The sequence below is a fragment of the Trachemys scripta genome, chromosome 5, assembly GCF_013100865.1.
Source record: "Trachemys scripta elegans isolate TJP31775 chromosome 5, CAS_Tse_1.0, whole genome shotgun sequence".
NCBI classification, from domain to species: Eukaryota; Metazoa; Chordata; order Testudines; family Emydidae; genus Trachemys; species Trachemys scripta.
The window spans coordinates 54,757,424-54,829,512 of record NC_048302.1 but is presented as its reverse complement, the minus strand read 5'-3'; the positions used below and the strand labels follow the sequence as shown (position 1 = coordinate 54,829,512).

General features: G+C 40.6%; 1 protein-coding gene across 2 annotated transcripts; it reads right to left on the bottom strand.

Annotated features, from left to right (window-relative positions):
- Positions 1–19,365: 19,365 nt before the first annotated feature.
- On the bottom strand, positions 19,366–60,815 carry EDNRA (endothelin receptor type A). Of its 2 annotated transcripts, none has more exons than XM_034771613.1 (8): positions 60,587–60,815; positions 57,210–57,689; positions 36,533–36,660; positions 28,011–28,209; positions 24,923–25,075; positions 22,886–23,019; positions 22,326–22,434; positions 19,366–20,050 (listed from the first exon to the last, which is right to left on the bottom strand). In XM_034771613.1, exons 2-8 carry the CDS (start codon positions 57,609–57,611, stop codon positions 19,910–19,912), a joined length of 1,266 nt encoding a protein of 421 aa, XP_034627504.1. In that variant the 5' UTR covers positions 57,612–57,689; positions 60,587–60,815; the 3' UTR covers positions 19,366–19,909. The 2 variants fall into 2 exon arrangements, with proteins under 2 accessions (XP_034627504.1, XP_034627505.1); XM_034771614.1 differs by having other exon boundaries at positions 60,612–60,815.
- Positions 60,816–72,089: the final 11,274 nt, after the last annotated feature.

Here is a 72,089-nt window from a genome sequence, read left to right as displayed (position 1 = left end):
GGGGAGAAAAGGGGAAGGCAGGGGCGTAGTTTTATGCAACTCGAGAATTTCAATGGCAGGCATTATTGTTGGACAGAAAATGGAAAGAGTTTTGAGGAGGGATTTGAAGGAGGAGACTGTTTGGATGTATAGGCTCAGGGGAGCCATTTCAGCCATGTGGGACAGCATGGAAAGGCCTATGGGACAGAAAATGAAGAGTTGTGTGAAAGGACATGGAATTAGTGGAGTTTGAGGCCCCTGCAGGAGCTGAGATATATCACACTGACAGGTTTGGTATGAATCCCAGGTAGAATGAGAAGGTGATGGGAGATGTAAGAGACAAGTTGTAATCTGGGGGAAAGCCTTGAGGATGAGGAGTTTGAATTTAATGCAGAGCTTGTCACCTATCCTGCTGCATATAGACTATTCAGACAAAAAGAAAGAGATTTTATTGTTATTTTTACTGCAATTTTTTTTAACCAAAGCAGCACTTGGAATACATTTTGTAAAGTCCCTGGTGAGTTCAGTATTGTTCCTGAGCAGCATTGTTTGTTTATTTAGGTCTTCCCATTTTCTCCTAAAACCCACAGTAAATAAATTATTCCTCACCAATCTAGCAGATATTAACCAATTGTAGGAAACTCTGTAATGGCAGTATAGTTGCAAAGCAATGCCCAGGGCAGATCTAAAATTATATTTTCAAATAGGAGATAAACAGATAATCCATTAAAATAACTATTTGTATTCAACTGGGAGAAAGAATTGAGAAAAAGGCAGTTAATTATCTAGCAATTGAAGCATTGCTTTGCATTCTGTTCTTACCTGAGGCCCGTTTTATTCCAAGGATTATGTAAAAGTATATAGCAGAACTCTGTGGCATATGGTAAGAAGTGTGTCGGTTTGGTTAATTCATAGAAAGCACCATTTTCTGTGTGGCATAATTCTTTCCCCACTTGACAATTTTCCTTGTGTACAAAGCAAGGTTTATGAGATCACTTACACATGGTAAAAGCTGCAGAGTGGGAATGACTTTACATTTCAGTTCTCATGCAATGTTTAGTTAGCGTAAACTGTATTTTCCCAAAGCCTACATAACACATCGTTGGAACAGCTAAATATATAATCGGCCACAGGAGATGAAACTTTCAGAAAGTGCAGTATACATTTAGTAGGGAAACTGAAAGGATGCCAATTCCAGAGCTCAGGTCTATATCAACAGAATTGAAAGGGTAAAACAGGATAAATCTCCACTGAGATGCTTTTTTTTCTTGTGTGTTTCCAGTGCTTCAGGAACAGAGCAGGGTATAGCCCCTGCAACAGTAAATACTAAAGCCTGATCTTGCAATCCTTGTTCACACCACTAGTCCTATGATGTTTATGCAATGATTTGCATAAGTAAGGGCTACTCATGTGAGTAAGGGTTCCAGGATCAGGCCCATACCCTTTACCAGAGGAATATGAATATGCTACAGTGCCCCCTGGAGCTTCATGATAATGCAGGCTTTGGAGAAAAATCTATCACACTCCTTTAAGGGGTGCAGCATGCTTCCCCCTCCATCTCTCATGTGGCTAATTATGCCATTCAGTGTGGTTGCATGCAGCTCTTTGTGTAAGAACATGAAAATACCTTGAACAAATGCAGTTAGATTGGCTGAACCGCGCTGATATTTTTATGTTTTCTTTGCTGATCATTTCAAAATAGAAAAGATTAAAAAATGTAACATGTCCCCTATCTGGAAAAAACAAATTAGTTATGCAACACAAAACTAGGATAGAGTTGATATGCTATGTAAGGCCATTTATGGCCCAAAGAGTTTGGAAGTCTTGGAAATGGGTTCGATCATTGTTCAGCTGGGTTTTGTACTAAATACATTGTTGATAATCATCTTTTACATATTAGCTACCAGTGATCAAACTATTAATTGTGAATAAGATATCTTAGGATTGTAGTATTTTTTTTGTCTTGTGAGTTGTTGAAACAGACTGATTTTTATGCATGTATTCACTATTTTTCCTTGCTGAGCAAAAGCTTATGTGAACAAAGTTTAGACTTTTGGCTGTCTACCGTGTTTCCCCGAAAATAAGACAGTGTCTTATATTAATTTTTGCTCCCAAAGATGCGCTAGGTCTTATTTTCAGGGGATGTCTTATTTTTCAGAAATGAAAAATGCCTTATTATCGGTGGATGCCTTATTATCGGGGAGGTCTTATTATCGGGGGGATGCCTTATATTACAACGAGAGGCAAAACTGTAAGTAGGCCTTATTTTCAGAGGATGTCTTATTTTCGGGGAAACAGGGTATGAACTGTTCACGTAAACTAATTACTATTTGTGGTATGTGACTGGTCATTTAAGTCACATAGCATTGTTACTGCCCTCTGACTGAATAACTGACACTTTTTAAATAAACAGAACAGGTAATACCTTAGTTCCGGCACAAACAGCTTGTTTTTTATGTAAATACAGGTATTTGTTTGAAGAATAACCATTCCCTAAATAACTGTGCAAAGAAAATCTCATTTGTGCAAATGTTCACAAAAAGGAACAAATCAAGCATCTTCCTCTGATGGGGAGGACTCCTTGGCATTGGAACCATTGTGTTTCCACTATGGTAAAGGTGAGTTAGATATGGGGACTGCTTGAATACTGTTAAAGTTATTAATCAGATAATTTATCATATACAAGAAAGACAATGTTAGTTGAATAATACATTTGAAAATAATATTTGACCAGCTCTAATGACAAGTCACAAAAGGATCAGAATACAGGAACTACCATGAGAATAGTGGTCCACACTGTTCAATATCCTGTCTCTGACAATGGCGAATATTAGATGCTTCAGAGGAAACTGGACACTTATGGAACAGCTTGTCCATAGAGGAAATTTCTTCCTAGTCACAGGAAGTTAATAGTTGGCTTATATCCTGAAGCATGAGGATTTATATCCCTTATTTTTAAATCATAGCTAATTTAACTGTGGATGTTCTCACTGTCCATATAAAAGTCTAATCTCATTTTTTAATCCTGGCTGAATTGGGAAAAGTGATGTTGGCAGGGATAGTAGTTACTTTTCCTGGAAGAAATCAGTAAATTTCCTCTTCCAGTGACAAACAGTAGTATTCATCTATCCCCCAGAGTCATACATTACTTTTCTATTTAAAAACTGATCCTAACAATATGTGACTTTTCTGGTCATGTGATTTATCGGTGCTTCTACATTGCAATATACCACAGACCATAAAGATGGATGCTTTATTGATATTTTTGTAACTATTTAAAACCAAACTAAACAAGAAATGACATGAACTTTGTTCAGAGGCACTGTACAGGAGGAGGTCTCTTTCTGCATATTTCTTTTAATATTTACAAGAGCTTAAACCTTGGTTCCCTCTATGTCTAGTGAATTGGAATGAGATGGGATATTTCCACCAGTGCTCTATAGGGTGAGTTCCCAATTGCTGAACTGATTTAAAAAAAAAGATTTTGGGTTAACCAAATTTGAATTGTTTACATAGTAGGATATCAGAACTTTTAATTTTAAAATGAAGATTGTGAGTTATATCTTTATTATTGGATCCCGGTATTTTCTCTTCACTGTCCAATGATTTTATGCTTAAAAAGGTCATAGGTAGCCCACTGTGGCAAAGTTGTGCATTCCTCTAACTGTACTTGCCGCTGAACTTGCACATGCAGTTGTAAAGCTGCTTATTTGCCAGCTTTGCCCACTACTCTACTGCAAGGTCACAAATATTGCCCTGATTTTTGTAAATTTAATTTTAATCCATGTGGGGCTATGGGATAGTTACTACAGAAATCTGTTTCCTAATTAACTTTATTCTGAAATAATGGTTTATAAGTACAGTATCTTTCCTATGCCGTCTGCACAGTTCCAGGATGTGGAAAAGAGAAAACATGGGACTGCAGGTCATCTGGTGGGAAGTCTGGAGCAGGAAACTAGGCAAATGGATATTTGCTTGCTCAGATTTATTGAGGTTGGGTTAGAAGAGAAAAAATATTTAAGGGGTCCAATTTTTTTCCTATCTGAAATTGGTATATGTAGCAAATCCTTTCCTTCCCGAAATAATAGGGAAGTGAACTTTGGAAACCCCCTAAAATACCTTAAAAAGATAACCAGTGCAAAGTATTATACGGCCTGTAGAGGTATAGATACAATAGCATAAGAAATTATAATAATTGTGAGAAACTACTAGCAACATATGATCTCTCTGTCTGAGGACACATAGAGATTCAATGGTCACCATATTTTCCCAAATCTTCAGTTTTCCTCCTTTTGCAGGTCTACATAATCACTTATTCCATAGTATTTCTTACAGTGTTTAGCTTGCTTACCAGCTTCCAATTCCTTATAATAATTCTTTCAGCAGCTACTGATGCTCTCAGCAAAAGTTGCTTTTGAAGATTACTTAACCTCCTAATAAGCTTGAAGTCCTGTATTCTGAAGATCATTGGATCTCCTGGGATACTGTTGTTTAAAACATACTCTCCTTCCAAAACTTTGTTGTAGGCCTATGTAGAAGATTTCCTTTCTCTTTCCCCTAGTTCCAGGATCACTCCATATCTTACGTTCAGAATTGTACGTATTCAGAAATCATGAGTCAATCCCCCAAAATCATGAGATTGGCTTAAAAATTATTTTTAAAAATGTATTTTGGATGCTTTTATTTGCCTTCTGGGCTTTGAGCCTTTAAGGGTCATATTTTTCAGGGCTTTGTTCCCCACAGCCTAAAAGCCTAGAAACTTACTTTTAAAAAAAAATTAAAGTTTAGGTTCTGTTATTATCACATGACTCCAGGAGCATAAAGAAAAACTCTAAATATCCGCTAACAAATGACACAAGGACACTAAACTTTAGAAAGGGAGATTTCCATAAAATGAGAAGTTTAGTCAAAAAGGCCCTAAAGTTAAAAGTAAAGGGACTAAAGTCCTTACAGGTGGAATGGTTATTATTAAAAAACAAACAAACAAACAAATAAAAAAACCCCAATAATGGAGTCTCAGAAGACATGCATACTGCTGAAGTAAAAGGGTACTAGGAAGGGAAGGAATGAAGCAATATGGCTAAATGACAAGGCTCAAGAGGCTGTTTGAGCCAAACAGAAAGTGGTCAAAATTTGAAAAGCTGACCATAGTGAAGCCAATAAACAGGAGCATAAATTGCAAAAAAGCATTAAGTAAGAGGGAAATTACAAGGGCACTTGCTCTTTCCTGGTTATTAAGATGAGGTATTCTCAGAGATAGAAGTGTGAGAAGAAAGGGTTCTGGAACAAACTGATAATTTAAAAAGCAATATATCACCAGACCCAGATGTCATACATCCAAAGGTTCTGAAGGAGCTTAAGTATGAAGTAGCTGAGCTGCTAACAAATGCAATCTCTCATTAAAAAGAGCTACTGTTCCAGATGATTGGAAGGTACCAAATTTTGTACCTATATTTAAAAAAGCTTTAGGGGTAGTCCAGGGATATAGAGGCCATTACATCTGTACCTGGCAAAGTGGTTGAAATGACAATAAAAAAACAACAAAACAACTGGAAGATTGTGATATGCTATGGTTTAACCAGCATGGATATTGCAAAGGAAAATTGTGTTTCACTAATCTCTTAGAATTCTTTGAAAATGTCAGTAAAATGGTGGATAAAGGAGAACCTGTTGGCATAATTTATTTACACTTCCAAAGGCCTTTGACAAGGTTACTAAAGTAGCTAAGTATTCATGGTGGATTGAAAACTGGTTAGGAGAAAGAAAACAAAGAGTAGGATTAAATAATAAATTTTCTTCATACCTAAATTTAACAGCAATATCCTGAGGTTCTGTACATTATATATTTATTAACAATCTGGAAAGTGGGTGAGCAGTGATGTAGCAAAAATTGCAAATGATAGTTTATTCAGAGAGGACTGTGAGGAAATTCAGAGAGACATAACCAAGCTAGATGAATGGGCAACAGGATGGCCAATGAGATTAAATGTCAGTAAATGCAAAGTAAAGCACAAAATCCCTTAGTGGAAGATACCTTTCTCTTCTCCCTTTCCTCCAGAAGCACAATGGAGAGAGCAGCAGGGGACAGTTGGAGTTAGGGGAGGAAGTGTTGGGAAATTCTAGTCCCTTCAGCACATCAACACAGAGTGCAATCAGGGGAGGGAGAGTGATGGCAGGATGGAGGGTGGTGGTGGTGGAGGTCTAGCTCTTAAGAAAGCTCCTGGCTCCATTGAAAGTGTAGCGCAGAGTTGAGAATTCCAGATGCTGCGTTTTCAGTCCCCTGTGGGTCAAAATCAGGATGCTCTGGTGTCTCAGTGCTGGCACACCCCATCTCAGGAGCCTGAGTTGGGGAAAGCTGAGGGAGAGGGAGCAAGGAGGTTACCAGGCTGTGATTTAGAAAAGGTAGCAACTAGGAGCCTGTGACTTGGCAAGGGTGGTGAAAGGTGGAGCAGGGGAATTTGTGACCTGGTGAAGAGGATGGAATGGGGAGCCTGTGACCTGGTGAATACAGGGAGCAGAGCAGAATGAAGTTTGCTGATTTTATTAGGGAACTCAGAAAAGAGTGTGTGTGTATGTCTTATGGGGTGCATATCAGAAATAATTTTTTGAGGGTTGACATGGTATCTAATTGCCAGCCCCAACCCCATCCTTTATTCTGAGCACCAGTCATTGCTATCTGAGTCACAATGCCTCTTGGAGCTGATGTTGTGGCAGTGCAACTCTGCACCACTGCCAATGGCCTGTGCCAAACAGGCACAATTTGGCCCGTTATATACAGTAGGTGTTTTTGCAAGAATCAGAGATTCCAGCACACTAAATAAGAACTAATGTGAACCATATACTGAACAGTGACTTTACTATTTCAGAGCTGGGGATAAAAAAGAAAAAGAGCCAAAAAACATCCAGTCTCAGTGTGAAAGCAGAGGTTGCCCATCACATCCTGGATCAGAAGTCCCAGGCAGTCGGAACTGGGGTCTCCGAGGGTTGGAGGAGTTTTATGTCTGTTGTAGAAGATTTTACTTTTTTTGTCAGTGTGTCTTTATTGATTAGGATGGGAGAAATTATATTACAATATTTGATTGTGATGCTAAACAATGGAAGCTTACCCAGAGATTAAGGTGGGAATTCCTTTATGCTTTTATACACTGAATTCAATAAGTAAAGAGAGAGTTCTTTTACTCCAGGGAAGTAGGCCAGAATGAGTTCAGGCTAAAGGCTTTATCCTGAGGCCCACTGAGCACTTGCAATTCCAATTGACTTCAGTGGTATTTGCAGATGCACAACCCTTCTAAGGACCATGCTGTAAGGAAAATGCAGGCACCAGGGAGTTGAGGGGTGGGCTTGGGTGACTGTGGAAACTGCTGGAAGGCAGGGAGATATGGAGGCTGGAGGAGCATGGGATAATGTCTGTGTGTGGGGGGGAAGGAACACAGAGTAGTAGTGGGCTGAGTGAGTATGAGATTCAGGGGATAAGTGGAAGGGCAAGAAATGAGTTGGACTAGGTTTGTTTAACATAAGAACATAAGAACGGCCATACTGGGTCAGACCAAAGGTCCATCTAGCCCAGTATCCTGTCTACCAACAGTGACCAATGCCAGGTGCCCCAGAGGGAGTGAACCTAATAGGTAATGATCAAGTGATCTCTCTCCTACCATCTATCTCCACCCTCTGACAAACAGAACCTAGGGATACCATTCCTTACCCATCGTGGCTAACAGCCATTAATGGACATAACCTCCATGAATGTATCCAGTTCTCTTTTAAACGCTGTTATAGTCCTAGCCTTCACAACCTCCTCAAGTAAGGAGTTCCACAAGTTGACTGTGCGCTGTGTGAAGAACTTCCTTTTATTTGTTTTAAACCTGCTGCCTATTAATTTCATTTGGTGACCCCTAGTTCTTGTATTATGGGAATAAGTAAATAACTTTTCCTTATCTACTTTCTCTACATCACTCATAATTTTATATACCTCTATCATATCCCCCCTTAGGCTAGATCTACACTACCCGCCTGAATTGGCGGGTAGAAATCGATCTCTTGGGGATCGAATTATCGCGTCTCGTCGGGACGCGACAATCGATCCCCAAATCGACGCTCTTACTCCACTAGCGGAGGTGGGAGTAAGCGCCGTCGATGGGGAGCAGCGGACGTCGATTTTGCCGCCATCCTCACAGCGGGGTAAGTCGGCTCCGATACATCGAATTCAGCTACGCGAATTTGCGTATCTTAAGTCGACCCGCCCGTAGTGAAGACCTGCCCTTAGTATCCTCTTTTCCAAGCAGAAAAGTCCTAGCCTCTTTAATCTCTCCTCATATGGGACCCTCTCCAAACCCCTAATCATTTTAGTTGCCCTTCTCTGAACCTTTTCTAGTGCCAGTATATCTTTTTTGAGATGAGGAGATCACATCTGTACGCAGTATTTAAGATGTGGGCATACCATTGATTTATATAAGGGCAATAATATATTCTCCGTCTTATTCTCTATCCCCTTTTTAATGATTCCTAACATCCTGTTTGCTTTTTTGACCGCCTATGCACACTGCGTGGACATCTTCAGAGAACTATCCACGATGACTCCAAGATCTTTTTCCTGATTTGTTGTAGCTAAATTAGCCCCCATCATATTGTAAGTATAGTTGGGGTTATTTTTTCCAATGTGCATTACTTTACATTTATCCACATTAAATTTCATTTGCCATTTTGTTGCCCAATCACTTAGTTTTGTGAGATCTTTTTGAAGTTCTTCACAGTCTGCTTTGGTCTTAACTATCTTGAGCAGTTTAGTATCATCTGCAAACTTTGTCATCTCACTGTTTACCCCTTTCTCCAGATCATTTATGAATAAGTTGAATAGGATTGGTCCTAGGAGTGACCCTTGGGGAACACCACTAGTTACCCCTCTCCATTCTGAGAATTTACCATTTATTCCTACCCTTTGTCCCTGTCTTTTAGCCAGTTCTCAATCCATGAAAGGACCTTCCCTTTTATCCCATGACAGCTTAATTTACGTACAAGCCTTTGGTGAGGGACCTTGTCAAAGGCTTTCTGGAAATCTCAGTACACTGTGTTCACTGGATCCCCCTTGTCCACATGTTTGTTGACCCCTTCAAAGAACTCTAATAGATTAGTAAGACACGATTTCCCTTTAGAGAAACCATGTTGACTTTTGCCCAACAATTTATGTTCTTCTGTGTGTCTGACAATTTTATTCTTTACTATTGTTTTGACAAATTTGCTCGGTACAGACATTAGACTTACCGGTCTGTAATTGCCGGGATCACCTCTAGGGCCCTTTTTAAATATTGGCGTTACATTAGCTATCTTCCAGTCATTGGGTACAGAAGCCGATTTAAAGGACAGGTTACAAACCCTAGTTAATAGTTCCGCAATTTCACATTTGAGTTCTTTGAGAACTCTTGGGTGAATGCCATCTGGTCTCGGTGACTTGTTAATGTTAAGTTTATCAATTAATTCCAAAACCTCCTCTTGTGACACTTCAATCTGTGACAGTTCCTCAGATTTGTCACCTACAAAAGCCGGCTCAGGTTTGGGAATCTCCCTAACATCCTCAGCCGTGAAGACTGAAGCAAAGAATTCGTTTAGTTTCTCCACAATGACTTTATCGTCTTTAAGCGTTCCTTTTCTATCTCTATCATCGAGGGGCCCCACTGGTTGTTTAGCAGGCTTCCTGCTTCTGATGTACTTAAAAAACATTTTGTTATTACCTTTTGAGTTTTTGGCTAGCCATTCTTCAAACTCCTCTTTGGCTTTTCTTATTACATTTTTACACTTAATTTGGCAGTGTTTATGCTCCTTTCTATTTACCTCACTAGGATTTGACTTCCACTTTTTAAAGGAAGTCTTTTTATCTCTTACTGCTTCTTTTACATGGTTTTTAAGCCATGGTGGCTCTTTTTTAGTTTTTTTACCGTGTTTCTTAATTTAGGGTATACATTTAAGTTGGGCCTCTATTATGGTGTCTTTAAAAAGCACCCATGCAGCTTGCAGGGATTTCACTTTAGTCACTGTACCTTTTAATTTCTGTTTAACTAACCTCCTCATTTTTTGCATAGTTCCCCTTTTTGAAATTAAATGCCACAGTGTTGGGCTGTTGAGATGTTCTTCCCACCACAGGGATGTTAAATGTTATTATATTATGGTTACTATTTCCAAATGGTCCTGTTATTATTACCTCTTGGACCAGCTCCTGCGCTCCACTCAGGACTAAATTGAGAGTTGCCTCTCCCCTTGTGGGTTCCCGTACCAGCTGCTCCAAGAAACAGTCATTTAAAGTTTCAAGAAATTTTGTCCCTGCATTTCGTCCTGAGGTGACATGTTCCCAGTCAATATGGGGATAATTGAAATACCCCAGTATTATTGAGTTTTTAATTTTGATAGCCTCTCTAATTTCCCTGGGCATGTCATCATCACTATCACTGTCCTGGTCAGGTGGTCGATAATAGATCCCTAATGTTATATTCTTATTAGAGCATGAAATTACTATCCATAGAGATTCTATGGAACATGTGGATTCACTTAAGATTTTTACTTCATTTAATTCTACATTTTCTTTCACATATAGTGCCACTCCCCCCACCCCCCGCACGACCTGTTCTGTTCTTCTGATATATTTTGTACCCTGGAATGATTGTGTCCCATTGATTGTCCTCAGTCCACTGGGTTTCTGTGATGCCTATTATATTAATATCCTCCTTTATCACGAGGCACTCTAGTTCACCCATCTTATTATTTAGACTTCTAGCATTTGTGTACACTTTAAAACTTTTAAAGCATTTTAAAAACTTGTCACTATTTATTTGTCTGCCCTTTTCTGATGTGTCAGATTCTTTTTTATGTGAATGTTTCTCGTCTGATCTGGCCCTTACATTATCCTTTTCCATCCTCTGTTCCTGACTATAACCTAGAGAATCTCTATCAATAGACTCTCCTCTAAGAGAAGTCTGTGTCCGATCCACATGCTCCTCTGCAGCAGTCGGCTTTCCCCCATCTTCTAGCTTAAAAACTGCTCTACAACCTTTTTAATGTTTAGTGCCAGCAGTCTGGTTCCACTTTGGTTTAGGTGGAGCCCATCTCTCCTGTATAGGCTCCCCCCATCCCAAAAGTTTCCCCAGTTCCTAATGAAACTAAACCCCTTCTCTCTACACCATCGTCTCATCCACGCATTGAGACTCTGAAGCTCTGCCTGCCTACCTGGCCCTGCGCGTGGAACTGGGAGCATTTCTGAGAATGCCACCATAGAGGTCCTGGATTTCAATCTCTTCCCTAGCAGCCTAAATTTGGCCTCCAGGACGTCTCTCCTACCCTTCCCTATGTCATTGGTACCTACATGCACCACGACCACCGGCTCCTTCCCAGAACTACACATAAGTCTGTCTAGATGCCTCGAGAGATCCGCAACCTTTGCATCAGGCAGGCAAGTCACCATAAGGTTCTCCCAGTCATCACAAACCCAGCTATCTATGTTTCTAATAATCGAATCTCTCATTACTAACACCTGCTTTTTCCTAGTAACTGGAGTTCCCTCCCCCGGAGAGGTAACCTCAGTGCAAGAGGATACCCCAACACCATCTGGAAGGAGGGTCCCAACTATGGGAAGGTTTCCCTCTGCTCCTGTAGACGGCGCTGCTTCCCTGGGCCTTTCATCCTCCTCAACAGCGTAGGGGCTGTCTGACCGGAGGTGGGTCAATTCTACAGTGTCCTGGAAAGCCTCATCAACATACCTCTCTGCCTCCCTTAGCTCCTCCAGTTCTGCCACCCTGGCCTCCAAAGCCTGTACGCGGTCTCTGAGGGCCAGGAGCTCCTTGCACTGCTTACACACATACGCCACCTGCCCACAGGGCAGATAATCATACATGCCACACTCAGCACAGTAAACTGGATAGCCCCCACTCTAGTGCTGGGCTTCTGCCTGCATTGTCTCCTAGTTAATGAAGCAAGAAGTTTTGACTGTAGTTTAGTTTATAGGTTTTAAACCAAAACTAACAGCAAGGGGGCCTTACCCCCTTCCCACTCCCCTTCTAAACTCCCTTGTGAAACTCCCTGTTAGCAGCCCCTGTTCGCAAAGCCTGTTTGTATCCTGCTGAAACAGCAGCATTGGAGGATGAATTCTATGATTTAGGTAAGGTTTGTCAGTGACCCTGCTTGCTGTAGCTGCTGTTGACATTGTTCACATGGGTGGTCCCTTCCCTTGCCCCATGACCATAGCTGCAGCTGTTGCCTCCTTGCTTTGCAGTTCAGGAGAGGAGTTTCAGCCTGTTCAACTGCTGCTCTCTGGAGATTGTACAGAGACCTCTGCCTAGAGTGGGGCTAATAGGCCCTAGAATCATAGACTCATAGAACCATAGGGTTAGAAGGGTCATCTAGTCTAACCCCCTGCCAAGATACAGGATTTGTTATGTCTAAGCCATCAGATGGCTATCCAGCCTTCTTTTGAAAACCTTCAGTGAAGAAGCTTCCACAACCTCCCTAGGACATCTGTTCCATTGTCCTACTGTTCTTACAGTTAGGAAGTTTTTCCTGAGATTTAATCTAAATCTGCTATGCTGTAGTTTGAACCCATTGCCTCTTGTGTTGGTCTCTGTGGCAAGAGAGAACAACTTTTCTCCATCTTTTTATGACAGCTTTCAAGTATTTGAAGATCTCTATCATGTCCCCCTTTAATCTCCTCTTTTCCAGACTATACATACTCAGCCTTTGCTCATATGGCTTGCGTTCCATCCCTTTGATCATCTTTGTCACTCACCTCTGGATTCTTTCCGGTTTAGCTACATCCTTGATATACATTGGTGACCAAAATTGATCACAGTACTCCAGCTGAGGCCTAATCAGCGCTGAGTAGAGTGATACTATCACTTCCTGAGACTTACATGCTATGCCTCTGTTAATGCAACCTAAAATTGCATTTGCTATTTTTGCAATAGAATCGCATTGTTGACTCATGTTGAAATTTTCATTCACCACAATTCCCAGATCCTTCTCAGCAGTGCTGCTCCAAGCCAGTTATCCCCCATCCTGCGTTTGTGCATTTGGTTTTTCTTCCCTAAGAGTAATGCCTTACATTTGACTTTGCTGAATTTAATTTTATTGTCTATAGCCCAGTTCTCCAATGTATCAAGATCCTCTGAATTTTAGCTCGATCCTCCAACGTTTTGGCAGCACTCCTCCACCTCCCAAATTTGTGTTAGCTGCAAATGTGATCAGTCTGCTCTCCATTCCTACATCCAGGTAATTAAGAAAGATGTTAAACAACACCTGACCCAGAACAGATCCCTGTGGAACCCCACTTGAGACCTCCTTGCAATCTGACATCATTCCATTCATAGTTACTCTTTGTTTGCGGTTGTTTAACCAATTATGTATCCACTTAATGGTAATTCCATTGAGTCCGCATTTCTCCAGCTTACTTATCAGAATGTCATGTGGGACCGTGTCAAAAGCCTTGCTAAAGTCCAGCTATATTATGTCCACCACATTCCTCCTATCCTCCAAGCCAGTTACCCTGTGAAAGAAGGGAATCAAGCTGGTTTGGCATGATTTGTTCTAGTAAATCCATGCTGGCTGGTAGTGATCACACCTTCAACCTCCAGGTTTTCGCAAATTGAATGTTTTATATATTGCTCTAGTAGCTTCCCAGGTATCGAGGTCAGGCTGATTGATCTATAGTTCCCCGGCTCCTCCTTTCCCCCCCTTTTAAAGATGGGGCACTATGTTAGCCCTTCTCCAGTCTTCCAGAACCTCTTCTGTCATCCATGCGTTTGCAAATATTATTGCCAGTGGCGCCAAGATTTCTTCAGCTAATTCCTTCAGCACCCTGGGGTGACCTGGAGTAGGTAGGTAGCCTATGTGACCTGAAATCACTAGGTATGGTGGGCTTGGGAGTAGAGTGGTGAGAAAAGAGTCAGAGAGACCCTGAAATAAGAAGGTGGAATGGTGGATCTGGGAAATGAGATATGAGGTGTCAGTGACCTGGAAATGAGTAATGAGAGAGCAGGAGAGTCTTGTGCATGTGAGCCATAACCAGTGACTCTTGTTCCTTTTGAAATCTTTTAAACAATGAATAAATATGATTGTATAAGATTTCAAAAGGAATAGAGTGCAAGGGTTCCTGAATGTCATGTGTTCACTGAGAAGAATAATGCTTTATTAATAGAATTGGATAATTGAGCTGCTTTGGAGTTATGAAGTATGTCGATTGTGTAGTGGTATAGGGTTATATAAGCATATGCAGACTAGAGCTGGGTAACATTTTTTGTGCAACTCCCCATCCCCACATTATGCCAAAAAATGCAGGGGGGGAAAAAACAACAAAAATTCCAGAAAAATGAAAAGTTTGAAAATGTTGAAACAAAAATTAAATGTTTCTCTTTGTTGATTGGAAATAACTTTTTGTTTTGAATTTTAGTGCAGTTTTATTTTTAAAAAAGTGAAAAACCTGAGAACAAAATGAAATGTATCATTTGGAGATAAACAAAAGGTTTTGTTTGACCCAAAGCAATTTTTTTCCTGGTTTGGCTACCAAACTGAAAAATCAGTTACTCACATGGCTCCAGTAGAGACCTTTCAAATGTCTATTTTTAACTATAATGGGTAGCAGCTAACATAGGTAGCTTCCTTCTAACATAGTACACCCCTATCCCAGTATAACGCGACCCGATATAACATGAATTCGGATATAATGCGGTAAAGCAGTGTTCTGGGGTGGCGGGGCTGCGCACTCCGGTGGATCAAAGCAAGTTCGATATAACGCGGTTTCACCTATAACGCAGTAAGATTTTTTGGCTCCCGAGGACAGCGTTATATCGAGGTAGAGGTGTAGATATTAGTATTTTAATATACTAGAAATTGATCCCTTGAATAGCAAATACATTTTATAATCTCCTAGAAATTTATTTTGACTTTTGTGTATATTTTTCCACATTTTAGGAAACAATGTTAAGGTTGGATGAGCCATATAAGTTAGATGGGATATTAGTAAGTGCTGAAGGATTATGTGTCATTGAGGAACAGGCTGATTCCATAACTATTAACTTCCAGGAGTCCAACATTTGGATTTTTAAAAGACGCATTTTTATCTTATAAATATTAATTTCTTTTTGGGTGTTAGCTGGACTCCAGTGAAGCACACATTTGGCCTTAAGTCTAATAGTAACTCACCCTCTGCTTTTCCCTTTCATGGTTTCAGCTTTGCTTCCTGATTTTATGTCAAGGTGTATTGAATTACCATAGGCCAATTCTGTTTATACAATACTTTTAGATTACGAAAGAGCAGAAAATATTTGAGACAGAGACTCTTACCTGTTTTGCTGAATTGTGTATTAGCAGGAATACATGTAATGCAATACTTTTGTTTGAATATAAGGGACAAGGAGAGTTACATTTTCAGCTCTTGATAACAATTGCAGGAGGGATGTGATATACATTCTGTTGACGCACAGGCAGTACAACATAATCAAATACCATGCAATGGCTTGCAGTACACATTGCTGAAATGAATAAAGTGCAGAAACAAATTTTTCAGGTTACTTCCATGAATCTAAAGTGGCACTGTTCTGACACTGGGTATGCAGTTTGCTTTACTTTTAAATCAGCATTTCCAACAGTGCTACAATATGCAGCCTTTTCAAACAGGAGCAATTTGCTCCCAGGCCAACTCTATCCTCCTGTTGACACTTCTGACTTCAGTTCTGAAAGACATATGGTGAGGCAGCACAGAGTATAGGAATTCTAGAAGCAAAGTGAAATGCTTGGTGTATCCTTTTACATGTCATTATGCACAGTGCTTTTCAAGCTCAATGATTTCGTATCAGTGCTGGCATAGAGCTGTGTGTTTGTACGGGCTCTTAGTGTGCTTTGCAAGCAGCAAGGAGAAGCCTTTCTGAAAGAGGGAAGGAAAGCTGGAGGTATTAACCTTTAGTGTCTAAAAGTGGAAAGTGGCAACTACTATATAGACAGCTTGTGAGAAGGTTCACAGTATTCTATGCTGAAAATCTGATCAAGTCACACTGGGACTACTTTAGTTTTGTGGTGTCTAGCCATGACCAAATCTTACAGGTAAACAAAACCCGAGCATCAAGATCTTTACCTTACTTCATTGGTTGCACGTAAAAGATGGACAGAACTGGAAAAATACAGAGCTACAGTTTAATGTATGTAAAGACCCAGAGGAATTTGGAATTTAGAAACAGTATTTTTAGACAGAACAACAACCCAAGAGTAACAGTAGCTGCTGTAACCTATGAGACTGCAGAAGTGTAAATCAAGAAGCAACTGATTTTGGCAGCAATCACGTCTGTATAGAGTCTTGCTGACCGTAGATGGAGTCTCGGCGGTCATTTTATTTCATCTTCCTTTAGAGAAAGTGCAAGTAACCTACATTTTAGATCCGTTTTTCTTTCCCTTTGCCCACACTGTACTGTGTTTATTTTATATCAGCATTATAAACATTCCATGATGTTTTTTCTATACAGTTTGGGGTGGTAGTTGTGGTGGTTTCTGTTTTTATAAACCTTTTATGCTGCTTCATCCACTCACATTTTGAAGATAATTGCCCTTGTTGAGTCTTTGGCAGGCTGAGGAGTGTAAATTAGGGATAATTGCTGATCCAAGTTTTGAATGGCAGCTTCCCTTGAAGGAATTAGGGCAATGTTAGTATGCAGTCTGAACGGAAATGTTTGTCGTGCCTTGAGGAAATTTCAGAATATTCGAGCAGAAATCTTTGCTTGTATATAATTCTATAGAGTTTGATTTTGTATCATGTCTTCATGCAAACTGTATCCCACAATGCTATGAGAACCAAATAATACAGTTGCAAAGTTACAATAAAAATGAAAACAGTATGAGATGGACAAGCTCATAGAGCCCACTCTGCTATACCTTCACTGCAATTGTTGGCCACACTAGCTAAATTGGAGCTAGCGTGGATCTGGTCTACACCAGGGGTAACTAGATCTCTCACGGCAGGATAGACACCCTAAATGAGGGAGTATAGGTCAAGAGAACAGAATTTACTAGAGACATCAATTCATGTTGAACTGTGTCACATCATAATGCATTCTGTCACTGTGGCATTGGTGATGTCAGAGTACAGAGAAACTCCACTATGCCAAAACTCTCAGAGAATTATCATTATTTGTTCCCTCCAATTATTTATACAGTTTGGGTGATAGGCTGTTTTGAAAGAAATTCAGCCAGGTCTCATTCAATAGCATGCTCTTGGGACCATTACAGAGCATTGTCAGATTATATTTAAGTTTTTAATATATTAGCACACATTCATATGTGTGTATATATACACACATGTATATATGCCATAAAGACAAAAGCACACAAAATACATAAAGTAATTTATGGAGCAATTTTTTAGTATACACTGTGCATGTAAACATTTGAGAAATTGTGCAGTGGAAGTCACTGTAGTCACTTAATATTTTGACTTTGTAAATAATGTGCAGGCTCATGTCTTCCATTTGAAACACAACTGAATGTTAAGAACTACATTGTGTAGCTGTTGCTATTACCTTTAAACCTGGCAAAACAGATACTATAAATCTTATGGCAGATTTCTGCAGCAGGAATATTGTATAGGATAGTGCTATATTTCATTCCACTATTTAGTAAAATGCTACGTAATCAGCAAATGTAACAGCCAGACAATGATTTTCATGCCATGTAACCAAAAAGTTGACAATAACAAAGAGAAAGTTATGTCACACGTTTACATGTATGTGAGCAATAGCATCTATACATTATATTGTCAGTTGCATTTATATGGTTAATAACCCCAATAAAACAAACATCAAACTAATTTTAAATGTTTGAACTTTGTAAGCATCTCTCTCTCTCACACACACACACCTACCTTCAGACAATATGCATGCACGACTCCTATGGCTTCCAATAGGAGTTTTGCCTTCAAGTGGACTGTAACTTCAGGTCCACAATTTGTAAGCAGTATTGTGCATTGCTGTAATTTAGTGACCATCTTCTGAGAACAGTTTTGGACACTTTTAGTAACACGTTACTGTGTTACATTGATATTGCTGCACTCCACTTCAACTTAAATCCAAAACACATACAGCCTCTGCAGAATAACAGACCTAAGAGCTAAACATGACTGGCTAATTATAAATGTGCTTCAAGATTCTCTTTTACAAACGATTGCTCTTTTGCTAATATAGAAAAATATATGTTTATTTTGTAAAGAGAGTTAGAATAAATAGCACATTATAATACCCTACTTTTGGTATCAGTCTGTGCTGTAAGTGCCTAATGTTGGTGCTATTTTTAGATGGTCTATTCCTATCTTTGAATTGTGAAATGCTAACTTCCCAGCTAATGTATTGTCTCATTTTGCAAAATTAAGTAAATAAAATACTGGTGTGGACTGACACATTTCCAAATAAAAGCTTTTAAAATTCATGCTAAACATACCTCTATACAGAATATATTCACCACTCAGTTAGGGTTACCATATTTCAACAATCAAAAAAGAGGTCGGGAGGAGCCCCGCCCCCGTCCTGTCCTAGCCCCGCCCCTGCCCCTTCCACTCCCTCCCACTTCCTGTCCCCTCAGAACCCCCAACCTTCCCCCCCACTCCTTGTCCCCTGACTGCCCCCTCCTGGGACCCCTGCCCCTAACTGCCCCCCAGGACTCCACCCCCTCCCTAAGCCTCCCTGCCTCTTGTCCCCTGACTGCCCCCTCCTGAGACCTTCCCCACATCCTAACTGGCCCCTAGGATCCTACCCCCTACCTGTCCCCTGACTGCCCCAACCCTTATCCACACCCCCACCCTCTGACAGCCCCCCCCAGAACTCCTGACCCATCTAAACCCCTCTGCTCCCTGTCCCCTGACTGCCCCCTCCTGGGACCCCTGCTCCTAACTGCCCTCCAGAACCCCACCCCCTACCTAAGCCTCCCTGTGCCTTGTCCCCTAACTGCTCCCTCCTGAGACCCCCCCTACCTGTACCCTGACTGCCCAAAACCTTACACCCCCAACCCCCAGACAGCCTCCCCCGAACTCCTGACCCATCCAACCCTCCCCCCTGCTCCCTGTCTCTTGACTACCCCCCCCACCCCAGAACCTCCCTGCCGCTTCTCTGACCCCTGGCCCCCTTACTGTGCTGCAGAGCAGCGCGCTCGGAAGCGGGGGAGGGGAGCAGGGTCGGAGCTCCAGACTGCTGGAGGCCGAGGCGAACGGAGGGAGGGAATGCAGGGAGGGAGGGGGAGGGAGAGAGAGGAGGGGACTGGTCTCAAGTTTCAGGGGAGAGAAGGGGGAAGTGAAGGAAGGGCTCTGGCTGCCGGAGCCCATGCGAGTGGCACGATCCGGCAGGCTGCCCTGTAAGCCGTGCACGCTCTGCATGGGGGGGAAGTCCGGACATTGACAAATTCCCCCTGGACGCTATTTTTAACTCAAAAAAGCCAGACATGTCTGGGGGAATCCGGACGAATGGTAACCCTAACTCAGTTAAATGTTTCCTTTAAAAAGTGGCAGAAAGACAGAGATAAACTATATCCTCACAGATTCCACATTCAACATCCTCTGAAAATCCCATGGTGACTAATTCTAATTGACTATCAAGTAAAAAGATTGCTGGGTACCAGGTACACACTGGACACTTCCTGCTTGGGTCAAAGATTGCAAACATCCTGCACAGTGCTGAGTGAGTCTTTCATTTTTCATTAAGAAGGTGAATGTAATTTTCAGAGACAGCAACATTGTCAAGAGGATCCCAATTTGCAGATCTTTAAATTTATAGTCAATCCATTAAATCACCACTGAAATTAGGTAGAAGGGCAAAGAACTTCTGAATGGATTATATTTTGTGGAACACTCAGTGGATTCCCTCTTAAACAGCTTTCATGTGACATTTTTTCCTCCTGGATTCTGAAGTGGTCTCAGTGTCCTTCAGTCTCAATTTATGCTGTCCTTATGGCTGCTTCGATCTGTATTGTGGTTATTTAGTTCATGGTTTTTCCACTGAATGCTTGTTCCATTCATTGGCACTGAAGTCACTAGACTTTTGGATCGGTAGCAGCAACAGCAGAGACATGACTGGAAAGAAAAAAGATTCCAAATAACATAAATCTAGAAACTCTCTATAAAACTATATCCTGTCTTCAAACGTGTGCATGGGATTCCAAGTGAAGAAGTGGGAGCTGCACATAGGCAGAGTTTGGCCTTAAAAATCCAAGTGATTCTGTAATTGCCCATCTCTATGACACAAAATTAAGGCCTGACCTTACACTCCTTATTTAGGCAAAATTTTCACTTCACTGAATGGGAATTTTGCCTGAGTAAGGTGTGCAAGTTGAGATCCCACCACACTCCTCAGGTGTAATGCATTCCACTCTACAGCAGATGATCCCTTCCTGTTCTGCAAACTAAGGCAGTGTTCCAAGACAAGGTCTAGTAGTAGCAGACAGGCGGGGGTGAGGAAAAAAAGAGATCCTCATCCTCTTTAGATTCTCGTCCTTTCTTTCCCTCCTTCTTCATCCCTTCCACCCTCTAAGAAGCAGAGAGAGTAAGAGCAGGAGCAGACTTTTTTTTTTTTTTTAGCCAGGAGAGTGGTGAGGATGGTGACTCAAGCCTATGATGCTGGATTCTGCACAGGCTGGGAGGCTCCATTACCTCTTTTGAAAAGTGCAGCAGCACAACCTGTTCCCTCAGGCTTTCTCTCCCCTCTCATGGAAAACAAAGTCTGATCCTAGGCAGGTGGGATTCGTGACTCTGCTCCGGAGAGGGAAGAGGAATGAGGACTGGTATTCCAGCAGCAATAGCAGGACTAGTGACCTCTCTGGGACACAGCAGCAAATGAGTTTTGCAGATAGGCAGAGCTAGACTTAAGTTAATTGTATTGTGTATCTGTGGGTTGGGATGTAAAATAACGGTATTGATACTCAGGTAGAGGGATAACTTAATTGTAATATGGGAGGGTGGCCTGAATGTATTGTTTTTGGTATGGGAGATGTGGGGGTGGGTTATAGTGAGGGGATGAGAGGCATAAATTAATTGTATGACAGGGTGGGGGATGGCCTGAACTAATTGTACTGGAGCAGGCAGAGGGACTGAAATAATTATATTGGAGGCAGCCTGGGTAGGTCCAACTCTATTTCCAGCCCCAGTTCTCCAGGTATCCAATGAGAGGTCCAGACAAAGATCCTTTCCACAAACCCACCAGTCCCCAAGCATCCTGGGCAGGGACTGCCCCCTCAGCCCCCTGCAATTTGTAACTGCTTGCAAACCTGGTTTTATTTCATTTATAAAGTGTGGAAATATCCAGGGCCAGCTCCAGGTATTTTGCCGCCCCAAGCAAAAAAAAAAAAAAAAAAAAAAGCTGGAGTGCCGCCCAAAGGGCCGGAATGTCGCCCTCTTGAAGAGTGCCGCCCCAAGCACATGCTTGGAATGCTGGTGCCTAGAGCTGGCCCTGGAAATATCCTAAAAAACCCTCTAAATTAGTGCATGCAATGCTGAACAAAACACAGGTGTTCCACATTGTAACCATTTGTCACGTGATTCATTGGCTTGTGTCACACATTGGCGGGTTTGCTTTCTTTCCTTTGCATATAATCCTAACAGCTAAGGAAACTATATTTTGAAGGGTCAGCTGGTTTCACAGTCCCCTCCCCCCGCATTCTACTTCAGTCTACTCTGCTCTTCACTCTCATCTTCTCTCTCACTTTACTACTTTTGTTGTGAATGGATACTTTAGGAAGCACCAACAACAGCAATCTGGAGGTACAGTGTGATAAGTAAAGGAGGTTACTTTAGCCCTAAATTTTCAGGTGTCCATTTTGAGTTCATGTGAAAAATGGACTATACAGCTGTCCAACAATTCTGAAAGCCATTCCACTTTATTTAACTTCCAGAGTTTGGATTTAGTTTCCTAACTTTGGGCTTCCAAAGTTGAAAATTTGAGCCAAAGTGTGATTTCCTGATCACAGGCAGATTAGGATTTCTGCCAGACATATTCATCATTCTGAGTAGATGCTAATATTGGGAGAAATATGATCAAATGAATTCCACTCCATGTATGCGCATTAAGTGGGTAGATAGTATCTAAGATGTACATGCATAGATCACTGAATGTTTGACTTGGTGGAGTTTGTCAAAATTCTATTATACTGGTTTAGTATCTACACTGCCTGGATAGTTTCAACTCTCAGTCTGGTATGTGTGCTATGTGACCTTCTAGCTAATAAATTAGATAACTTCATATCTTTACATGCTCTTCCTTAAACTTTATAAATACCTATATCATCATTAAGTACTTTAATGGAGCATGTCTGCGGGACAGCTACATAAAAATGTCTCATGCTAGAAGTCTTACCTGGAAACAGTTTTTAAACTTCTTGCTCACAAAATAGAGAGCTATGGGGTTTATACAAGAGTTCATGGTTGCCAGGTTAATGCTGATGTAATCCAGTGGCAACAAGAAACTAGACAACAAAAGAGAAAGTAAAATAATTACAACTCTTTACACATTGTAAGGGCACAAGCATAGCACATGGATACTCTTCTCTGATGTATAGGCCAATTCTCTACGGTCTATACTGATCTTCTAGCATAGGCAATGTGTCCGCAAAGGCCTGTCTGAAATAACTAGTCAGACCGTCCAGTTTGGAAAAATGAGAAGAAGATGAACATAATGGCAATGGTCCAAATTCTGCTCTATCATGAAACCTCATTGGAATGGAATCCCCTAAAACTGAAGGATATAATGGAAGGATCAGAAAATGGAAGAGTCAGCACTTATAATCTTCTAGTGTCTGGCTCTGACAGGTTAAGTTACCAGTTCTCACAGCTGCATGAACAATCACATTAAACTCTAGGTAACATATCACCCTATATTTTTTCATTCTAAATGGTTGAGGTAAGAAGATACAGTACCTGAGCAGTTCACATCTGTTAGGGTCCCTTTCATTGTATACCATTTTCTTCAAAATTCGGCTCAAATGGAGAGGAAACCAGCAAAGGGCAAAAATCACTACCAGACAGAAAACTGTCTTTGCAACTTCTCGACGCTGAAGGAAGAAAGCAAGTAAAAAGATTACTGATACATGTCAGTCACATTGCTACATAAGGGCAGGGAAGTGATAGCAGCACAAAAATAGGCAGTCTAGATAAAAGCATGCACTTAAGATTGCTCATGCAAAACTCATGTTTATTCAGGAACAACTATTAAATTGAGGGGGAGCTTTTCATGAGCAGACTACAGGCTTAGGCCTTTACAGAAGGTTTCACCTGAGTCTTGTCAATGCACATGTCCTGTCCAACAGGTGTGGGTGGGTTAGTGAAAGGAATTGTGTGTGTGTGTGTGTGTGTGGGGGGGGGGGTGTTGAGAATGTAGTTGTTGTCTCTGCAGCTGCCACTGGAATATAACATGGAGGGTAAGCCAATGTTGTTACAATTTTCAGCCACATTACTCCAGTTAATCTCCTAATATGACTTAATATTATTATTGCTTCTTTCTTTTAATAGCAGTTATCAAAATATGAAATCTGATGTAACTTTGACTTCTGTGCTAAGAATGGGGCTGCTGCAGCCAGGAGCACAATTAAGCATTAATGTGGAGGAGGCTGTGTGAGGAAGGGGAGAAAGTGAGAGAGCAAAAATGACAATTAAAAAGACACTTTTTTATAAACTGACGCACAAATCCACCTTGGCTGGGCTTTGGAGATCACAGCAAGGGGAAAGTAGTGGGAGGAGTCCTCCCCACACACTTCTATTTCTAATGGCTGGAGTGGACTCTGGGGTCCTAAAGCCACCTGCCCCATGTGGGTAAGGACTGGAGCATCTGCATGGTGGAGGATTTAGTCTCTCCTTTGGCCCACCTGACTCTGGCTCTATTCCCTTTCAAGCACAGCTGTGGAGAACACTCTCATAGAGCTCACTTTGTATTATGAATGGGGTAAAAACCCTAGGACTCACCCTTGTGCAGTGAGACTGCACAGGTACAGCCTTTAAAGGGTCATTCACAGCTGTAGACAGAAGGTTAGGATTTGAGGGGGTGAGGTAGTAATTGTAGCCTCCTTTCAGACCTTAATTGCAGGGACTTGGCTAAAGGTTTTAAAACCACAGTCCAGAAGGTAATATAGAAAAGAGCTGCAAACCAAGCAAAGTACGGTCTGATATTACTGTGAGTGACTTTGCACCGTAATCAGTGTTTACACTAGACTTCTTTTTGCCACTCAGGTTGCAATGATGGGAGCATCAATGTAAACAAGACATTGATGTTTTTAACACTATCTAAAACTGTTCAGAGTAGGTGTAGATGAGAGAGTGGCAAAAATGCTGATGGCGGCCTGAACCCTGTCTACACTAGTGCTCTTACTGTTTCTGCCAGTACAACAAAGGTTTGATTTCTTCAAAAAGTCTAGTATAGACAAGGCCAAAGTGTTTATAACTAGGATGCATGATCTCTAGCTCTTTTCAAGATATGTAAAGTATTCAGCTGTAGCTAAAGTGGAAAGGACCAGCAGAGCTTTATGTTTTCTGAATTTTTACCCCTAAACATAAAGCTCTGCTGGTCCTTTCCACTTTAGCTACAGCTGAATACTTTACATTTCTTGAAAAGAACTAGAGATCATTTTGCCAATTTTTGCCAAATCTTTGTAGCAGCATTCCAAGGAATTTAGCCAGTAGAGATTTAAGGTTAAAGAGTGGGTGAACAAGACTCTCACACTTTCTTAGGAAAGGAAATAAACACTGTTTAGGCTCTTGAACATACAGTCTCCAATATCTATCTATTCTATAAATTACTCTTGTGTTCTGGGTTTGGTTGAATACCTCAAGGTCAGAAGTCACCAGTAGCCTCACTTTCTATTTCTGGAATTTATTTTATTAAAACCTGTTTTGAAATGTTTATAAACCAACTTGCAGACACAGCAGCAGTGTTTTCCCGACCGTGGATTCCCTAATATTTACCTGCTTAAGATGTTCGCTGAGGGCAATTCTCAAATTGCTGTTCCTTCTGTTTAACATTTCACAAGTCATTAGTGTGTAAAAGACAGCAGTACATGCTAGTGGCACACAGAAATAAAATCCAAACAGCCACCAATCCTTTGCGTTTTTGTAAAACTGAAAATGAGAGAAAAAAGAGAATGAATTCTCTCCAAATGCAATGCAACGGACAACAGATATATAACGGAACATGTGGTGGTTGATAGTGGTTCTTCTGAGCCTATTAAGTGGAGTGAACTTTGTGCATTCTTGTTCCTTCTAAGATGTGTTTGTGGTGGAGTAGGATTCTGACTGTTTGCAGAAGGCATCATCAAGACATTTCTCAGGGAACAAGATAAATATATCTAATTCCTACTCCTGATTTACCATCACTTGTTAATTAGCCCAAAGTTTTAAAGGGTTTGAATTAGTAATAAACCTGTAGTATAATCTCCATAATGGTGTGACTAAACTCATCCCTTATATTAAACTAAATAGTTATAAGTTACAAAGTTACAATCTGTCTTGGGTTGGAAATTGCTGCTTGAGGAAGTGCTTGCTGGGTATTTATGCTCATTCATGTAAACCAGTGCTCAACACCACACAACTGACTTGCCAAATTGAAACAAGCTGCAGGTTGACTCCTAAGTCCCAATAATAACTCAAAAACTAAACTGCATATTAAACCTCTAGGATAACAAGTCTTGATAAGAGCCTTTCTCAGCAAAAGTCATTTACCTTTTAAGGCTCCTGTAAACTGTTTTGGATTCCAAAATGGGCAGGTTAAAAATGTCTTGTAAGTGTAATCATCCTCTGCTATCAGTGGATAGATTACTAGTTGGTGTGCTTATATAGTAGGCAGATAGAGGCCACTTAATGTGTGCTTGTCTGGAAAATATGAAGCTTAAGACTGGCTGCTTCCAATGGCTTCAGCTGTCTGGTTAGTTTTAACCCTTTATTTACCTGGTATGTGCGCTATGTGACTTTCATGACAGGAAATCAGGCCCAACAATCATTTCCCAGTATTTTCCTATGTGCAGTTAAACTGCTGGTAGTGATTTAGGAGGCATATTACATTTGACAAAACATTTACAATTTTATTCCTCTGTTGGCAGCTATATTTGCACACTTGAGGACATGCTGTATTCTATTTTTCCTTTTTAAAGAAGAGCTGTTTTAATAACCAAAACTCTCCATTGAAATATGACATTTTAAATGCTTCCTGTCTCTAGGTTATTAGTCACTGAGCTGGATGTGTGTAAAATGGGACCACCCCCTTCTTTCTCAAACACTTTCCCCTAGCTTGTTTATTCCTAACGGATGTGATCTTACTTGTAACATCACAGTTCCCGCACCAAAATATCAGATGTTAATAATGGAGGATTATGTGTCTCCTAACTACTGTAGAAAGAAGTCAGAGGTCTGAGATCTTGTTTACGTATATTTCTGAATAGTGCTCAGCTTCTGAAAAGGAACAAAATCAAAGCTATATTCCAGATTAATTGACGTCCATTTAATGAGGTTGATTTTTTATGCACTCCATCAGTACAGCCAAGGGTTACATGAGAGAAAACATAAGTTACCAAGGAAAAGCTTTCTCTCTGCACAGGTAGAAGGAAAGGAGGGACCACTGGTCAGAGGCCTGATTCTGAAACCTTTATACATGTTGACTATCACACAAATATTCCCATTGAAGCCAGTGGGACTGTTAGTAAGAAAGTACTACTCAGGATAAGATTTTCAGAACTGGGCCCAATAGCACCTCTCCTCTAGAATGATTTTGGGTCTTAAGTAGGGTTTTAAAGCCCAGTGCACCCAATTTCCAATGGACCTCCCCACTAGCTAGGATATAACCAGGTCAAACTTCAGTGAACTTACTCCTTCTCCTGTTGCACAGATAAAGTCCAGAACTGAGATCTGAGAGGTGATATTGGGAGAGAGGAGTAAAGGAGATAGTTCAGGAGGACGTCTCAGGGGAACAACTTTACATTACAGATGGGACTTCATAGGAGCACACCTAGAAAAGCCACTCAGGGCATATGATGAATCAGCACACACCCTTAGTGCATTGGCCAAACCCCCTCCCCAGCTGACTTTCTGAATTGTATTGGTTGGCTCTTTTCTCATCATCACCACGTGGAGGAGGGGTGGTGGGCTCTGCATAGCTGTATTCTCTGTGGGCAGAAGTTCTACCACTAGGGATGCACAGCCTGGATTCTGGTAGCAGAAACCCAAAAGAGAGTCAAGCCTCACATTTTAAAATTTTTGCTGCCTGGGCTGGGCAGGTGGAGATTGCCATTTGCCTCCTTGTTGGCAGAGAGACAAGGACTGAGAAGACACACACAGAGAGAATTATTTTCCCTGCTACAGGATGTTCCTCCAGATCATGCTTGAAGCATCTTGGTAGGGGAATGTAGGGAAACTTGCACTGCTGTTACCCATGGTGGACCTGTTCTGTGCTGAAAAGGAACACCTCACTTTCTAAAACTCCCATGAGGACTACATGAGTGTGATAAAGAAAAGTTCAAATGAACAACAAAAAATACACCCACATCCTTGACCAACTTGTAGACTCTGTATGCAGCACTTACTTATTGACATGTCCAAGTTATAAAACCTACAGCAAGATGTCTGTAAATGATTAATTAAGGAATCTGAGCTGCAAGAACTTACATCAAAGTACAAAACTGGGCTGATTTAAGAAAAATAGGCATCCTTTTGTTTGCCTTGTAAGTCCACATGGAACTAGTTTTCTACAGGAAATGTGCATTTTAAACATGTTTCCTAATGCTCTCAGCCTCCTGGGATTCATGTCCTCACATGAGTCGTTCAGGTCTTTCAAAGGATAATGCTTTAAGATCAGATTTACTTTTATTAGCTGTGGCTGAATATGGGGACTCATGACTAAAATTGAAGTTCCCTATTCTAGTTAATCTACTTTTGTATGAGTCTCAAACTTTAATGGATAAATAAAGCTTTGTTTCACTCTTCAGTCCCACATCCTGCAAGAGTCTATATTCTAAACTGTTGATTGCAAAAGAAGGAACTTTGATTACTTGAATATTATACATACCATCATAAACTTGTTTGTAGCATTAAGCATGCAGGTAATATGATTTTCATCTTTGTATCTGAAAGATATCATGACAAAACCGATTGCTTCTGGAATAGCCAGTATAAAGGAGAGAATCCAAATGGAGAAAATTTCAATAGCAGTGATCATGGGAACACCAATTCCCTGAACACGACTCCAGGAGGCAACTGCTCTGTACCTAAAATAAAGAGATAAGCATGACATTCCAACCTATTTTCTTTATTAAGATTTAGAGCTCTTGGGTTGTCTTAACATATCAGGGATGGTTCTAGATTCCTTAAACTCCCTCAGAGTGGCAGCCTTAGATCTGTGTTACCTAAGTGATAACAGAGGACCCTACTCATCCAGGAAACCTACCACCCATAATGCCACCAGCAGCATTGTGGAACAGATCAGGAGGCTGGTGGTAGACAGCTGGATGCAAATATTTACATAGGGCAGCACTGAATCTGCAGGCAGTTAACTAATATTTTATACCCAGAGTAGGGTTGTCAATCTTCATAGACTAAAGTACTGAAAAAAACCCCAAAACAAAACCAATCACAAGCAGGAAAACATGTGTGTTTTGTTTACTCGGCTTAAAGTGCAATCTTCCATTTATTTTAAATGCTAAAAATACAGGATTTTATAGTATGGGGCAATTTCTAGCCTGGCCTCAGAATACAAATAGTAAGGGTGCTAGATAGTGCTATTGACAGCATATCAATTCAGTCTCAGTACCTACATCACTTTTCCTATGAGAAACTGAAGCACAGGGTAAGAAAGTTTGAAAATAAAATCCATGCTAAAAACAGTACACTTTTTTCCATAACGTTATCCATTTAAAAATAAAGAGGTTACCAGTACTTTTCAGAAACAGGCTGTGGTTCTCTGGCAGCAACAGTATATTGTCCCCCTGTAATAATCTAAAGTGGCCCGGTGGGCAGAATTCTTTAATCTATTCAGTTCCACTTTGCAAACTGTTTATACTTAATTTGTTTGTTTACTTCCCCAAAATAGTAATAAATAAATATAGTATAGTAATTCCAGATGGGGAGGTATAGGTTTTTCATACTGTCTGTTGAAGAAGTATTTTTCTGAAGTTTGGAAAACAAAATAGGAATCCTAGAAATACTGTCCAACTCCTTACACAATAGTTATGTACAATATGAATATGGGCCCACTGAAACAGTAAAACTACCAATGGGAGATGTTGTTAGTCATTGTAGGGCCTGGTGGAAGTTCCATGTACAATCTCATTAATGTGATGGTGGACTTATGAATTCAGTCTCATACAGCAAAGATGTTTGGGAAATAGACTGAATCAATGGATGCAGGATTGGGCCCTTACTCTCAGAGGAAAACTATTGGATGGCAGGACTGTAGAATAATAGCAGAGAATATAGAAGTGGAAGGTGCAAAGTGCTCAGTTTTTCATCACTTTAATAGAATACAGACTAGAATATCTCTCTCTGGTGTATACTACAGGCTCATACAGCATACTTGCAAGACATGCTGGGGAAAGGCTCTTAGTCTTAAGTTATATAAGCTCTTCAAGATATTAAAACAAAATAGGCCATTTTAGACTTGCAGGGGGAAAAACAAAAGAAAAACTCAAAAAAACCTTATTTGAAATGTATTCCTATGCTCTGAGAATGCCTTAAGAGTTTAGGTGATTGCTCAGTCCCTGGAGGGCATATGAGACAAAGCTATAAGATCATCTAACTGAGCAAACTGTATTTGAATGATTTAGGAAATTACCCTCGGTAACAGAGCTGACTGAATAGCCAAAGAAATTTTGCCATAATATTTATTCACTTTCAAAATCAAGTTTGTTTGATCATATCTTTGACCCTTTTCAGTGTTGCTTTGTGAAAAAATTTAAAGTGCTTGAATTTTATTAGCAGGAATATCCATAGAGGGAGCATTTCAGCACATGTACATGAATATTAATAGAAACTGAACTTTGAATTATATGTTTGTAAAATTCTCATTCAGTTACATAAGTCATGTGATATTATTTCAGTTCCCCAATTGATTATATATATAACTAATACTGTATGTAACTGTGAACTGCAAATTACAGTCAAATACGCTCTCTGAAGTTCGTGCTGTTAGTTACTCATGTAACTTTTGTAATTGAGTGAATTGCAAGTTGTGAACCTAATTCTCTACTTCCCTACACTTTCTGCAGTCATTTACACTTGTGCAAAGTAAACTATTATTCAGAATTGATCATGTTTTACAACCTTTTTGCACAGCTGTAAATCACTGTACAAGAGGGAGGGCAGTGGAGAATTGGGTCCTGCATATTCAGTTGTGATTTTTGCAGCTCACAATTCAAATTTCTCATCAGATCAAGAATTATTTATTGAATTTGAATAATTTCAAATAAAGAATAAATTTAATAATTTGATTATCAGAATTTGTTGAATTTTCATACAGAAATTATATGGTCAGCTGTACTCAATTGGTACAAAGATAACTTCAGTAAAATAATGTACTGTAATTTTACAAGTGTGTGTACTGTGAACTATTTAATACAAAGGATCTTTGTCTAGCCCCCAATGGCCTATAATTAGGAGTGTGAAAATGTTGCAGAGTTTTATTCTTTCAAACTTACAGAAATATAGTATGTATATCAGGGAAGTATAATAAAACAAAGGAGCATAATACATTGCATTCAATTCCCCAACCTAAAAGCCATGTGTGTGTTTTCTGACTTTTCTTTTTCTTTTCATTTTCCTTTTCTTGCCATCTATGTCTAACATATTCTATTCATTTCCAGATTGTTTTCTTTTTTTCTGCATTTGTTATTTTCTCTATTCTTTGAAAAGCTCCGTCTTCTTTCTTTTCAATCTTTAGCTTTCCTATTATGTTGTTTACCCACTTGCTTGCTCCTATATCATATTGTGTCCATCCCTTACTGTCCTTCTCCTGTTCTCTCTACTTTCTTTTACTCTATACAGTCTTAATTATTTATCCTCACTTGGTCTTCATTGCCTGTAACCAGTCCTCCCTACTATTTGGTATGTATTTGGGTAAACTATGGCCCAGGGGCTCCATCCGGCCCTTCAGACATCCGGCCCTTGAGCTCCTGCTGAGGAGCAGGGTCCAGGGCTTTCCCCACTCTGCGTGTGCTGTGGCTCCATGCGGCTCCCAGAAGTAGAGGCATGTCCCCCCTCCGGCTCCTATGCATAGGGGCAACCAGGGGGCTCCGCACACCACCCCCACCCCAAACCCCCGCAGCTCCCATTGGCCTGGCTACCCCTCTGTGTAGGAGCCAGAGGGGGGACATGCCACTGCTTCTGGAAGCTGCTTGAGGTAAGCACCGCCCAGAGCCTGCACCCCTGGCTCCCTCCCGTGCCCACTCCTGATCTAGTCTGATCTTCTGTATATAACAGACCTTTAAATATAACCCAGGCAGTGTTCCCTCTAATTTTTTCCACACGTGTGGAATGAATTTTGTTATGTGCACCAGTATGGAGGTGATGTGTGACATATCACCTTTATATTGGTGCACATAACAAAATTCATGGTGCGGGTGTGGGGTTGAGGGGTTCAGAGTGTGGGTGGAGGCTCAGGGCTCTCCCTGCCATGACAGCTCTGGGGCTGGGACCGCGGGATACGCGCCCCCTCCCCTGGCCATGTCAGGTCTGGGCCAGGATTGGGTTTGGGCCGCCCCTCCCCCGGCCACAGCAGGTCCTGACTGGGTGGTTTCCCTGAGCGCCTGTGTGGCACTTAATAGGCTGCTGCACAGCTGCACAGCCGCACAGCTTACAGGGAACTTAGCTGGGTACCCCTGCATTGAGCCCAATAGTTTGTGTTTGGGTAAAGTATATGCTCCAAAAAAAGCATCCCGTCTTGATTTGAAGACATCAGGAGATGGAGAATCCACCACTATCCTTGGCAGCTTGTTCCAATGGTTAATCACCCTCATTGTTAAAAATGCGTGACTTATTTTTGATTGGAATTTGCCTCACTTAATCTTCCAGCCATTGGTTCTTATGCCTTCCTCCACTAGAATGAAGAGCACTTTAGTATCCGGTATTTTCTTCCTGCAGAGGTACTTGTACACTGTAATCAAGTCATTCTCAATTTTCTGTTTGATAAACTGAACCGACAGAGGTTTTTAAGTGTCTCAGTGGAAGGCTTTTCCCCCAGGCTTTAAATTATTTTTGTGTGTTTTTCCTGCACCCTCTCCAATTTTTTGAAAAGTGGACATCAGAACTGTATGCAGTATTCCCGTATCGGTCTCACCAGTGCTGAATACAGAGGTAAAATCATCTATCTGCTCCTACTCACTACTCCTCTGTTTATATAGAGGTTAACAAACATTATGTAATCATCACAACAACCCTATAGTAGTAAAGTACTACCATCCCCTTTTACAGAAGGGGAAACTAATGCAGAAAGGGGAAGTCATTTGACCAAGGACAAAGAACAAGTTATTGTCAGAATCAAATTTAGAGTACAAATACTCCCTTGCTTTCATTCCTATGCTAACTCCACTAAACCACACTGGTTCCCCTGCTACTGATCTGTTCTTTTTGGGAAGAGACTGCAATGACTGCTCACTGGAAAAGCCAGCTCAGCTGCAGCCAGTGGGTGGTGGCTGGGAGGATATTTATGGCGACCACTCAGTGCTGTGGTTTATTGGCATGATCTTACCTATCTGTATAGATACTGAAAACTGGGCTACCAGATGAAAGCATATCATCTGGAGTGAGTTCCACACAGTACAGTATGCAACAAATGCTAAATGAGACCTTACACATACGGGATAAGATCCTTACCTTTACCCTTCACCTTACAATCATTGTCTGGGACATGAGCAAGAGTAAAAAACTCAGTGGGAAAAAAAAAAACCCTTAGTGACCTAAGTTTTCCCATCATTAGGCAGTACTGTAGACATAGCCTTAGTCACAGTCAGGCACAGTTTAGAAAAGACTCAGACTGTAGTCATCACCATGAACCAGAGTTTAAAAATGCCTGACAGGGATTTGCAACAAATGTGCATTTCCTTTAAAGGGTAAACGGCTGGTGTGGCACTGTTTGTCAGCCTCTAAAAACCTTCTCCACATGTGAACAGCATTGTTTCCCCGGGCATAAACTGTTAAACCTTAGTACACCATCCATGCAGGCCAGTTTCTGTGTGGGCAGGGGTAATGGGCAGGGTCTCATAATAGACAGATATACTTAAAGGCAGGGACAATCCTTGCAAAAAGGAGCAAACTTATGGTTCCTAAATCAGGGTTAACGTCCACAAAAGATGATTAGAGGAGCAACAGTGTCCAAAGATGTGGAACACTGGGTTTTTCTGATTAAGTTCTGCCATTTGAAGTCAAGGATATATGTGTAATTGACACCAACTGTGGGGCTTGAAGCATAAAACAAAGCTGTTTTATTAATGACCATGTATAACTTTTCCAGATATTTAATTACCTATTTCTCTAGAGAAGTAGTAGATAAAGCAGCAATGCTTTGTCTTGGCTTCCCTTTCAGACAGAATTTCTCTGGAGTTTGAATCAGTGTTCAGACTTCTTTTCCAGTAAGATCTCAGATTTATTTTGTATTTTAACAAGGCTTTTAATATGACAAAAGAGTTTGGAGGGGTTTTTTTTTTAGCTTGTTACCTATGAAAAATAAGAATGATTCTTGCTTTGGTTATTTACAGGGCTAATTGGTCATATTTTACTGGAATATATTCATGTAGCTTGCTATGTGGTTTCAACAATTCTAAAATTCTTTCTGCTGCTAACACTAATTTGGAAGTTCATAACAAACAACCCATGATCCGTTTTTACATATAAATTTGTTATTTTGAATGACAAAAGATGTCCAATAATCTTTGATAGCAAGATGGTAATAGTTGTTTATGAATACTGTTATTTTACTTCCAACCCATGTTTCTGTGCTTTGCACAATAAGACCAATTAATTTGGCAATAACAAATGAAACTTTTACTTATGTAACACATACTTATTTTGTTCTCTGCTTTACTTTCTCAAGTTCTAGTTGAAAATGTTGATAACTTTGATACACAATTTGTCCACAAATATAAGAAATGATGTTGTGTTAATGCAGTGATGCCAAGCTTAAAGCAGCACTTCCAAAAACTACGTTGGCTTAGTTTTGCACCATGGAAAACAAGAGGCACAATTAAAAAATTTACATAATCCACAATCAGCATGGGTAATTTAGTAGTATCTGTATCTGAAGTGGAACATAACATTGCGCTATTACCTCATATTTCTTTAACTGCACCCCAAAACTGAAAAACTTAAAACTCCATCCAAATACTGGGTCTGAGCACGGGAAAAATAATTTTATCTCCCAAAAGATGTGGGAATGATATTTGCCTCAGTGTAAAACTTTGAAGTAGAAATGTGAGATCGTGAGAGAGTGCTCTAAGGAACAGATCCTACATCAACAACATATGTGGAATGTATAGTTTATGGGATAAATTCTGACCAGTGCAATCCCACGGGGCCCCACGCTACTCTTACTAATACTGCAGTAAATTGGGAGTAACTCCATTGTAGTTAATTATCACATATATAATACTTTACAAACATTAACTAATTAATCACCAAAACAACCCTATGCTATTTCTATTGAAGTATAAAGCTAGTGTGGGATTAGAATCAGTACTGTAACTCCTCACTTAATGTGGTAGTTATGTTCCTGAAAAATGAAACTTTAAGCAAAACGATGTTAAGAGAATCCAATTTCCCCATAAGAATTAATGTAAATTGGGGGGTTAGGTTCCAAGGAAATTTTTTTCACCAGACAAAAGACTATATTTTTATATATATATATATATATATATATACACACACATATATGTATATATATATATACACACACACACACGGTATAAGTTTTAAACAAACTATTTAGTACTGTACACAGAAATGATGATTGTGAAGCTTGGTTGGGGTGGTGAAGTAGGAGGGTGGAAGAGGGTGGGATCTTTTCCAGGGAATGCCTTACTGCTAAATCTAGCACTCGGCTGAGCCCTCAAGGGTTAACACATTGTTGTTAATGAAGCCTCATACTCTACAAGGCAGCACAAATGGAGGGAGGGGAGACAGCATGGCAGACAGACACACCCCCTGTGTGTGAGAGAGAGATGCGCATTATCCCTTTAAGTATGTTGACCCCACTCTAAGTACAATGCCTTTTTAAGCAGATCAGCAAGTTGAGCCCTGTCACGTCCTCCCCCTGCTTTATGGAGATGGGCAAGGAGGGGCAGGAGCAGGGGGAATGGGGACATCCTGATATTAGCCTCCCTTTGCTCCCCCCCCCGCACAGCAAGCAGGAGGCTCCCAGGAGCAGCTCCAAGGCAGAGGGCAGGAGCAGCATATGGCAGTGGGGGGAGGGACAGCTGAACTGCCAGCTGTTGATAGCCTGCTGGGTGGCTGCTGCACAGGGAACTTAGGGGAGACGGGAGCTGATAGGGGGGCTGCTGGTCCACCCTGGTTCCAAGCCCCCACCAGCTAGCTCCAACGGGCTGCTCTTTCTGCAAGCAGTGGACAAAATAGGTGGCTGCCAAACAACGTTATAAGGGAGCATTGCACAACTTTAAACAAGCATGTTCTCTAATTGATCAGCAACGTAACAACGTTAATCGGGATGACTTTAAGTGAGGAGTTACTGTATCTTGTTAGTTCTCAACACTTAACATTCCTCCCAAGGGTATTGCTATCCCCATTTTACATGCTTTGCCAATGATACATTATTTAGCACCTCACACTACTATAGTAAATATTTGCAGGGAATATGTTGGGGGCAAACAGACATGTAAGGTCAGATTCAAATTTCAGTTGCACCAGAGTAAATCTCAATTAACCCCAGTGAAATCAGAAATTGACCCAGAGAGGTTAATACCAAAATTTTCAAATGAGGGTGTCTAAAGTTAAATACTTACATAAAAGTGCCCTGAGTTTCAGAGATGCACTCGGATCTTCCACTGACTTCAACACGTTTGAAAATCAGGCCCACTTTATTTAAGTCAATGGGATATCTACTGACATCAGTAGGAGCACTGAATGCTCTTTGAGTGCACCCCTAAAAATGAGGACACTTTTATTTAGGGACCTACATATGGATGTAGGTTCTTGAGCTTAGGCATTCAGGTTTGAAAATTTGGGCATGAGTGATTTGTCCATGGCTACAAAGAAAGTAAGTGCCAGCCAGGATTAGAACACAGAGATTCTTTGGCCCCTGTGCTGTGCTTTTAGATCATTGCCCACAATGACTTGCGCCTAGAAAGCTATTTGTCCTTTGAATGAGGAAAAATAGGGATTTTAGTACATACATTTTCAAAAAAGACTAAAACTTGCCATACAACAAATCCTAACAGTAAAACTGAATCCTATATGTTTTTGAGAGTATGAAGAAGATACACTGTTAAGATATGCACTTATACCTGTGGTATAAGGCTCTCAGTTCTAGAACAAGCACAAGTGAGAGGTCTCAAAGAAGAGTGTCCAACAAAAGGATGAGAGATACTATACCTGTCCACACTAAGGGCACAGAGATTGAGGACTGTGATGCCCACTGATGCCTTCTGTATAAAGGGGAGGAATTTGCAAAGAAACAGCCCGAAATTAGAATCCTCAAATGGCCACCGCTGAGCATGAAGCTAAAGAAAGGACATAAGATAATCAGAAACTTTGAATGATAATGTAGACCGTGAATATGTAACAAACTGTAATCATGACCTATCTTCGGATCCAGCCCTAACAGTCCCAAATTCTTCATGTTTAAGCAATTCTCTTGGTAATGAATGAAACTGGGAGGTAATTCTGCTGCCGTAGAAACATGGCGGAATTAAGGAGAGTGTTTAAACATAAGCAGTGGGAGGATGTATTGATCCTCTCCAACTGAGGTAGTAACAGTTTCACTGTTAAAGGAGCCTTTCCTAAAATGCTTCAGCCACTTTTATGCACACAGAAAATCAAAGTCAACCCTACCCTGGCACCAGGGCTGGCTTTAGGACCTGCGGGGCCTGATTCGAAAAACCGGCGGTGGTCCCGGTCTTCGGCGGCACTTTGGCGCTGGGAGGTCTGCTCCGCGTCTTCCGTGGCACTGAAGGACCCCCCGCCTCTGAAATGCTGCTGAAGACCCAGAGCGTACCCCCACCGCCGAAGTGCCACCGAAGACCCAGAGCNTGCTGCTGAAGACCCAGAGCGTACCCCCACCGCCGAAGTGCCACCGAAGACCCAGAGCGGACCGCCGCTGGGTGAGTAAAAAAAATTTACAATTTAAAAAGGCGCCTAAGGCGCAGGGTCCTCTTAGGTGGGGCCCGATTCCGGGTAATCGGTGGAATCGGCCTAAAGCCAGCCCTGCTTGGCATAAGCTGGACCAAACCCCATGTGTCTGCTTTCACCAGGGCTGAATTTGGCCCAGAGTCTAGCATTCAAGGCATGACTCCCACCTCATAATGTGACACTTAAGAATCTAATTCACATTGTTGCACACAAACAGATTCTTATCATTGTAAATTTACCACTTGTGACAGTTTTGGATGCTGGATTATGAAACCTGTGGAAAGATTATTATTACATGTATACAATTTGTACCATGTTATATTTTAAAGGGCAGGCATCCCCCAGGTGGGCTGTGGTAGGTGACAATAGACAGGCAGTTGTAAGTGAGTATATGCATGAGTGGCAGCAGTTTGGACTAACATTTCTCTCCCCTAGGATGTATCAACATAACAAATGTGAATAAATTGATTCTTGTGCATAATTAGGGAACCAACAGTAATCTCCATCCCAGCTGTCAGTTATGCTTTGAACAAGTAAAGATGCTTACAAAGCTTTGCTCCTTGTATTACTCGCACTTTTTTTCCACATCTATGAAATAGGTTATATAACTCAAAACATTATATGTAAAATTGAAATACAATGCATCTGAGCCTGGGATGAGATTCTGTCAGTGTCCTGAAGTCTGCAGAACATCAGTTTTTGAAGGAAGTACAGAATAATAACAATACGTTCATTTTTTTATTTATACCCAGTCTTACTGACCAAAGGCATGGAACACAGCGCATTTGCATGACACTTTGCAAGTGGTAATCACAAATGTCTTCCATTTGTTTCAGGGGAAGGTGGGAAGTAATACCCAGTTACTTTAGAGAGTTGGAAAGACTATGCTGAGTTTCTCGTTGTGCATTACTTAATTAACAGCAATGATGGGCCCAACCAGCCTCTTTGGGTCCTAATCCTCTGAACATTTGAGGAAGTTCAGATCCAGATCTAGATCTTAATTTTGTGGATGGCTGAATTAAATGCTGAAATTTGAATATCCTCAAGTTTCACCTCAGGAAAGAGTAGTCCCTGCACTTGTGCTTTTTTTCCTCTCTGCACACCAGCACCCAGGTCAGGCACAATCTGACCAAAAACCTTAAATCAGACCAGCCTTGTTCGAAACACTGGCCAATCACAGTGTGAACTGGTGCCAAATTAGAATTGATAATGAAACCACATGAGTTTCATGACATTTGGGTTTTGCTGTGTACATTTCCTACACATCTGCTAAGCACACACAATATTATTTTCAAATGTCAACTTAATAGCCTAGAGATACAACTGTGGCATTTCCAATCAAAAATTTGTGGTACGTCATATTCCGGCTGCCACTGAGAAAGGGCACAATGGTGAAAGGTGGGAGCAAGGAGTCATCCTTTTCCCTTGTACAGCTACACAAGAATCAATTGGAATCGCGGTGCTTTAGCCTTTTGAATACAAAAGGAAAAGTGAGTGTTAGTGGGTCTGTACTCCAATATTGCTGCAGTAGGCTTAAAAGTCATGGAATAATCTTGTATATTAACTCTGCTACTAAGAAAGCTACAAGGTGAGGTCTTTGGTATAATGTCTCAAGGAGCCTCTCAAGATAAAATCACTCAGAGAAAAAAACTATATAACATCTTTTCAGATTGTGTTTGTAGAATTGGAATAGATCCGATTCTCTCCAATTCCCAGCAGAGCCTTTGGACCTCTTTCTCCTCTCTCTTATGCTGGTTTTACATCATTATAACTCAGTAGAATTACTCTGATTGCATTGGTACAAATGGTAGCAGAATGAGACTTCATCCCTGTAAACTTATACTGCCCATCTGTACAACAGCCCACTGTCTGAGTGCTAGCTTGTTTTTAGATTACAAAAATCTTGAGTTTATTTCCACAAATTCTCTTCCCCACCCCTTCCTTTCTATTTTCAGCCTGAAATCTGGGGAAAGAGAAGATCTTGGACACTTCCCAGCCAGCATCTTTCCTCACGTGAGCCCCAAACAGAACTCTGGTCACTGTGGAGGTCAGGGAACTTTTCCCAACCCTTATTGTTTATTACTGGACACCATAAAGGCATCTATTCCTGAAGTGCTTTTATACCGAGATTGGCTCCTCAGGTAAGTCTAATTCAGAGCTTTGACAATCAGATGGTCCATAAACATCTGTCCTCTTATTTCCTGACTGAAGCCCAGACAAATGATTACTCTGTGGTATTAGTTGGTTTTCAGTCATTTGTCAGTGCATAATTGTTTGTTATGGGGTTTCTTGCACCTTCCTTTGAAGCATCTGGTTATGACAGGATCCTGGAATAAACTGGACAACAGGGTTTGATCTGTTATGGCAATTCCTATTGTTCTCAGCCAATTCCAAACATCTCTCCCCTACACTACTTTGTTGCTAAAACTTTTTATCTTTGGAGATATTTTGAAAATCTGTCTCTTCTGTCTGTGCACTTTGGTTTCCAGGCCATCAATTCTTCTATCCACCTTGATTATATGGTTAGTCATTTGGACTGTAATTTTTTCAAGATTACATTCCAGAATCCACATATGATGTGGATGACCATCAATGTTGGTAAAGGGAAGGTGTGTAGTAGCAGTTTTGAGCACAGGACTGAGAATCATGACTACTTAGTTCTATTCCCAGCTGTGGCCCTGACTGCTATATAAATTGGGCAAGTCACTGCATGGCTCTGTGCCTCAGTTTACCGACCTTTACAATAATGCTTACTTACCAGGTTTATTGTGCAATGTTTTCAAAGTACTTTGAGTGCAAAAGCATTACTAATGTTATCAGTACTAAATAATTGAACCTATGGATTTGACCCTAAAGAGATTAAAATGAAGATTATCTTTGTCACTGGGCTAGTGCCAATGCTGTGCTGAGTGTCAAGTTGGCCTAAATTCGTTTGTCTCGGCTCCTGTTTTCTTTGGTGTCTGTAGCATTTAGTCCAATTCAAAAATGGAAGTTTCCATTATTTATTTTCATGTAATCCAATACAAATTGGTACAAAGTTGCTTGTTGTTTTGATATTGAATTTAATTTTATTTTGCCCCTGCCATTTTCATTTTTCCATGTTTTGCAGCTTGTTGTAGTAGCAGTCTATAACTGCATTTTAGAAGCTGGATAAGAAGTGGGCGGGAGAAGCTCAAAGTTTTGATAGTTGGAAGTTTTACTACCTGGGAAACGCAGGAGGCAACTTAATATATTGGGATAAGCATATTATCTGAATGTTTTTTCTAATATAATAAGCAGTAAAATAGTTAATAATGTTGACAATGAATGTTGTTAGGTTTCAGAGTCAACACCCAGTTTATGTTTTGGGCTATCTGCCTACTTGGATAGACTCTACTGCTTTGGCAAATAGTAAGTTCATATTCTGAAAGTTATCTTTGCAGACATATGGCTTAGGACCTTTTTTTCTAAATGAAAGCTTAGATTTTGGAGCACAATTCTGCAGCATGGGTGAATGCCGCACCAAATTCTGCAGCAGCAGAATTACAGAATAGACACTGGTAATAGCTCTGCATTGTGACATCCAAAGTAAATACTCTTTTTCTCTCTATTAATGTGTTTCAACTGTTAAAAATTATTTAATCAAAATATGACAAATTATAAATATTCCTACGGGATCAGCAAAATTTACATCTGGTTTAATCTTACTTATAGTACAGGCTACTTATCTAGTATTTCTAAATTAAAATTCACAGCTTGTGGTTGTCAGAGCTACTGGGTGTAGAGTGGGAAAAGTTTGCATATCACAGCAAAATATTCAGTATTCATTGAATACTGAGCATTTAGGTATTCAACCTGTCCTTTAAGGATCAGCTCTGATCTGGCCCATTGAAATTTTGCCCCAGTCTACACCCATCTGCCACAGTCACTCAGAATACTCGGATTGCTTCTATTTATATTTTTTGGCACATAATAGTTTTTTTTAAAAAGTGCTCCTTCAAACATTTGAAAAAATCAGTGTGTGTGTGTGTGTGTGGAGCATCTGCTTTCCTTTATTTCAGGCCCACCTCCATGTTCTAATTGGATTACTCAGATTTTAACAGGAATATTTTGTTCCTTTAACTGTATATACAATATGTAAATACTAGAGAGAGAGGGGGCCCCAGACCAAAATCCCAGATCTCAGTACCCCTTATTTCTGGAGCGGTTTAGAATATAAGCTTGGTTTCACTTGCTGTTATACTAAGGGCATGATTCTACAAGGCACTGAGCACTTCACCTTCCCCAGGAAATGCTCAGCACTTTCAGGTGTGATCTGTAAAGCAGCACACTTGTCTTTAACCAAACCATAGCAGACAAAATGCTATCAGCTTTCCAGTGGTTTCCCACTTTGATGAAAACATACACCCTACGTACCAACTTCTGATATCGTAACTAGGATTTGTGCTTGAACCATTGTAAATAATAATGAATGATAGGATGGAGTTTCACCAGCAAGTTATTGACCAGTTCCTCTGATTCTAGCTGAACTTATAGAATGTATTTAACAAACTATAAGCCCCCGTTTTGCAAAGGGATCATCATGTGCACAAGAAACACATTCTACCTACATTCCCATCTATTAAACAGGGAGGAGTAGAGTCTGGCTCTCACTCATTATACTCCAATTAACTTATTGATGACCACTTTAGTACAGCCAGCAAGAATCTATTCTATATGGACTGGCTGTACTCTAACAAATATTTGCCAGGTATATATTTGCTTTTTCTCAATAACTCTTCTCTTAGCTGAGGCCTTCAATTCATTTCAGAGGCCACAGAATAGCTGTCAGAGATGGAAGGGCCTAATCTGTAAGATCTCGATTTCCAGTGCCCCACAAGATAATTGCCCAGCCAGTTATGGAGACATGGATCCAGCTGCGAAATTCAGATCTAGGTTTTGATTCCAGACTGTCAGTGTTTGAATCTGGGCCAAATAACTATTGCTTTCACTTCCTACTGCTGAAGGTAGAATTTTAAGTGGCACTGTCAAGGGGAAAGGCTTGGCATGCTGTTATCAATCCCCTTAGCCATCCAAACATTTATGTACCATTATAGTTAACATTTAAGAGTTAGTAGAAAGAAAGTCAGTTGTTCTTTTATTTGCACCGTATATGGCCCCAGCATATTTCAAGCAATGGAAACGAATGTGCACTTTGTAGTGACTGTCTGAAACTCTGCTACTACAAAGCAAATATTGGCATCAAAAAGAAAAGTCTTGTACTTGAAAAAGGTTCATTTAGTCACTGGTTTTCACAGTGAGACCCTGTCATAGTTGCAGCATGTACACTTCCTCCCAACACCCCAGGAATCTCTCCTTTCGCAAGATGAAAAGTATTTTATTCCTTTTGTTTTGTCCTTTCTATTTTTTCCTTAACTGAAGTAACACTAGTACTGAATCATTGTACGTCCCTTTTAAGTTGATTTTAATAAAAATCACTGGAATCAGAATTAATTTATTTCATTTTTCAGATTAATTTTACAATTATTTTGGTGGGTAGTTTCCATTATTATTCAGTCCTGCTTATGCATTCATTACTTTTCTTTGGATAAGGTGTCAGATTTTTCCTCTTCAAATATCTTTAGAATCAGTAGGTCTGATCCTGCTAGCACTTGCATTAGTTTTACACCACTGCAAGTCCAATGGTCTCTATTTTCCCATTAGGGTACAAGTAACTCCTAAGAACTTTAGTAGGAGTTACTCATATCCTTTGCATGGGACTTTTGGACCCATTAATTTTAATGGAGTAACTTCTGATTTACATGGGCATGAGATAAAAATTGGACCCACTGGGCCTGATCTTCCATTGTCTTGCATGTTATATAGCCTGTGCAAAGTGGATGTATAAAGCTATCTAATCAAAATGGCACTCAAGGAACAAGACAGTGGAGAATCAGGCTCAGTATCCCTCCGGGTGTTCTGACTTTCCATAACACAGGCCATGTCTCCACCACAGGAACTATAGGGACACATCTACAGCACCACAGCTTAGCCAGAATAACCCACTAATGTAGATGCAGCCTACCGCAACAGAAGGGATTTCCCTGTCACTGTTGGAACCCCACCTCCCTGAGCAATGGTAGCTAGGTCAATGGAAGAATTATTTCATTGCCGGAGCTGCGTTTACACTGGGGTTATGATGGCATAGCTACAGTGCTCAGAGATGTGGATTTTTTATACCCTTGATCACCGTAGCTTTGTCGACCTAAGTTTTGAGGCCCACCGTCAAATGGATTCTGCTTCTGCAATACCATTAGTAACTCCAAGGTTTCAGGACAGGACACTTCCCAAAAGAAACATGTTTTCCCCTTGTGCATTTCACAGCCACAGGGTGGTCTGTAAAATCAATCTATGGTGCAATTCCTTAGAGAGAACAGAGTGTCGTCAACAACATATTTTTACACTGAAATCAGAAACTGAGATTTCCAGGTTCCACTCTTGGTATTCAGAAAAATTGACCAACCAACCACAACTTCCAGAACATCCCCCTCTCTTCTTACAGCGACCTCTCCACACTGATTCTGGAGAATTGAAGCAAACAAAGCAGAAGTGTTGAAAACATTCCACTGGAATGATTTTTAAATGTCACCCAGTTGGTTTTACTTTACTGTTCTTGCTATTTGTTAAGCACCATTAGTGTGCTAGATGCTGTACAAAACTCAGATAAAGACCCAGGCACGTAGTCCGGGTCCCAAGCAACTTACAGTCTAAGGGACATAATGTTATAGTCCTACATGTGTACACACCAGTACATATGTCCTAAGGAAAATCTTGAACCTAGAACCAAATATATGGGCTGCATTGGGTACTGCATTCCGGTATTTCTAAGGAAATTCTGGTATTTCTAGGAACGGCGTGGGCCCTCCCCTGCTGGTGTGACCTCACACACATGGTACATGTAAGGTTACACCACATGGGAGGATGCCATTTTTCAGAGCATGCCAACCTGGACCTGACAGCATGACCTTGTGTCCCCCCGAAACTGAGCTGTGTTTAACAGAGGGTGTGTGCTTTTTATGTAGCACACCTTCCCCATATGCAGTGGAATTGAATAGGTTCATGACCAAAGGACCCTTTGTTGCTGTGGAGGTGGGGCTGGATTTGCCGCTTAGTGAAGACATCTAGATGGAGCTTTGTTAGGCATTGTAGTCTCCAACAGCTGTACCTCTAGGACTGCAATCCAATCTGCTTGTCACAACTTGCTAATATGGCCCTCATTTTGAAAAAGTCTCAAAATCCTTGAAATAAACCATGCAACTTGAAGCAGAGCAAAGTGACATTTTTTGCTTACAGCTCTGCTGTTTGTAGAGTAAAAGAAGATGATTTTGGCCCATATTTTCCTCCTGCCCAAAACTGGATGGAAGGGAACAAACTAATATAAAATATCGTTAGTTCTTCCAGAGCCACAGTCCTGGTGTATCCTCCCCCTGGTCTGTGAGATTATTGGGGGAGTATGGATGGGAGGCAGGGAGTTAGTTTGGGACCCAAGCTATCCCAAGCCTCAATATTGAAGATACCCAGCCAGCTGTGTGTTGGGACTCCCTCTACACATCTCTCTGGTCCTCCCCCAGCCACTTCTGGCCAGTATGCTATCATTGGTCATCTACCCTTATGTTTTATAGGTCAGTCGTTCTCAACCAGGGGTCCGGGGCCCCCTGGGGAGCTGTGAGTAGGTTTCTTGTTAGACTTGCTGCCCTTGTTAGACTTGCTGGGGCCAATGTTAGACTTGCTGGGGCCCAGGGCAGAAAGCCGAAGCCCCATCACATGGGATTGAAGTCCGGGGCTCTGAGTCCCACCACCCAGGGCTGAAGCCGAAGCCTGAGCAATGTAGCTTCACCGGGACTTCTGTGGTGTGGGGCCCTAGGCAATTGCCCTGCTTGCTACCCCGTATAGCCAGCCCTGGATTTTATATGCAGAAAACCAGTTACTGTGGCACAGGTGGGCCCTGGAGTTTTCATAGCGTGTTGGTGGGGGCTTGAGACGGGGCCGACTCTAGCGTTTTTGCCGCCCCAAGCAGCAAAAAAAAAAAAAAAAGCCCCTTCATTCTACAGAAGCAGGTCCTTCGCTCCGAGAGGGAGTGATGGCCCTGTCGCCGAATTGCTGCCGAACAGCCAGATGTGCTGCCCCCCTCTTCATTGGCCAGCCCAGGCACCTGCTTGCTGGTGGGTGGAGCCGGCCCTGGCCTCAGAAAGAAAAAGGTTGAGAACCCCTGTTATAGGGGATCATGGAGCATGGAGCTTCAAACAACACTAACTTTCCACAGTGCATATTGCAGTTCTTTAGCAATTTGTTGTGGGGAGCATATTGTTAGTTTTGCTCCTCCCTCCTACTCAATTTTCTGCAAGGACAATGGGCTGCCTGTATTTTTTTGTGAGGGGTGAAAGGTCATGTGGAGAGGTAGTTAGTATCAGCAAAACCATTTCATTTTCTCCCCTCTGCACTGTCCCATCACAGTTTTTTCTGCAGCTTTTACTCTCCTTTGTCCTGCTAAGCAGAGGTGGGAGTGAGCAACAGGGCCTCTGGCAAATATCCTTGGATTCCTAGTTTTTTTCTTCCCACTTAGGCAGTGAGATGTAACTATGGATGGGGCTGTATGGGCCTCACACTGAAGCAGAAGGGTTACATTTCACAGAGATGCTGAAAGCTCAGATAATGAATGCCTGGTTCTGAATCCAGGAAGTTTTTGGAAAGTGTAGGGGACAATTTCCTGGTGCAAGTGCTGGAGGAACCAACTAGGGGCAGAGCTTTTCTTGACCTGCTGCTCACAAATAGGGAAGAATTAGTAGGGGAAGCAAAAGTGGATGGGAACCTGAGAGGCAGTGACCATGAGATGGTCGAGTTCAGGATCCTGACACAAGGAAGAAAGGAGAGCAGCAGAATACGGACCCTGGACTTCAGAAAAGCAGACTTTGACTCTCTCAGGGAACAGATGGGCAGGATCCCCTGGGAGAATAACATGAAGGGCAAAGGGGTCCAGGAGAGCTGGCTGTATTTTAAAGAATCCTTATTGCGGTTACAGGAACAAACCATCGCAATGTGTAGAAAGAATAGGAAATATGACAGGCGACCAGCTTGGCTAAACAGTGAAATCCTTGCTGATCTTAAATGCAAAAAAGAAGCTTACAAGAAGTGGAAGATTGGACAAATGACCAGGGAGGAGTATAAAACTATTGCTCAGGCATTCAGGAGTGAAATCAGGAAGGCCAAATCACACTTGGAGTTGCAGCTAGCAAGAGATGTTAAGAGTAACAAGAAGGGTTTCTTCAGGTATCTTAGCAACAAGAAGAAAGTCAAGGAAAGTGTGGGCCCCTTACTGAATGAGGGAGGCAACCTAGTGACCGAGGATGTGGAAAAAGCTAATGTACTCAATGCTTTTTTTGCCTCTGTCTTCACGAACAAGGTCAGCTCCCAGACTGCTGCACTGGGCAGCACAATATGGGGAGAAGGTGACCAGCCCTATGTGGAGAAAGAAGTGGTTCAGGACTATTTAGAAAAACTGGACGTGCACAAGTCCATGGGGCCGGATGCGCTGCATCCGAGGGTGCTAAAGGAGTTGGCGGATGAGATTGCAGAGCCATTGGCCATTATTTTTGAAAACTCATGGTGATCGGGGGAGATCCCAGATGACTGGAAAAAGGCTAATATAGTGCCCATCCTTAAAAAAAGGAAGAAGGAGGATCCGGGGAACTACAGCCAGTCAGCCTCACCTCAGTCCCTGGAAAAATCATGGAGCAGGTCCTCAAGGAATCAATTATGAAACACTTAGAGGAGAGGAAAGTGATCAGGAGCAGTCAGCATGGATTCACGAAGGGGAAGTCGTGCCTGACTAACCTAATTGCCTTCTATGATGAGATATCTGGCTCTGTAAATGAGGGGAAAGCAGTGGATGTGTTATTCCTTGACTTTAGCAAAGCTTTTGATACAGTCTCCCACAGTATTCTTGCCGCCAAGTTAAAGAAGTATGGGCTGGATGAATGGACTGTAAGGTGGATAGAAAGCTGGCTAGATCGTCGTGCTCAAATAGTGATCAATGGCTCCATGTCTAGTTGGCAGCTGGTTTCAAGCGGAGTGCCCCAACGGTCGGTCCTGGGGCCGGTTTTGTTTAATATCTTTATTAATGATCTGGAGGATGGTGTGGACTGCACTCTCAGCAAGTTTGCAGATGACACTAAACTGGTAGATACACTAGAGGGCAGGGATCGGATACAGAGGGACCTAGACAAATTAGAGGATTGGGCCAAAAAAACCCTGATGAGGTTCAACAAGGATAAGTGCAGGACTCTGCACTTAGGACGGAAGAATCCCATGCACTGCTACAGACTAGGGACCGAATGGCTAGGTAGCAGTTCTGCAGAAAAGGACCTAGGGGTCACAGTGGACGAGAAGCTGGATATGAGTCAACAGTGTGCTCTTGTTGCCAAGAAGGCTAACGGCATTTTGGGCTGTATAAGTAGGGGCTTTGCCAGCAGATCGAGGAACGTGATCGTTCCCCTTTATTCGACATTGGTGAGGCCTCATCTGGAATACTGTGTCCAGTTTTGGGCCCCACACTACAAGAAGGATGTGGAAAAATTGGAAAGAGTCCAGTGGAGAGCAACAAAAATGATTAGGGGTCTGGAGCACATGACTTATGAGGAGAGGCTGAGGGAACTGGGATTGTTTAGTCTCCAGAAGAGAAGAATGAGGGGGGATTTGATAGCAGCCTTCAGCTACCTGAAGGGAGTTCCAAAGAGGATGGAGCTTGGCTGTTCTCAGTGGTGGCAGATGACAGAACAAGGAGCAATGGTCTCAAGTTGCAGTGGGGGAGGTCTAGGTTGGATATTAGGAAACACTATTTCACTAGGAGGGTGGTGAAGCACTGGAATGCGTTACCTAGGGAGGTGGTGGAGTCTCCTTCCTTGGAGGTTTTTAAGGCCCGGCTTGACAAAGCCCTGGCTGGGATGATTTAGTTGGGAATTGGTCCTGCTTTGTGCAGGGGGTTGGACTAGATGACCTCTTGAGGTCCCTTCCAACTCTGATATTCTATGATTCTATGATTCTATGAAGCAATAGCAGGTAAACGTTTTTGAGTTTGAGTTTGTCTTTAAAATTCTTGTACTATTATTTTACAAAGTCTGCCTAGTGGTAAAGCATTCCTTACAATTCTAGACATCTCTGTTGTGGTATTTTTATTGTTTACACAGTATGATTAGTTGCTCTTTTTATTTGGTCTGTGGTGTTGGCAAACGTCCTCTTCTTTTGAGGTGTACTGTACTTCAAGCTGTGCTGCTCTTCTTCAGAGGAATTATCTGTTAGGTATGCTTGTGTGCATGGTGGTTTGTTGAAAAGATTTTTTTCCCAATCCCTGGGCAAAGTGCCTCTTTTATTTTATTTCCAACTGTGTTGCCTGTTGTATGTTGCTAAAAGTGAGTGACAGTATTGCTAACGAACTACTGCAGAACTCGTGAACCCTGGATGTGCGTAGTCAGAACACTCCCTTGTTATCTGTCTATTTCAGCTGATTGAAGAAGGAACAGAGAGAACATTCTAAACCATTCTTGTTATACCTAAGGCATCTAGCTACTACAGTGATCAATGCACTACAAATCCACAGACATCATCTATTAGATGAAAGGGCAGGGAGGAATTGGTTATGTGCTGGGTGAGGAGAAGTTACCTCTCAAGGGGTCTTGATACTGCCTACTAGGTACAGCGGTGAGTGAGAGGTGTTGCAGCTTTGCACCACCACAGGGGGAGCTCTGGTAAGGATATGGTAAGGATATGTTCCATTCTATATGCATCTGAAGAAGTGGGCTGTAGTCCACGAAAGCTTATGCTCTAATAAATTTGTTAGTCTCTAAGGTGCCACAAGTACTCCTGTTCTTCTTTTTGCTGGTAAGGATTGTATCGCAGGAGGCAAAATCTCTTCCCCCAGCTCTTTGGAGTGCAGTGCGAGGGTACATGTTGTACTTTCTTTTAGGTTACTATAGTCTGCTCCCACAGTGCAAATGGGGAAGACAGGTCCTTGATTCTGTCTCTTCGTGGCTCCTATCAACCCCATTTGGGGTGATTTGTGCCACCAGGTACATTAGGATGGAGCAATTCCTGTATCCTCTCAGGACTGCTTTTGTACCCAACCATTGCATGTGGGCATCAGGAAGGGAAGACTCATTTTGCCCCTCCTCTCCCAGACACCCAGACTCAGGCACATTCTGACCATTAATGTACTGAGTTCTGCGTAACTTGCAGGTACCAAGCCACTACTTCTTACAATCACTGATCTGAACAGAGTGGAAGTTTGGTTGCAATCTGTAGGCAATCTACCCTTGAATGGGTAACCTAATACTTAATGGAAAAATGTATTGCACATGGGCCAAATCCTGCTTTAAATTGGAGTTTCTCACCCGAGTAAGGATAGTGGGGTTTAGATTTATGTTTGCAGTGGGCTTGGTCCTGCACCCCTTTTGCATACGAAAGTCCTGTAGACTTCAGTGGATGCTACTTGCTTAGAAGGACTATAGGATCAGGCCCATTTTGTTTCATCATTATCCGTATTATCCGTATTAATTGTGATGGTAAAAAGAAACCCAGCTAAGTGTACCAAACTGTCAAACATTGCAACTTGTAATTAAATCCTTGTGCAGTAGGTGGGGGTAGGTTGGTTTAGCTCCTCACCCCACATTCAGACTTTCTGCTGCCCAAAAATGCTAATGGCTAGTAGTGCTGCAACATAAGACTTCCTTCAGCAGAAAGAAAAAAGCAGAGAATTCATGTTATTTACCACAGGCTGGTCACATGCTATTTACCAGAGGCGTGCCATTCACAATACTCAGCCTAATGCTACTCTACATGAACTGCTGAGGTTTGGATGCTGGTGTGACTAGAATATGAACCTGCCAACAGAAAACCTCAGTCCATAAAAGATAACACCCTTTTGTTCAGCTTGAGCACTGGAGATATATATCAGCTCTCTGAATTGGGGTCATTGACTTCACCAGCAGTAAAATGAATATGAAAAATACCCTGTTAATCAGATTTAAAGAAGCAAGGTACAGAAGGAGCCAGTTTGGCCTCAGTTATTTGTATGTAACCTAATGGTCCAGAGAGTTAAAAACTATTAAATGTAAGGCAATGAGTCATACATCAACCTTATTTCCTAGGTTAGTTTTGAATGATTAGATCTTTGCTTTAAATATACATTAAAAACACACACAGAGTGGAAGGTGAGCTCATGTTAAAATTGTAACTGAATGCTTTCCTGGGAAGCTAGGTTTCATTAGACTATTTAATTTATGTTTTAATAATAAATATTTATGAAGTCCTATTTCAACCCCCATCAAATATTACTCAGTCCTGAACACTGCCATATTTTACATCTTATGTTCACTGCTCCAGCAATTTTTTACAAAAAATAGGGATCAGTTTTTTTATTCCCTTGCTGGAGACAAGTAACTCTCACGGACTTGTAGGCATCAGGATCCCTGGGGGGGGGAGATTTGGGCCCAAGCAGTGTAAACACAATAGAAATTTGATTACAAAGAAAACTAAAAGTTGTCTTAAGACCAATGTTTCAGTCTGTTCGGGCTCAGGCCAACTTCAAAGGTCATTAGTGAATATTGCTAATGTCTAGACCATTTTTGTAAATCCTTAGGGGGAAGCAATCATGAGGAAAAGAGGTTATAGGGTAATAGTAGTTGGAGACAAAAAAAGTCCTAGAAGATATTTGAGTCCATCTTTCTGCCAAGGCAGGTTTAGAAAATAACTTAAACATAAAGGACCAGATCCTCAGCTGATATATGGCACTACTATGTCTATTTGCAGTATTGCTTCACATTTAATTAGTTCAAACTGTGTATTACAGGAAGGATCTTAATTGGTAATATAGTGGTGGACTCTTCAAGAAGATATAAAGGTTCAGTTTGTGAGAATAAATCCAGTAATTTATTTCCTGGAGACCACTTTCTAGCATTTTGATTAGGTTTATGGAAAAATATATCCAAGTTCTGAATATATTCTTCACTTTTTATGATCATGTATGACTGACAATTAGTAGATTTGCTGCATTTGAAATTTGCTGCATTTGAGATTTGCTGCATTTTATGACTATAATACGTTTAGGTTAATTTATATTTTCATGACTGCATATACATTATAAATGCAAACAAATGTGAATGCAAAGAAACACAAAACAAACAGATTTTGATACAGCAAACAATAATGGAATAACCTGCCCATAGAGGAAGCTTATTCTTAGGCCCAGTCAGTTAGTGTATGGTTTATGCCTTGAATCATGAAGGTTTCTATCTCTTAAACATTTTTATCCTATGTTACCTGACTGTGGAAGTCTTATTATCCAGATAAATGCTTGCACTCTTTGATGTCCATGGCAGTTTGCCTGACTAAATAGTGCAGGATCAGATCTATAACTTACAAAACATTTGAAATCATTTATACATAAAAGATTGTGTTATATTAATTAGTAATAGAAGCAATTAATACTATCTACAGCAAAAAACTGTTCTGGCCCCTCCAACTCAAACTGGTCTGGCTTTGCTGAAGTTTATATAGCTCAGCATGAAGCTGACCTCTGAAATACAGACCCTTAAAATTTAGTTCAAAACTGGCTGCAGAAAACCTTGAAACTGGTGTTTGACCCGCAAGGAAGAAAGCAAACTCTCCGTGTCTTTGAATTCTGATTTTTTCATGAAAAACCAGTCACATTCATTTCCAAATTCCAGTAGTATTTTCAGCAAGGTCCCAAAGAAGATGTCATGAGTTGCAGCTGTCAGAATGCTGTTAAATGCTGCTGTGGATTTAGGATTCCTATATGTCCTAAAGATGGAGCGTATTTTAAACTAAATTATAAAGTAGAACATTATTTTAAAAAGTATTTACTATTTAAAAACAACTCTTCCTTTGACTAGTAATATCACCATGTTTTTTTTAAAGTCATGGAATGATTTATATTAAAAATGTGCTATAATAGCATTAACATTTGTTAGGGGAATTGCCAAGGTGCTCAGTTCTAATAAACGCTTGTCAGTCAACTCACAGTATACTTCAGGGATGTAAGTATATAATATATTATATTTCAAAAACCTATTCAGGTTGCAAAGTCAAATACTCAAAAATTAAGAAATGGGAGAATTAACTTTAATGCAACTTTAATTCTGCTCCCTGTGTGTATGAATTGAACACAAATTGAAATCCTAGCCCCAGAGAAGTAAATGGCAAAACTCCCACTGACTTCAATGGGGCCAGGATTTAACTACAGTCTTTAATTACATGATTATATACTATTTTTTCCACAGTGCCAAAAGGGTATTTTGATAGGGTGAGCTAGGGACATTTTGTTTGTATTTTGTGTGGCTGCTTCAGAATGATGCATGAGATACAGCAGGGCTGGGAAGCATGCATAGTGCCAATGGAATAGTCAGAGATATAGGGTGGGTAATATCTTTTATTAGACCAACTTCTGTTGGTGAGAGAGACAAGTTTTTGAGCCACAGAGAGCTCTTCTCAGGTCTTAAGAAGAGCTTTTGTGGCTCAAAAGCTTAAGAGCTCTCTGTGTCTCAAAAGCGTCTCTCTCTCACCAACAGAAGTTGGTCCAATAAAAGATATTACCTCACCCACCTTGTCTCTCCAATATCCTGGAACTGACATGGCTACAGCTACACTGCACACAATAATAGAATATTTAGAAAGTTAATGAACAAATCTCGAACAGGTTCTACGATGCATCTAAAAATGACAACTTTCTCTAGCTTGTAACTTGACTAAATTTCAATGAATTTTCATAAAACCAGCAAAAGGCTGATCCAGGACTATCCTCCTCCCTAATTTCAAGTTCCTGCTCTAAATCAAGGAGGGGCTAGAGCTCTTTAAAAAATAGCTTGAGGAAAAATTTTAATATTAGCAAAATTACCTCTAACCTCATTCTCAAAACACCTGTACCACTTTTGCTGAAACTTTCCAGTCAAATTCCATCTCAGGCAAAAGCAGAGAATAGAAAATATTCCAAGATGTACCATGGCAGTTCAACCAGAGAAAGACTAGAGATCATAGGGGATGTAGTTCAGCCACCAAGTCAAGCCCATAGAGAAGAATGGGAGCATGAGGCACCTGGGGGAGTGGGCCAGGCAACATAGTGACAGATAATGTGGAAAAAGCTGAAGTACTCAATGCTTTTTTTGCCTCGGTCTTCACAGACAAGGTCAGCTCCCAGACTACTATACTGGGCAACACAGTATGGGGAGGAGGTGAGCAGCCCTCAGTGGTGAAAGAACAGGTTAAGGACTATTTAGAAAAGCTGGACATTCACAAGTCCATGGGTCCAGATCTAATGTAGCCCAGGGTGCTGAGGGGGTTGGCTGATGTGATTGCAGAGCCGTTGGCCATTATCTTTGAAAATTCATGGCGACTGGGGGAGGTCACAGATGAAAAAAAGGCAAATATAGTGCCCATATTTAAAAAAGGGAAGAAAGAGAACCCGGCAAACTACAGACTCACTTCAGTCCCCAGCAAAATCATGGAGCAGGTCATCAAGGAATTCATTTTGAAGCACTTGGAGGAGAGGAAGGTGATCAGGAACAGCCAACATAGATTCATCAAGGGCAAGTCATGCCTGACCAACCTGATTGCCTCCTATGATGAGATAACTGGCTCTGTGAATATGGGGAAAGCGGTGGATGTGATATATCTTGACTTTAGCAAAGCTTTTGATACAGTCTCCCACAGTACTCTTGCAAGCAAGTTAAAAAAGTATGGATTGGATGAATGGACTATAAGGTGGATAGAAAGCTGGCTAGATTGTCAGGCTCAACGGGTAGTGATCAACGGCTCGATGTCTAGTTGGCTGCCGGTATCAAGTGGAGTGCCCCAGAGGTCGGTCCTGGGGCTGGTTTTGTTCAACATCTTTATTAATGATCTGGCTGATGGGGTGAATTGCACCCTCAGCAAATTCTCAGATGACACTAAACTGGGGGGAGAGATAGATATGCTGGAGGGTAGGGATAGGGTCCAGAGTGACTTAGACAAATTGGAGGATTGGGCCAAAGGAAATCAGATAAGGTTCAACAAGGACAAGTGCAGAGTCCTGCACTTAGGAAGGAAGAAACCCATGCCCCGCTACAGCCCGAGGACCAACTGGTTAAGGAGCAGTTCTGCAGAAAAGGACCTGGGGATTACAGTGGACGAGAAGCTGGATATGAGTCAGCAGTGTGCCCTTGTTGCCAAGAAAGCCAATGGCATATTGGGCTGTATTAGTAGGAGCATTGCCAGCAGATCGAGGAACGTGATTATTCCCCTCTATTCAGCACTGGTGAGGCCACACCTGGAGTATTGAGTCCAGTTTTGGTCCCCCTACTACAAAAGGGATGTGGACAAATTGGAGAGAGTCCAGTGGAGGGCAACGAAAATGATTAGGGGGCTGGGGCACATGACTTACGAGGAGAGGTTGAGGGAACTGGGTTATTTAGTCTGCAGAAGAGACAAGTGAGAGGGGATTTGATAACAGCGTTCAACTACCTGAAGGGGGGTTCCAAAGAGGATGGAGCTAGGCTGTTCTCAGTGGTGGCAGATGACAGAACAAAAAGCAATTGTCTCAAGTTACAGTGGGGGAGGTCTAGGTTGGATATTAGGAAACACTATTTCACTAGGAGGGTGGTGAAGCACTGGAATGGGTTACCTAGGGAGGTGGTAGAATCTCCATCCTTAGAGGTTTTTAAGGTCCGTCTTGACAAAACCCTGGCAGGGATGATTTAGTTGGGGATTGGTCCTGCTTTGAGCAGGGGGTTGGACTAGATGACCTCCTGAGGTCTCTTCCAACCCTGATATTCTATGATTCTATGATCTCCTATAAGGCACCAAAGCAGCTCAGGCAGATGTATATTAATGTCAAACTGACCCAAATCTAAACCTTTAGAGTCTATTCGATAAGCCAAAATATTTTGATTTGGGTCAGCTCAGCCCAAAACAAAATATTTCATTTTGATTGTCCCAATGGAAAATCGAACATTTTTGGCAAAGTTAAAATTTTGCCACAGAAGATTTCAATTTTTGCAGAATTTGCACTTTCCATTGAAAAACAGTTTTTCATGGAAAATGTACATTCACTGTAGTTGCTACCAGCTTCTACTACAACACATGCATTTTTATGACCACCGCTTTGGCTTGATTCTGATCTTACTGGTTTAAAACCAGGATAATGCTATTAACTTAAATAGAATAACCTCTAATTTATACCAGTGTAAGTGAGATCAGAAACAGGCCTTGTGTCTTATTTCATACATATATACATATATTTGATTAGTTTTATAAAAAACAAATTAGAATTTCTTATAGCCTTGTGGTATGTACAACTGTATTATAGTTATGCCCCTAATTATAATTCATAGTACATATTTCTAGAGAGGGATATTTTCAAAATCTGAGCTATTTTCTTTTTATTTTAAAACCCATTTTTAAGCCCTAATAGGCAAACATTTACTATATATTATATTCATGAATAAAGATATATATGTGAGTGTGAACAAAATCTGAAATTTGCCAAAATCTTTGGGGGTTAAATTGTTTATTTTATAACAGTGGTTTTCAACCTGTGGTCTATGGACCGTTGGGGGTTCACAGACTATGTCTAAGAGGTACGTGAAAGGTTGTCATTACTGTAGAACAGTGGTTTTCAACCTGTGGTCGGCGAACCCCTGGGGATCTGCAGGCTATGTCTAAGATTTCCAAAGGGGCCTGCACCTCATTCAAAAGTTGTTAGGGGTCCACAAATGAAAAAAGGATTGAAAGCCATTATTTTATAATATTATGCCTTGTTTGAGGTCCTAAGGAAAGAATAGTCATAATAATCTCAGCAGTATGTTTGCTTTCCAGGCTCACAAGGCTAAAGTGAGTAAAACTTTACAAACATATTTCAAGGGTTTCTAAAACACATTCAAGCAAGTTTCAAGATCAGCCAAATATTTTGATCCTCATGAAAAATAACAAGAATCCAATCCTGTTCTTATTCACGTCAACAGCAGCTATATTAGGGCCCACAGGAGTTTTTTGCTTATTTAAAAAAATGTGTCTTTTAAAATCTATTTCTAATTGTAGTTCTGTCTTTCCAACCCGCAGCATATATCAGTGAAGTCTAGACCTCTTTGGGCCCAATATAATCATATGATTAATCATGCAAGTTTATGGTCAAATTTGGGCCAGTAAATGTATAATACAATATAAAAAGTAACCTTTGTGGGTTTGTGTAGTTATATATTAAGTCAAGACTGCCCTATGTAATTTAGTTGAAAGAGTTGTTTATAATCCTTCATGTATTTTGACAAATCCAGCTGCCAAACAGTATTTAAACGCTATTCTGATATATAAGTGGCCTTAACAATCATAAACTGATTTGAGCCTCTGCCATGAATGAATGTTAAATTCAAGCCCTAACACTCAACTCTAGAAGGGCTATTAAATCATCACATAAAGACTGGGTAAATCATGGGAAATATTTTCTGTATAAACAAAGGAAGAAAAGGATATGGTCCCAAAATAGTAGTTATCAATCTGATCCATAAAGAGAATAGCAGTCTTCAAAATTCGCTCTCTTCATTTGTTTAATTCTGTCCTCAGTTGTCTGAAGGACACCACCCAAAATCAAATTCTATTGTATTTTATTTGTAACCAGATGCTGCTAAATACACAAGGACACACCTTGCTATGGTAGGTCAGAATAACTTGCAAAAGAGGATACATTGTATCTTCATAAGAAGAAACCTAAAAATGATGTCTTGACGTTTGCTTTTGAACATAGACTGAGTTTCATTTCCCTTTCCTTTATACTTTGCTTATTAATAAATAGAAAATCAGTAATCACTGATACGTTGTGAACCTGTTAAAGAACAGCAGTTAAAGTGTACCCGTTGTTGCTTCCTACCTTATATACATTGATAGGAATATCAATGACAATATAGATAAGATCTCCGAGTGCCAGGCTAGCTATCAGCGCATTGGGGCCATTCCTCATACACTTGTTCTGGTAAATGATCCTCAGCAAAGTTGCATTCCCAACCAATCCAACGATGAAAATAATACAAGATATCACTGTGTTAATGTATTTGAAAGTGTCAGCAATTTTGGCCGGTTCGGAGCAATAGTCTGTTTTGTTGGGTACCATGGGTCGGATAGTAGTAAGGAGTAAGCTGGGCTCTAGTCCAGAGTAGGTGGTCAAATAGTTTCCAGAATCACTCAGATTGGTGTAATATCTGTCAGAACTGTCGCTGAGGCCACATCCAGCGACAAGCAGTAGCAAGGAGACTCTTAAACAAAAGGTTTCCATCCTAAAGTCTTGAATGGCAGGCACAATCAATGAAATACTTCTTTCAATGTTTCAGTGTGATCCTTCTCACTTCTTCACCTATATGGAGAAACAAAACACAGATTGACACTCATCTTATTTCTCATTTCAAAAGAAGAGCTTGTACTGCTTGTTTTTTATGCTAGTTAAGCTATCTTGGATAATAGATTACAAAATGAGACATAAAATCCCCATGGCATTTGAGGGGTAGTGCTAAAGAAATCCTGTCATATCACAAAAGTGTGTAGGAGTATTTGTCTATATAAGGGATAAAGCATTCCAGACAACAAGTGGTGGATAAGAGTTTTGTCACAAGACTTAGGCTTCCAAGTCGAGTAAATCAGCATGGGATGTCTTGGCGGCATTACTGATACTTTAGTCAAAAAACAATTTAAAATTTTCCATAGCTGGAGTTCTGCTAAATAACAAAGCCACAATCTTAAATTCATAAATTCTATTTAAGGCCAGAATGTATTATTATTATTATTTGTTTTAATATTTGGTGTACTGCAAAAATGATGCTATAGACCTATTTTTCTTTGCCATAATCATTAGCTGGCTTTTAAAATGTAAAAGCCCTGAATATGTAATTTTCAAATCCAGTTCATGAATAAGTAGTTCATTTAGTGCCAGATCCAAAGCCCTCAGAAGTGAGTGGGGAGACTTATATTGACTTCAGTACGCTTTGGATCAGGCCCTTAATGCTTTTAAATCTGCTACATATACCAGTAGGCTAGTAGAAATGTATCCTGGATATTTCAGAATTCCAGTGCAGCTCATGTTCAGATGTTAGCTGTAGATAAGTTAATTATAATTGTATAAAAAGAAAACATGATAGATATTGCATACTAAATACTTGGCATGGCATTCCAAGGAATAACCCATGAAATCTGAAGCTTGTAAAGGGCACATCAGTAGCAGGACATTCTTCCACCACAAGTGTGACCCTGAGTAACAAAAAAGTCTGTAGCCTATTTACTGCAGTGGAGGATGGTTTCATCAATATTAGTAATGCTGCATCATGCTTCAGGTCATAGAAACCATTCTGGGATTCTCTTTGTGATGTTTAGTGTGCACTCCCAAGCCCCAAAGATTTTTTCCCCTTCCCTTCAGCTCAGTGTGACAAACTATCACAAGACATCTCTGTGTGAGCTAGGATAAAGTCAAGGGCAGTGTTGAGCCAAACTGGAGATTCAAAAGTCCAGTGTTGCATAATATTACTAGGAGAACTTGAATGAAGGAGTTGCAGAGATACTTTTAAGTTAATAAATTCCAGTATATGTGGAGATTCCCGAATAACAGTGAAAAATTTACAGTAGAAAGCAATGAGAGAGAGTTCACTGGCACTGGGCCCTTGGGCACTATCCTAATACAAATATTTAGTACTATTACCTACTATGCTCTTCCATTCCAGTAGGTGGTATGTAAAGAGTCATGAGTGTGTAACAGGAGCATACACATCCCTAATATGTGTGTGTGCATGCGTATTTTGCATAGAGTATATGTATGCCTGTGTTTGTCCTCAGTGGTACAAATTCTGACCCTACTACATTGGTGTAGCTAAAATCATAATCTGGCCCACTATATTAGTCTGTGTATATGATCTTAAACCCTAATGAACTGGATATCTGTCTAAGATATTTATTTAAAAAATGCTTGTTCTACTGGTATCTCAGGACCACTAGGAATACTTTGCACCGCTTTAGTGCTTTCAGTTTAGGATTCTAAAACACTTCGTAACAATTTTACAACAACAATTTTACAAATGGGGAAAACTAAGTCACCGAGAATTGCAGTGACTTATCCCGTTCATACAATAAATCAGTGATACAGTGATACAGCCAGGTATAGAATCCAGATCTGATTTCTCTTTCTCAGTTTATGAACTTTTTATGTGCAAATTTGATATATTACTTATATACCACATAAATTTGATGTCAACATGGCAGTTGTACAAACAGCATGAGGAACGATGGACAAAATACCCAAGACCCCAAGAAGAAACTTTTCCTGAAGAGGTAGCAAAATCAAAACAAAACAAAAAATTCCCATATACTGATTTCCAAGAACATGGATTCATGATATACATATTCAAGATATGGAGTCACTGACAAATCCTCCATTACTATGTGCTTGTTTTCAGTATGCCTGTATGCATGTGTAATAGCAGTGCATAAGCACCCCATTGCATGCAATATAATAATACTTGTGTTAACTGTCTGTAAGAATACAATATAATAGCCCATTGTATTTATGTAATCTCAGTATCTACAATAGCTAAGGAATTTCTGTGCATTTACAGGCCATATGCATGTGGTGTCAGTGTGTCACTAACACAATGGTACACAAAATTTCTTACAACCAGCATGGGACGCTGAAAACAAAACTCCTAACTTCCCAGCAACAAAGATCCTGCTAGGAAGAGTAAAGCCAGGACAATCCCCATGCCAAGATTTCCAAAACCAAACCAGGCAGTTTGAAATGAATTGTTTAATTGATTAAACACTACTGAGATTTGTAAACATTTAATTCATTAAATTAAAAAGGCCAAAAGGCACATGAGGTTTAAAATGGGATCTAATAAACTTAACGAGGATGGAAGTTTCAAAGCAATTACAATAAAAAGTACTGAAAAAAATAATTTTCTTCTAGTTAGATCTCACTAAGCAAAGTGTAGTGGTTGTGGGATATCTGCCCTTTTCCCTTCTTCCAACAAAAAAGAAAACACCCTCCCTTCTAGCACTGTCAAAAGATCAGTTCCAAAATACAAGTGGCAAAGCATTACCATCCACAACTCCCCTTCAGTACTGGGTAACTGACATGTTCTATATATTTTAAACTTTTAAAACTAACATTTATTGCAAAGGTAAAATAAGATGCCTGATAACTAACACACACTTTTATCATCATCACCCAATCCCTTTCTGAATTGTTAAGGATAAGTGCTAAAACCATACCATGAAGCTCCCTCTAGGCTCTCACCCGGGGAATATGCAGCTGCTTCTGCCCCCAATTCCGTGCATAGGAGACTGCAAACCCACTCCAAGTGTAGTTCAAGCTGCTGCTGAGAATTTCCTCAGTGTGGCTTCTCCTGGGGAAGCCTTACCAAATCCTCCTTTCTCAATGTGACTGGGTGGGATTGGAAATCTCCACCTCCGCTGTATCAGCAAGAGAGAGAGAGAGAGACAGAGATGTCAGAACGTCCCCTCTTTCTGTCCCCTCCCACATTTACTCCCTCCCCCCAAACCTCCAGCCCAGACTGAGACCCTGCCAATGTTAAACACAAAGGCTGCCTCCCGGGCACAAGGGAACAGTGAGTTCTTTAACCATTTCCTCCCTGAAATGGAGTTAACCTAATATGCTGGGTTCATTTAAGCAATAGATCTTAGAAATCCACTACAGTAGCTTTCTGCTAAAGAAGCCCAGGACAGCCCATTGAAATACTGGACAAATGAGCGAAATAGGAGGCATAAGACCGATCAGCACAGTGGGAAAACATTGGCTCTTGAAGATTTCCATAATCTTTGCTTTGTAATTTCCCATTTGTTATGATTAAAAGACTTTTACAAGAGACTCACTAAAATATGATTTGTAAAAAACCTGTATCCAGAAAGTCAGATTGCCCAGAGGCAGAATTCTCCAAACTGTGGTCCATGGATAGCTTGGTGGTCACATGTTGCTATATTTCCTCTTCCTGATTTCCAACTGCTAATATGCATTAAAAAAGTCAGTGAAAATACATTACTTTTCCTAATATTGCTATGTTTCCTAATATTTCCTAGAATTATTCTTCCAGGTGAGCAATATCTTGTGTAGTTGTAGTTGCCTCAGAGATGTTAAGCATTTGTGAATGGAGGGCATACTGTCTATGGAATTGCAGATGAGAGGGGAGATGTCCATGAGACAGTCTCTCTATTCAAATAAGGTCCATGCTATCAAAAGTTTGAGAAGCCCCACCTTATGGTCATGAACCTTTTCCATTCTGAGAAAAATATGATTATCTCACCGAAGGCACCTGTCTCCACTCACAGGGCCTTAGGCACAGAAAAAATCTGGGCTAGGATAAGTGTCGTATTAAAGCAATCCAGGAATGCAAGCACACTACAATCCAGGGCTCTGTGGGTATGTCTACACAACAACAACAACAAAACCCCACGGATGGCCTATTCCAAGCAACTTGGGCGCATGAGGCTTGAGCTACAGGGCTGTTTCATTGCTGTATAGACTTCTGGACTCGGGCTGGAACCCGAGCTCTGGGACCCTTCCACCCCACAGAGTCATAGAGTTTGGGCCCTAGCCCGAGCCCGGAATACACAGCAATGAAACAGCTTTGCAGCCCGACCTTGAGTTGGCTGGCATGGGCCAGCCACGTTTTTTTTCTTTGCTGTGTAGACATATCCTATCTGGCCCATTGTCCACCTGCGGTTGGTGTGGCAAAAGCAGAGGGGCCCACTTCTCTCTCAGAGAAACAGAGGTGTCAGGGCCTTTCTCCACCCCCCAAAAATGGCAGCAGGGGCCCATGTCTCTTTGGGAGCAGCAAAGGTCCTCTTTCTCCAGTAGAGAGTCAGAGGAGGCAGCAAGTGATAGCCTGGTCCTTACCCCAGCAGTTGAGGTGCACCTGATTGGGTAGGTGGGAAGGTCCTTTCCAGAATGTTCTGCTGGGATGGTGCTGATAGTGCCTCTCCCTACCAACCTGAGCACTCTGAGCAGTAAGTCTTGGAGTTAACACCCCCATTGAAATTAATAGGGCAGTTTAATCCTCTTGGAGCTATTGTTTCAGGATCTCTGCAGACTCCTGCAGATGTTCCAGTATCAGTTACATTTAGCTTATGTTTTCAAGCTCTTCTTTTAAAGCACCAGGGCTGGAAACATTTTTTAAATGAAAGCTCAGATTTTGATGTAATCACATGACTCCCAGAGCTTGGGTCTAGGCAAAGGCCTGTAGTGCCTATGTTTTCATTCAGCCCTGGCTGAGATGATCTGATACTCCATGAAAGCTAACCAATGTTGTCTTTGAGCCCCTGGCTGCAGCCTTTTAAGATCTTCATTTCAAGAGCTAATTTTGTCTTCCCAAATGGTAACACCAGTGGAATAGCTTTATCAACTTTTGTGGACTTCTTTCTGAGCACTAAAAGACAACCTTGCTCAATTTGATGTCAACATTTGCAGTTCTAAAAGAATAGGAACAGATTAGGAAGAATGGATCAAGATGGTGGAGCCACACAGTCTGCAGAATGTGGAGATTTGGTAACCAGATCATATGAGAAATTCATTTATACCTGCTCTGAGTAGTGGATAGTAAATTTTCAGAAACTGAAATGTCTCTAAAATCCTCTTTTAGACCAACTAAGTGAAAAGATTGATAGATTTCAAAATCAGATAACAGCAGTGGAAAAAAGAGTTGTGGTATCTGCATCAGTCCAAACAACAGGCACTTTTATGTATCTCCTAGAAAACCAGCTCACCTACTTGATGAGTAAGAACACTGACTATCTTAAAAGAAACATAATCCCTTGTTTAGAAACTCTTCAGAAGCCTGAAATTTGCAAAGTCAAGCAGAAAAGCTTATCTCAACATATCTTAAGGCATATTTTACATTAAATTAATGCTGGTATATAATTAAACCAGCAATATTGTTTGTTAAATGAAAGGTATTTAAATAATTCATATTTATTAGTTTTATTGTACATACTTAGAGTCACTGATATGTTTTTATTAGGAATCATCATGTGTAAAAATTGTATTGACAATCATTGATGATCCAGACTGAGTGTAGTCTGCACTTTCCATATAATCAATAGACTAAGCATGCATTAAGGAGGCCTATATGAAATACCATGTATATCTTTCTCATAGACTCTCTAAACAGTCTCAACATCCTATTCCTTTCCTATGGCCTGTTGATCCTAATGCCTAACTTGCTGAATAGGAGTAAACTTGAATTTCTGCTCTCATTCAAGCCCACATTTTACCTTACTGATTTATAACTAATCCAATCAATTTGGAAGGTTCAAACAACACACTCCAAATTATGCCATGTTTAGTTGTATGTATTTAATATTAAACAAAATAAGAAAATTTCATAGTACTTGTAAAGCTCTCTCTCCTACAAATTATAATAAAGATAAAAAAAGAGAAAAGAGAGAGAGGGCTGTTACCATAGTACATAATTCTATTATTGCCAGTCAGTCTATCTAGTGTTAACTATACAGTATGACAATATTAATGTATGGTTAATAATGGTTCTGTGTTCTTTAATGACTGGACCTTTGTTCTGTCTTTAATCGTGACAGTTTACCCTCAGCAGAGTCATGTATTTAGTTTTAATGTATCTAAAATCTAGTTTAATTTAGAAGTTTCATATAATTAGTCAGCCGATTACCAGCTAGTTTACCTATAGACAAGGCTCTTAAGTTTTTGTTTTTACCGAAAAATTCCTGAGGTTTACAAAAGTTATTCGGTTTTCATCAATTTTCACCTGAAGTTTGAGTACATGTATGCAAGTACATGAAATTACTGATTATATTAAGAAAATAGAATAGATTACAGTAGGTAGATGTGTTTATGCTAATAAATTAATTTAATTGTAAATGTGAGGTTGTCTGTAAAGTGAGGAAATGTAGTGGAAGGTACACACATGCAGGCATGTGGCAAAAACAACTCCCCAGACCCAGCTTCCCTGTGCTGCAAGGAGAGATGGCAGCTTGGTAACTTGGGCAGACCCTATGGAAGCCCAGAGGGATTCCCCCATACCCAGCTCCCTCCCACTCTGGAAAGGGAGAAAGCTGCTTGATGATGTGGACGACCCAGGTTATCAAATTGCCATCTCTCCTTCTGGAGTGGGTAGCAGAGTCAGAAGTACTCTTTTTTTTCTCTGTTGCTTTTCTTCTGTTCTCCCATCCCCCAATATTGACCCTGATATTTGCCCAGAAACTCTGAGTTGATTTTTTTTGTAGTGTTTTTCACCCCTTTTTAATTTTTTTTAATCAAGACATGGGAAATTCTAAAATAAATAAAATCCGAAAATGAAACCTTACCTATGAAAGATACCCTACAGAGTAAAACAACATTAAGCAAAATGCAGTCTGACATAGATACTGAGAAGGCATTCAATAGGGTTCTTTGGGCCTACATTCTTTTAGTACTAGAGAAATTTTGGCCTTCATTATCTGTAAGTCTCTGTATGCATTCCTTTATTTGAACAGATCCCGATTAGAGACATTATCCTGAAAAAGTGGCACAGCGCAAGGATGTTCTCTCACCTCTCCTGACAGGTTTCTCCACTAAACCACTTGCAATAGCTTTCAGAGATTCAGAGCATCATAACATTCATGATGACATGATTATTGGCTGTGCAGATGGACACCCTATTATATTTCAGTGAAACACAAGCTTCCATTCTATACCTTAAATAATTCTTAAAGGCGTAGAGGACTATGTTTTGAGAGCTGAAGCAAGTGACCTTTCAATGAGATGCTAAGTACTTTCTTATGCTGATGGTTCCCTGAGGAATTCAGGTGTCAAAGGAGCACAACTGTCACCCAGTTTAACTAAACTAATAATGTTAAACCTGCAACCCCTTTTATACACTTGCCCTTCAAAGGTGGCATAATTTAGCATTATCTATGTTTGGATGAGTTAACTGCATTAAAATTAATGTTACCTGAGTACTATAGTACCCAGAAGTCTTTCTAGTACTGCTACCTGGTTGGTATAAAAAAAGGAGGAGATAAAATGAATATGCTACAATTTTTATAGCTTGAAAAGTGCCCACAAATCCATTTGCTGAGGTTCAAAAGACAGAAAACATACAAAGATACTGACACCCTCCCTGTCATTGCAATCTGGACAACTGTAATTTAAGATGTTTGGAACAGGTTGGATTTTACAGAAAAACAGCTCTCCAGGGCAAAACATTGAAACAGCTTGTTACTCTTATTCTTTCCAACTTGATTTATGACAGATACTTGTCTCCTTTAGGAGATCAGACAAAATCCTATCCTAGGGAACATTCTGCAAATATGGAGAAAAATGATTGGGTACTTGGTGTAATGCCAGAACTCCCAGTGGCTTCCTGGATGTATGGGCCATCAGGTTTTCCTCCAGGACTGGATGATACTAACTTTAAACGATGAGATGCCAAAGGTCTGTGAACCATTGGAGATATTTTCCATGGCATAACACTAACAGAACTTTGTACAGCTCAGAATTAAATTTAATTTAGCGTCTTGAGCTTTCTCTGTGTATCTACAAGTTAGCCAGTAGTTCTCAACCTATTTACCATTTTGGGCCACATCCAATACTACCTGTATGGCCCTGAGGATGTAACAGGGGCCACAGCTCTGTGCTGATTGGGCTGCAAGTGGCTTGCGGGCCACAGGTTGAGTTAGACAGTTCCTAGACCAAGTTATTTAAAAAAGAAACTGAACAATTAAGAAGAAGCAATTAGAAGACGGTGGTTAACCCAAGTAAGCTTCTATCTCTCCCATACAACTGCATCTCCAAGGAACACATAATAGTGTATAAGCCAAATTCTATAACCTGCACTCAAGACATTAAAATTCCTCTTAAGAATAATCAATAGCAGAAAGCATTTGAAAACCCCATTGAGGTCTCTATTTGCAGCACCCCTAAGCAAGTGCAGTACTTTGTGGTGCATAGACTTTAGTATTTTCCTCCATTTTTGAAGGAAAATAATCCAAATATACATTTGTTCATGTTCCTAAATGTGATTATCAACCACCCTCACTGATACATTGTTTATGGAGTTGCTGTCACATAAACCCATTTTGGGCACTGATCTCCACCTTTTCATATATCCAGCATGGCAACTGACTTGATGTTTACACCTGTGATGGAGTTTACAAACCTCGCACCACTAAGGAAGGGGTTAAGCAGCTGCTCTGGGCCTAGGCAGTCCCAACCCATCACACCTGCAAAAGCATGCATGGCTTGGAGGAGGAGCTCAAAAGGGGAGCAGGCCAGCTCAGTAAGGCAGCAGACTGTAGAGTTGAGCTGACCTACATTTCTGAACTCCTGCAGTCTGAGGCCTGACTGTAGTATGGCCAAACCCAAAGAGAAGAGACTTGGGAGTTGTAGGTCTGAGAATTTATCTTTGATTTCCATTTATTTAATATCTTTACTTTACCCGTTGGAAAAGAGAGGACTGGTAGGAAGTGTGATCCAGGGAGGCAACAGTATAGCACTTTGGTAGTGCAGGATGTAGCTGCCTACACTGGGCCCTGCATGGGAACGCGGTGGAGAGGACTGGCCTACGAACCCCTAAGGTGTGCCAAAACGGAAGCAGATCCCTGATACAGGGAGTCTAAGGGAGAGAAGGTCCTGAAGCCTGAGGACAAGACACCGAGACCTCAACTCAGAGGGAGACCCAGAGACCCACAGTTAACCCAGAGAACTACTCTGTTGTTGAACTCTTCGTATAACCAGAAAGGGGCAGACCTGAAACATGTGACCTGATCAGAGGGGGCTGAGTCATGGAAGGACCAGATCACCGCAGCACCAGAGCAACTGTCAACAGGGGCATCCTCTGGATCCCTGATTTTGTACTTATGACCCTCACTCTTGACCCTGTTCTTCATTAGTTGTCTCCCATCTTCATTTGATTCCCGGGTCCAGTAGCTCCTCCCCTTAGGTGGGGGGAGGGGCCTTCAGATGTGGGCGGGCTTGTGCCCGCTCGCCTCCCAGACTTCAATAGGTGTGAACTGGGGCACCAGGAGAGAAGAGGACCTGCCACGCTCTGCCTGACCACTAGATGAGTGAACCCTTCACAAAACCATTATTATACATTCTGGGAACCAACCTTATGTGTGGCTAGCATTGTAGGTAACGGAATATAATGTCTGAGGGAATGTGTATATTAGTAGAGATGCAAAGAATGAAATATTTTAACTGATCTAATTTCATACTCATTGAAGTTTGTAAAAATCTGATTGCTTTTCATAAAATATACAGAAAGTCACGGTTTCCCAGTAAGTGCTTTATTTACAGTATGTTTCCTGTAATGACATATTTACTCCACCTAAATGATAAGTGCAAATAAACCCTCTATTCCTGTGCCAAGTACAGCTTATTCTCTCCCTTCTTTCATCATGTTCCCAGAGTACTATAGCCACTAATAACATGAATTTATAATTCAAAGTAAATTCTAAGGAGGACATTTTTATATTAGCTCATCATAATTCGATAGATGTTCAGAGTAGTGCCACCGAAGAATCTCCATAGTGGCCTTGTAGTGGCTTAGGCGCAAGGCTGTGATGGAGTGCGAGGAAAGGATAGAGGATCCATGTTTAAATGATGTAGTAGAGCCAACACCTTGTGCAATTGGTTCAGGAAGAGCTGCAGCTGCTATTCCAGCCCATAAATGAGAATATTAGTCAGGGGTTGAAGATGTGGAATGGGTTTTGGAGCTGTGTTTCAGCTTGTTGTGGTCTCACCATCCCAGAGCATCCCCTCAAGGTGTGATACAGTATTTCAGAGACTCTGCTTTGCTCTCCTCCTCAAGACTTCAGCGGTCTGGTACAGTGGTGACTTGGTCCTCCTGCCAGGTCACATTATAGTTCCTCCCCTTCTAGGGTATTTATGTGCCAGACAAATAGTGCCTGGCAAATAGTGATAACCTACACAACCTCTTCCGTCCCTCCTGGGCTCCTCTTCAGCCTCACTTTTCTTCCAGAGCAATGGAATCCCTCAGCAAATCTTCAAAAAAAAAAAAAAAAGAAAGCAATTTCTTCCGGTGCTCCTGGTCTTGAGCTTTTAGTCCATTTTACACTCTTCCCATTGCTCCACTCTTCTGCAGAACATCAGCCTACATGACTACCTCCTTGGAATCTTGCCTCGGTTTCAAGGCCCACAAAGAGCTAACTCCACTCCTTTCCCATAGATATCTGGCCACCTGGCTTCCCTCAGGCCCTTCCCACAGAAAAAGAATTCCAGGCCATCTCTTTCCTGCAGGGCCGGCTCAACTTTTTTGCTGCCCCAAGCAAAAAAAAAACGAGCGCCGCCCCGCCGTAACAACCCCCCCCGAGCGCCGCCTCGCTGAAACAAAACCAAAAACCCTTGAGCGCTGCCCCGCCAAACCAAAAAAACCCAAACAAACCGAGTGCCATCCCGCCAAAACAACAACAACAAAAAAACCCCGAGCGCTGCCCTGCCGAACCAAAAAAACCCCCAAAACCCGAGCGCCGCCTTGCCAAAACACCCTCCCCCCCTGAGCGCTGCCCCGCCAAAACAAAACAAAACAAAAAAAACAGAGCGCTGCCCTACTACCCCAAGATTGGCTGCCCCTTAGAAGGTGCCGCCCCAAGCACGTGCTTGGTCAGCTGGTGCCTGGAGCCGGCCCTGCTTTCCTGGGTCTACTTTTCACACTGCACTAAACTCCTTCCCTTTGACTCACCCTCGAGATGTAACAAAATGGGGCTAAAAGAGATCTTGGGCTCTTGGTTGGTGTACAGTTTATACACCCCTTCACACACCCACTGATCCTGATTTGGGGGCATGTGAATTTTACCTTCCAAATCTCTCTGCACTCCACTTGTTCAGAGTGTGACTTCTCAGGCTCTCTGTGAGTGTATTGGATTTCACCCTCTATCGGAAAGATGTAAGTCTCCTCCAGCTTAATCTACCTTATTACAGTTGTGCTACACTTGGTTACCCATAGATTACATTATCCTGTATATAAATGAAATTATTTTAGAGAAGAATGATACAAAAGCTACAATAAGAAAGGAGATCACTGCCCTTTTAGCATGCAGCTTGGAGAATCGCTAACCTGAATCATTTACTGTCTTCAATTACTGACCCTTTCTGCATTCCCCAGGAGTATTTTTTCATATTTTGTTTGAAATTACAGTCTAAGAATAAACCCAGGAAACAGTGTCTGGGAGAGGTAAGAAGTGCTGCTCTGTGTTATAGTTTGTCAGCATCAAACCATTGGGGATATAAAACAAAATGTTACGTTTCCTTTCCTCTTTAAACATGAAAATTGTTACAGTAGTTTTCCATTTACTGGGAAAAAACTACCATAAGCAGAGAGTCTCAGCATCACAAAGAATATACCATGTCAAGCCACAACCCCCCCACCCCCCGCCAAACATATTTCATCCAAGATCTCTGGTTGCAGAGAGGGGAGGGGATTTTACGAAAGAATATAAGTAATAATAACTCTGTACTTTTACTCTTCATATATTTTTGACAGGTTTCCATGCCCCCTGTTATATTTTGTTCCACCCCCTTTTGCCCCAGGAGTTAACTGTATGTAGCAAAGTCCCTCTTACCTGTCCCAGGAGCCCCAGGTATCATGTTTGGACATGTGCATTTTTGGTACTATTGGCCACTTTGAGGGCGAGGGATTTTTAAATTTTATTTAATTTATCCTTACTGAAATCATTAAAATAAATGAATAACTATAGATTTAATGCCTTTTCCTCATTTTAAGGGGAACATATGCTTGTTATGCATTTAATACACATCTAAAGTTATTAAAATTGTACAAAATCAACAAAGGAGAAGTGTCAATACATATATCCATAAAAGTTATTTTTTTTAAAAAAAGCACAGAAAGCACAAAAAAGGCAGAGCAAAGAGAAAAGCATCTCACCTCATAGACTGTTACTAGCCAGATGGCAGAAACCCCTGTTCTTTGACCTGATGGAATCATATACTGTATCATAAAATATTAAATTGCATTACATTTCATGAAGATTTTTCTAACCCCGTGGCCTTTTGTGGAATTATTCATTGTGGTACATTAAATTGTAACTGAAAGATAAAATACCATCCAAAATGAGAATGTATGTAGATTTCTTTAGAAAACTTTTTACAAAACTTATGCTAATTTAGCAATTAGCTGTATTTGTTTTTTAATTCCGGATCAGGAATAAAATTTCCTCTTTTTATACAATTCCTTTAACAATTGTCTTGAAAAACAGATAGAGAACTTAATGTAGTTACTTGCCAAACCCTTATTCAAATTTCCCTTATTCCATTTACTCAAAGTAATGCCTTCCTTCATAACGTTGTATACTTACTGGAAATTAGCAACTGTATTAGAGGGCTCATAATTTTAGAAAAGTTTTTGAAGGACAGATAAATTAAAAGAATATTTTACCAAAATATACTACATATACATTTTAGTAATAAAACAAGAATAGCAATGGAGTATTCGGGAAACCTATATTTTAGTTTTTGGGAGGCAGTAGATACATACAAAATATTCTCCGAAAATTCTATACAGTATGTCTTTTCTTGACTTTTTTAAATTAAAAACTGCCATTTTTTCCATATTTTTCTGTTGAACATACAATTTTTAATCATATCTATGAAATAAAAAATAACATCAAATAAAGTCTTAAAAATAAACTATACTAAACTTTCAAAAGTTTAACATAAAAATACAGAGTATGGCGGTAAGGGCTGACTTCAATTTTAGGGGAAACTTTGACAACAGATTGCATTTTTTTTGTTTTGAAACTGTTTTGTATCCATCCTTTGATAGTGGTTGTGCTAGAGCATGGACAAGCATTTGTCATGCAGCAACTCTACCGGACTTCATGAGGCATTATTGTTTTGCCAAACTATCTAATTGCTCTGTCATAGGGTATCAGAATATATATAGAATATATAATATTTAATAAAAGCACTGGGCAGATGACATACTTGGTGATATTTTGTAATAGTACCTGCAAAGCAACTATTACATTTATTTGTTTTTGTTTTATTTTTCATCACACTGAAGGGGCGCTAAAGATTTATTTTTCCTGTTCCTATATACAAATTTACATTATACTTTTATATAAGATGTAACTCTAGTTAATTTACAGTGTTAAATAATGTACGAAAATATATGATATACCTGAGAAATTACTGAAAAAAAGAAACATTATGGTGACTAAAGCCTTAATTCAGATCATTAGACCTTTTATGATAAACAGTATGTCTAAAAGAAGGATATTGAGAAGATGGAAGTTTTTGATTAAAAAAGAGAATTGGGAAAAGAGGAAGGGAGTGTGGGGGACAGCCTTTACCTCTATCCTTCATGAAGTTACAAAGCTATGGTTTGTCTTTTTATTTTTATTTTTTAACTAGTAAAACCCATGGGTAAATGATGGATTTTTTCACTGTACCCTGGAATCTAAAATTTTCTTCACAATTTACAGATGATGATCTTTTAGTACAGTTATCTCCTATCTTTCTATGTAGAGAAGGTTTTGTTTGGCTATTTTTTTTTTTTTGCATGCTGTGCAAAATTTTAAAAACAAGCTAACGCTATTTTTAAAGGTTGGTAGAATGTATCTTTTACTCATTGTAATGGAATTTTTGTTTTACACCATCTCTTCCTCTTAGATTAAGGCCTGGTCTACACTACAAGTTTAGGTCGACTCTAGCAGCGTTAAATCGAATTAAGCCTGGACACGTCCACATGACAAAGCCCTTTTTTCCGCC

What these genes read in the sequence shown, in the direction of transcription:
- EDNRA (XM_034771613.1), bottom strand. Translation starts at nt 57,611, where the DNA reads ATGGAAACCTTTTGTTTAAGAGTCTCCTTGCTACTGCTTGTCGCTGGA. An exon ending in TGTGCCCTTAGTGTGGACAG is followed by an intron (nt 28,210 to 36,532) that starts GTATAGTATCTC and finishes TCTTTATTTTAG; the next exon opens with GTACAGAGCAGTTGCCTCCT. An exon ending in TCAGCGAACATCTTAAGCAG is followed by an intron (nt 23,020 to 24,922) that starts GTAAATATTAGG and finishes TTCTTCCTTCAG; the next exon opens with CGTCGAGAAGTTGCAAAGAC.